Source organism: Magallana gigas, chromosome 1 (assembly GCF_963853765.1).
Source record: "Magallana gigas chromosome 1, xbMagGiga1.1, whole genome shotgun sequence".
Classification (NCBI taxonomy): domain Eukaryota; kingdom Metazoa; phylum Mollusca; class Bivalvia; order Ostreida; family Ostreidae; genus Magallana; species Magallana gigas.
In genome coordinates, this window is record NC_088853.1 from 19,830,434 (window position 1) to 19,902,522 (window position 72,089).

Here is a 72,089-nt window from a genome sequence, read left to right on the forward strand (position 1 = left end):
TTCCTTGCAGCACTGATTCAAGAGACATAGGCTGCCGCACTTTACAAGACTCACTTCCTGGAGATCAAACATGGAGAAGGATGAGTTCGTCGATTCAACGATGTTATTTTGCAAGTATACTATATCTTTGTATTGGGCCCGCGTATGTGCCGTCAATTCTAATAGAACATAAACCATAGTGATTATCATCGTTATGAACACAAATTTATCCACTTCCACTTCAGGAGAGTGTTTTCTAGGATATAATCAAACTTTTAACGAAGATCGGATTGTATGTAAGGTAAGCTTCTTTCGCTGTTTAACAAGCATCGGTCTCACGTGATTGTTGATTCATACGTAATCAATATCTCAATCATCACTTTGCTTAATTGTTTATTTGAGGACTCGTTTCCTTCTTCAAGTTCAACTAACAACATTCTAAGTTAATCCATATTTTTTCTCTCTGATTTTAGCAATATCAAATTATATATAACACATATGAAATAATATTGAACAGTAAGCACAGACAATGCATATTCAAAATAATTCTTTATACTTTATACAGAAATCAATCGTTGATATGAAATTATTAATAAACAAAGTAATGCTCATTTCACACGGGAAAGAGAAAATTTCAATTTATTTTTTTTAAGTTCAATATCTCGTTATTTATAATCAATAAAAAGACTGCGTATCAAACAATGTACCTTTTTCAAGCTGTCTCTTTTTGTAAACAAGATACAAAATACTAGTGGAGATTAAAAGGGTGTTTGGAATTAAAAGTTGGGAAACCTCCAATATTTCTCATTTCACTCATAATTAATTTTAAAATTTTAACTCCATCTCTATATTGAAATGTCTATACTGTGGTTTCATCAATATTCGTTGAATACCAATTTTCGTGGATTTCGTTATAAAGTTGACCCACGAAATTATGTGTTCATGGAAGTACGATTTCTATCGACATTTTTTATTGATAGGGTCATTGCCGGTCATTGGCCATGAATATACGTATCCTTAAAACTGTGATTTTCACTTTATCCACAAAAATTAATACCCTTGAATATTAATGAAACACAGTATTTTTTTTTTTTACATTACTTTAGAATTATTATTTTACGAATAAGATAATACGTGTTTTGGAATTATTGCTGAAATATGTTTGCTTAACAATAGGCAATTTTCAACTGCATACAACTGGAAAGGATTTGGAATTAACTGTTTACTTTTCAACTCGGCTTAATGAAGTAAGTTCACAGACAGAGCTAAAAAAAACTATATTCATTTTCTCATTGCAATATATTTAATTGGTGAGACACTATTTTATTCCATCTCCATTTATCTAGCATTGGGTATTTCTGGTTACTCTGGTCATTTTCTCATTGCAATATATTCAATTGGTGAGACACTATTTTATTCAATGTCCATTTATCTAGCATTGGGTATTTCTGGTTACTACCAGTATTAACTTTTGCCCTGTTTGATAAGAGAAGACTGAAATGTTAATGTACTTTCTTCTTCTGTTTTGTCATTTTTCATGTAAGCAAAGGCCGCTACTTGTGCATGTCATGTTTGCTTTGCTGATTATAGTCGTAAGTTGGCGTTTAGTAACATATATCACTAGTTATTCATTCAGAATACAAAATAGAGAAATAAAAAATAAAGTCTTTATCTATTCACGTTTTCTGCTTCATTAAGTTTTTTTTTTTTTTTTTTTTTTTTTTTTGTTTTTTTTTTTTGCAGAGGACTTCATTGTTTGACTTAAACAGTGAAGAAGAATACAAGTACACACAGCTTACAATTTAACATATTATCTTTTAAAGTATATGAAACATACAACCACTGTCAATCACGGGGATCGAACTAAGGTTGTAGCGGTGATAAACAAATGCATTTTGAAACATTTTACATCTATCTTCATGTACTTTGTTATTCTTTTAACGTAATATTCAAACGTATTAAAGAGAAATGACAAAGTGTAAGGGACGTTTTGAACGAAAAAAATAATTATGAAAGATTGTAAATGAAATGCCATTTAGTAGCTCCTTTCTTGAGGCTAAATAAGATATTTTGGTGAAATGTCTATTAATTAATCAAATTAATTGATAACCGATCATTGTCAGCGTTGAACGAGTATACAAAATAGTATACAAAATTCTGTATTAGCATAATTACCTATATAATTTCCTTTTTTTAATAATAATAAATTGTAATAGTTAACTCCATTATAACATTAAGGAATATGAATTAATATACATAAATTTCATCAATCACATTTCCCATATGAGAAGAAATTGGGGGAGGTAACTCACGTTAAAAACAAGAACAGTTTTCACCTGAGTCTTGTTTCACGGTACAGCGACGGCGTGGATAAGGTGAAAAGCTGTACTGCGAGGATGCGCGGTTTTACCTGAGTTACCTGTGCTAAACCGCTATCAATTTCAAAACACGAGGATTCGCCGTAAATACGCAAACTGCGTTGGCCGTAGTATAGATGTCAATATATATACTAGTTAGTGTCTTTACTCTGTAATTCACAGCCATAGTAAACGCGATAATCTATGTAACAATCACATATATCAGGTTAGCTTTTCGGTCCTGCATTTAAAACCCGGCTGGGCATTACCCACAATTCTATAAAACACGTGATAGTGTGTTACGTAGTATAATCGAGCCATTTTCTCAGGGCTGCGTTCAAGATCGTAGCAGCTAACCTAGCCGCTAGGTCGTAGATATCTAGGTCTATTGAACGGATTGCTAGGTTAGCCGCTAGGTCTCAGATTTGAAGTTGGGAATATTCAACTAAAGACTAATTATATCGACGTAATTTGTTAATTTCAAGCGGAAATATACATATAAAAAATTATTTTCACTTAAAGGAAGAATAAAATATCACTAAAGAAATAGATTTCATGTTTGTTACAAACAAGTAACTAAGGTGCAACTTGAATTCGATATTTAGCATAACATATTTAGGCTACGAATATCTACGTAGCGGCTAGGTTAGCCCTGGTGTGCGGTCGTGTTGCAAGAGGGGCGCACGATTTATCTACTAACATCTCTATGCATATATCTGCTTGACTTACTTCATAACACGGGCACGGAAAACAGACCGTGGTCAGTAATGTACAGAGCATTCGATATGTATTCTTGGTTATTTTTGCATATAAAGTAAAAGTTTGTCGTTTACATTTTTTTAAAATATAATTTGGCTAGCATTTAAACTTACCTGTGTTGTTTACTCAGGTGTGACAGTGGAGAGAAAGTTTAAATACCCCATTCTTATTTCTATCAATAACTCTAAACGCCTTTTGTATTTGTATTTTTCGTCTCCTTTTAAACGCATTATTCTACTGTGGTTATTTTTTTTTTACTGTCTTCTTTGGAAGACTGTATAAAGAGATAAAAATCATTTACAGTCTCCGGGTTGGGCACTTCCATTCATTTGTGATTGGTAAAAAATACATGATGTGAAAATTTACATTTATTTCATTGGTTGAAATACTGTTCGGATCAAGGGAGATAATTCTTTGATGATCTTTTTAATGTACGGCTAAACAAATGTCGTAGATTTCAAATCTTAAAAAGTGAGAAAACGAAAAAGCAATACAAAATTGCTATAAATGAAATTCAGCCTTTGGTTTTCAGGTCCAACTAGTTGAAAGTAACATTCTATAATATCTATTGAAATTATATGTTTTTCTTTTTGCATAGTTTATTCAAATATTTATACAAAATAAAAAACAATTAATGCGCTATGCCTAATATCGGTAAAGATATTTGCACCTTAGATAGATAAATGCAGTGGGACAACTTTGATTTTATAAAAATAATACGAGTCTACGACCATACCCAAATCTCTTTTTACCCTATAGTCAATCTCAACTTACAAGCTCGGGTACGCAGTTCTCAATTTTAGACACGAAGGCTTAAACGACTCATGATATAAAATGTTCCACTCGCCATGTTATGTAGAGGAAGGTGACATTTATATAAAAAGAATTAAACCGTCTTTGATAACTAAATACTGTTTAGGGTTTGTCCTAAAGACGGTAATTTAAAAAAAAAAAAACTAAACTTGTTGGTAAAATGAATTAAATGTGTTGGGCGGAGGTGAGTTCCCGGAAGTGGAAACCATATTGATTAAAACTTTGTTTACATGTTACAATGCATATGTATTTTAATCATTATAGACAGCTATAAGATACAGGGTGTTTCAATAAACATGTCCCAACTTTAGATGTCTATATCTTTGCACAAACATGAGATATTATCTTTACAATAACTGCATCTGAAAGCGTTTGTTCCGGGAAAATGTATTACAGTGTAAATACAACATACTATGATGTCATGATTAATTTTATATACTATAGTAATATAATAAGGTTGCCTATGGTTGTTGCCTACATGGATTTATATACTGTGCGAATAGATACAGTTGATGTATTAGTGTTGACTTTGTAGCGTTGTGACAGTGGTCGATGAGAATGATGTAGCACACGTTTGGATCCGATTAGATTGTTTCACTACCACACCACACCACAACCAGTTCTAGGACTACAGCCCCAGAAATAGTGATGAGGGTGGACTTGTGATTGTCTTTATTGAGCCATCAGCGCAGACGTCCGTATCTAGATGTCGATGGTTGAGATAAGAGGAACCCTATAGCAATAGGACTAGCGGACAAAAAGTGTTCTTGCGAACGTTTGGCAACTTAGATAATATAACCATTACAGTAAAATTGTGTTTGCAAACTAAACATTATTAGTAAGATCATTTAGCTGTCTATTATTTGTACTAGTAATTGTCAAGAAGGGAATTTAATTTTAGGGGTTAGATTTAAGCATTTAGCTTTTGAACGAGAGTGAGTGTGAGTGAGGGCGAAAGTGAGAGAGAATTTGTAAATACTTTCTATTGATTTATTTTCTTGTATATAAATTCATTAATTGAAACTGTCTTGAGTGTTATTTGGAGATCGCCTGGCTCAACCACGTTACAATATGTTTCATAAATGTGTAAACCATGGTTAAAACACTGAAATCAACCATTTGCATTTCATAGTTAAGATGATAAGAACACTTCTGTATCAGTCGGCATTGGATCTATTTTTAGAACAAGAAAATTCCAGTCAATTCATAGAACCCCCGTGTCCATGGAAGAACATTGAAGTTATATTTTCATCGAAAGAACAATAAAAGTCAAATCAATACAATCTGTGTTGTATATGACATACATTTCTTTACCAGATCCAACGTTTTTGTTTTAGCTCTATAAATATAAATTTAATTTAATCTTTTTAAAAGTAGGGTAGGTGTCTTAAGGTAAAAAATATGCGAAAATCTTTCAATAAAAATATAACGTCAATGCATTTTAAGAATAGGGTACCCTCTTTCGAAATAAAGTTACAAGTTAAATAAGGAAGTTTTGACCTTTCTCTCAACAAATAGTTATGGAGTAGACAATAATGACCTCCTTTCATATTTTCTAACAACTTAACTCTTTACTTTAGAGCTGAAGCTCCGGGTTCTACGTGATGAATAAAGGTATTGTTCTGTTATCGTATGCGTAATTTTCATTCAAGAAAATGTTGAATGTCATATTTATTTCTGACAGTTTTAATCAGTTTTTGGCAGTAACAAACCGTTGTAACCACGAATTTTGACCCGGGTTGAAAATTGACCCAGGTGTCATATTTCAACGTTGAATTTTGAGCCAAAAGGAGTTGAATGTAAACCCTGTTCCGTTGAAAATTGACCCGCATCGTGGACTTTTGATCATAAAACCGGTTCAAAATTCAACAGCAAATAAGCACAAATTAACGAAGTGATAATAGTTTTATAACTTGGATTTGTGTCACCCCAAATTTACAGTTGTATTCATATTTATTCTTGAGATTTACATGTTAAAGTTTACATTTTTTTATCGGTCGGAAGAAAAAATTAAATATTTGACATATTATTTTTCGAATTTACATATTAACCCTTCTAAATAATATATATCGGCTATTTTATTCATAGCGAAATGTTTGCGTATGAAACAGGTTTTTTAAAAAGAATGTTTTCTAGATAGGTGTACAAATATAACTAATATATAACAATTTCCAAAGAGATGCTTACATGAAAATTAAAATACAGTTTGCTAAAAACAATCAATAAGATTTGATCTTAGCATCATCATTAACCTAGAAAATAGTGATTTCAATTCTCAATAATGGCTAAAAATAGCAGACTATATTTTCCATTTGTTTTTTATCATGATGGGTATGTACTCTGGAGTTAAACTTAAAAGTCTTATTTTTGGTTTGATTTTTTTTACAATTTCAAAGATTTCTTTATGTTTAAGATTTTTTCCAATATAATGATATTGCAATGTTTCAACAAGAACGATTCCAATTCTTTAAAATAATGGCTAAAATAGCAGACTATAATTCCATTTATTTTTTATCATGATGGGTATGTACTCTTGAGTTAAACTTAAAAGTCTTATTTTTGGTTTGAAATATTTTTACAATTTCAAAGATTTCTTTATGTTTAAATTTTTTGGCCAATATAATGATAATTCAATATTTCAACAAGAACGTGCGTATCTAAATCATAAAAAAAAACTAAACCAAAACAAATATTGATTTGATATTGATTTCCTACTCATGTCTGGTATTGCAATAATAAATATACCATTATCCAGAAATTCCAACTAATTTGAATTTTAAAAGAGAGTACATCAATTTAACTATTTAATCGTTCATTTTGTTGATGAAATATCATATATGTACGTCTTATTTTAGTACTTTTTTCCAGAAGTGTTTGGAAGGTGGGTTAAATAACAATATATCGAAATTTAATCACAATACAACATTTGTTTTAACTTTTTTTAGTTTTATTACTGAATCGTATTGTTGAGGTTTCAAGAAAAAATGATTATCGTAAAAAGAAAAAAATAATTTTAAAAAGCTGAATGATTAAATGATATCACAGTAAACTTCGCTTCCGTCCATGTGTCTTTCCTATAAACCTATAGAAGGTTTAACATATATTTCCATTTTTTGGACATAAGTTATTTATGTTTTGAAATTTTATTTTTTCATTGTTTTTATTTATTTTTTTATTTATTTATTTTTTATTCATTTATTTTTTATATCTATTATTTTAGTATATTATCGCAAAAACTCTTAAGTGGGGTAAGTCTTGCGTGTAAGCCGTGCGGCATCATAAGATAAAGCATTTATCCAGTCTTCATTTACAACATAATTGATATTCATTTCTGAAAAATCAACGTGCCTTTTAAGTTAAAAACTACTACATTGGCTTACCGTGAACAATACATTTCGTAATTACTGATTGGTGTTTGATTATTAATACGACAAATGTCCAACCTAATACCAGTAAATCCGATATCTACAATATGACTCAACCCTTTGCATAATTTAATTTTGCATAGTCATTAAGTCTTTCTTTTTTCAACCATTATAATATGACGATACGCTAACAGTATTCTTTTCAAAGAAAAACTCAGTAAAAAGTAATCATTGCAAACATCTTTTTTTGATATTTTCCCCCTAAAATTCTAGTTTTTCAGGGTTTAGAATTTTTGAGTATGCAGATTCATTCCTGAAAAATGATGTAGTACCTTTATCTATCTCAAAAGTCGGTATTTTCAGTGTTCCATTTTGTTTTAGAATACAATTAATTATGATAATTCAAAACGCAATTAAATATTCATAATGATAATGATTAAAACTCGTCAATTTGTTTAGGCATTATTACTTCTGCAACATAGAATACAAGTTAGCAACTCAATGATTTACAGGATGACAATAACGTAATTTTCATTTTATAGTCTCTACTCATCTTTCATTACAAAAACTTGACAACAGAAGTTCATCAATTATAATTGCTTTCATCACTGAAGTGGCAAATTACACTTTTTTCCTAACATAAATTTCCTCAAAGAATATGAAGTAGAAGACAATGCAATGCATTACGAGTAGATGATGGGCCTTCCTTTTGATTTGACAGTAATTGTTAAAACTGAAAAAGAATGGGGATCAATTGTAATCATTTCATAACTATGCATATGCACGGCTGGTCCTTCAGAAATAATCTAACTGGCAAGTTGACAAAATGTTTTCGTTACGTTTACCCGCCAAAAATGAAAAACAACATATAATGACTTTTCATAAGACAATATGACTATTGCTCATTTATTATACCGTCAGGTAAAGGTCAGTCTTCTAAAATTTAGGTTTGTCGCTTTGCCTGAAAAGTAACGTTAACGACGTTTTCAAAGATTATGACTAGTTTGTATCAATAGATAGGACATGCAATTATTTTATCCGGATCACGGGGACAGCCTCTGTAGCCGCATTTTGTCCCCCATGGGACGCAGTGGATTAAGTCAGTTATTCAAGGGATGGATAGTGATGATGTCAGTTTTTTAAAATACGTATATTCATTAATGTGTATCATTTTCTTGGGTACTTGAAAACAAATAATCATTTTCTTTTTGCTTCACATAATATCTGACAGTAAAGACATCTAAGTGTGTCCAAGGTCACCTTTAAATAAAATTTTGTCCCACAAATAAATGGGGGCAATCAGTTTTATGTAAAACAAATTTGCAAGCTGAACTCGCCCCTGTTATTGAGAAGCGAAATGTTTTCTTTTTTGTGTTATTCACATGGTTTTAAAAACAGGATACTAAAGTCAGAAATGACTAATTGGACAAATCAACAAAAAATAATATTAATCTTCAGCTTTGTCGGTTAAAAAAGTATTAAAATATTAAAACTGAATCATTGAATTTTTAATCTCGGTTAGCTTTCTTTACAGCAGTAACAATGATTGATACACTATTTTATCAATTATCACTTCAATTTCAAAAAGAGTGACTCTGTTTATAGTGTTTTATTACATGCAAGTATTTGGAAATATACGGTAAATAAATCAAAATAATGCAACAAATACTTTTACATCTTTGCAATTAAAACCGTTACTAAATTATGTGCATTCATATCTGATACTTAAGAAACAAACAAATAATTTATCACATATATTTGCAATGATTTGCTAATAAAGTATACACTATTAAACTTAACAAGGTATTAAAAAAAACCAGAATCTCACACTTAATCCCATATAAAACTTTATTTTTTATATGTTTTGAAATCCTTTTTTTCTGATTTCTTTCCACTTAACATCACAAATTAGAACTTAATTTGATTTTCTTTTTATCCTTTTTTCCCTTAGATTCATTGTTTCGTTGATTCCAATGGGCATAAATTTGATGTCACAACAAAACAAAAACAACTAAAATTACCAGAAAGTTGTTTGAAGCTAAGAAAAAAAAAAGAAAAGAAAAAAAAAACATTATTTAACTCAGTACCAAAGGCAGTCAAAAAGAAATTATAGGAAACACACACCTTTTTTAAACGGCAACATTCCTTCATACGTCGGAAAAAACAGGAATATTTAAACTATTGCTTCGAAAGTCAAGAAAATGTACTCCAATACATCGTTGACTTGGTTTACTGTATAGTAATTCCTTACAGCACCTAGTCGACAGCCATAAGCTACCACACTCTACACTATTCACTGCCTGAAGGTCAAACATCGAGAGTGATGAGTTTGTAGACTCAAAGTCGTTACTTTGCAAATACATTAACTATAAAATTTGCTTGTTAAGATTTGTCCTGTAGGAAAGTGATTGACAGGATATATTAAAAAAAATTGAACTGGCATCAGAGATTGAACAATACCCACACAACCACGATTATAGTATACATTAACTGTCAAGCATCATTGAAATGCCGATTAAATTGCTATTCACCTTATATCTCCACAAAGTAAGAATGCAATAACACTGCGAAACAATCGCTTTTATTGATTAGTTTAGTAATTATACTTCTAGGTATCTATCCCTACATTTTCGTCTCTCTGCAGAACACTCATTTGACCCATGTATGATAGTTGTGCTGGATAGTGGGGAATTTTACCACAAATCTACTCTGTGTTGTATACAAAATGAAGATTAAAGGTTATTTTAAGGTATATCCTTACAAAAATCTTAGAGTGAAATACAGTTTTCGTGTCCGTTTAAAAGAAAATTATTTTTCATATCAGTGTAAAATCTCTGATTATTCAAACAGTGTGCAAAGCTTGAGACCACTGATCGTTACTAAATGATAGAATCTAAATAAATGGATATATTCACCTTCCGTAAAACCTCAAAATTATATGAACATATTGTAACATATCTAATAATCAATTTCTAATTATGGACTTTTATGGACGTCACTAAAAACAAAACATAGTGAAAGTTGATAACAAATTGAAATTGTAGCGTTTAATCATCAAACATCAGTAGATTGTATTTCATTTAATATCTAAAGAACTTGCTCTGTGACCTTCATATATCACCTCAATACATAAATTCTTTGAATTAATCATTACGGGCCGCCGGAAAACGGTCCTTTATTTGATATACATTTAAATATTGTATCTGCGTTTCTCCGGGATAGTTCTGTTTTAATAGAATTAATATTATGCTTCTTTTTATGAATAAAAATTAACTTGCATGTAGAAATATGTTTTATGCCTTTTATAAAATATCACATCATTTTTGTTTTAGTCGTAAATGAAAAATATGTCATACTTAGCAGACTGTCGTGCTTGGCGCGTTATTATCGAGACTATATTCTATTCAGAAAATTTCGGAGTTCTTCATTCTTTTCAAAACAATGCATCGGGATAGGTATGCGGGACATACTAAAGACTTGAAATACTAAAGACCTGAATGTCATTAAATTTTATGTAGATGATATATTTGAGTTTCTATGTGCCGTGTCAAATAAAATATATGTATTATTTATTATATCTCTATGCAAAATGTGGTATAAAGTATCATGAAATGACATACATATCAGTTATTTACGCAAAATATGACATAAATGAAATTTTGAATTGACTGGAAAATTTGAACTAATTCATTTTTATTTTATCATGGAGACCCTTGAAATCATATAAACTAATGCACTGAGTTTTAATTCAATACAATGCAACAACAACAATAAACCAAAATGGTTTGAAATGCATAATATCCAAGAGAAAAATGATGAGTTGAACTTTGTATTAAAGAAATGTACAAATCAATGCGTTCTCCATTACTTCATACTATGGCAATGATCATACAATTACCGTTAGAAATGCTGACAATAACAAACTCGATTCTTTATGATTGCTGAAAGTATATTAAGATTCACCATAAAAATTTGTACAACCAACTTTTATTTTCTTCTTTGTAGTGTGTTTTTATGTAAACGACCAATGATTCATACAACACTTATATTTTTTTATATTTTTTGCGGCCCATTTGACGCTTGCGTCAATATTATTTCTTGTTGAAAGATTTTTCACAAATCATAGAGTTTAAATAAGAACATGGTCGATCATTCCATACTCCATCTCTTAGCATATCGATGCAATCCCTATTAAGTGCTTGGTTTGGGTTACCAAGGCTTGGCTCGTGGTAATGCCAATTAGTAAAACTCATGAGTGTGTTTGAATGGTCCCATTTATACTGGCCTTCTGTATCTAGGTCATTTCCTCCCGTCCATGCCGTGCAATCAAAAAATGGGTCAGACCTACAGTTTGCTATTAAAAAGGAATGAATAAGAATCGTTTAAGTAATTAAGTTTTGATCTTAGTAACACTATTTACTTTTAAATTAGTGGCCCCAATTCGTTAGAAAAAGGAAAAAACAGCGGATTATACCTTTAATTCGTTTTATTTCAAGACTGTTAAATATTCCTAAATAAATCTTCTGCTACTCTTGTTTAGGATTTGAAAAGTGTTTACAATTTCATAGGTATTTTTCAAAATTGAATTATATTCCATATTTCAACAATGTGCTTTAATCCGTGACCGAAAACCAAATTTAAAAAAAAGAAATACTGAATTGCTTGTTAAGTGCAGTATTTTTTTAACATATAATTATACCATTATCCAGAAATGTTGTAGCCAGCCAACCAGATTCCTCTTTACTTTCAATTTCCACCAAGTATGAACACATTTTCTGGCATTCCAACTATAGTTGTTTTAAAAAAGAAAAAAGGACATCAAACTTATAATTCGATCGTGAGTTTAAGTGAAGCTTTAGGATATAAAGCGAATTGGTTTTATTTTTTGTATTTTGTTTATTTCTGACTTTTTTTGGGGTCGAGGGGGGGGGGCTACAGGCTAATATTACAATTACCCTGCGTTTAATTATTAAATCGTTTTATCGAGGATTCACGATCGAAAAATAGTGTTATTGTGAAAGAAAAAAAAATCAATATTGAAAGCGTAATATACACATGTACCTTTGCATTAGCCCACGTGGCCTTTGATGAGCTTTTCTTGTAGCAATGACCATTAAACTTTAACCAACCATTTTCACATCCTGGAAAAAGAAGGATTTTATATTTGCATATATTGAACACTAAATAGGTCATTCGCGTTTTGAAGTTTTCTTTCCTTTTTAATATCTATTTTTTGATTATATCATCATCATCATTATAATCATCTTATTATTATTATTATCAGTTGAAAATGATATTAAATGTTCCAGCAGCAATTTTTAAGTGGCTATATCAATATAAGATAAATGATGTAATAATGTAAAATTATGTTTTTTAAACTATGCTAATTCATTCGTTGTTTATAAACAGTCTAGCTGTGTTGACATTATGAATGTTGAACTGGCTTTTGCTTATACTTGTAAGTGTTTCTGTACCAATTACATATTTGAATTTGTTTACAATTAGTTATATGCAGGTCCTTCTTATAAACCCTTTTGTATTATCTCAAAAGAATGAACTGTTCAGGGGTTTTTTTTTAACCTGAGATATGCACCTAAAGATAATTGAGCAATCATTACCTAATGTTTAATTCATTTTCAAATAATTCCATCAATTCGGATCAGCGGCATGAACGCCCGTCAACATAATCGATATTCATTCTGAACAATTACGTGCATTTTAAACTTAAGAACTATAATGGTTCACTGTTAACGATACATTCGTAGTTAATGATGAATGTTTAATTATTTATATAAATAATCTCTCTTATCGTCGAATACAAACAAAGCTCTATATAAATTTGTATTACCGTAAATCCTGACTTGGTTGGTGTAAAAATTTCAATATGACACTTTGTAATTACACTAGATTAATACTTTCAAAATTATTAACATCACACAACCCTCTACATCCATTTTTTGTTTGTTGATTTAAAAAATTCTTTTTATAATAATTATATGAGATACTTTACCAATTTTTTTTTAGAAAAATACAGGAAATAAAAAAAAAATAACTAACTGCGACCAACTTTTCAATTAATTTTCCCCAAAATTATCAGTTTTAGCTATTTAATCAGAATTTCAGAAATTTGAGACATGATTTAGGTAACGATTATGCAAACTCATTCCTTAATTCATCGATCCTTATTGATAATTCGACACGTACCTAAATCTATAATGCTATATTAAAATAATAGACTCGAAAGTTTTGGCTTTGATAGAGAGAATCGGAAGAGTACTGTCTTGTTTAATATATTTTAAACACCAATGGTACTTGAAGATTACCAATTTGTTTTGTTTTGTGGTTTTTTTGTTGTTGTTGTTGTTTGTTTTTTTTGTTTTTTTTTTTGGGGGGGGGGGTCTAAATCAAGCTTCGCTAGTTAATAATCAACGAAAATTCCTTTTAAAAACTCCGAAATAATCTGAATATTTTGGATTTTACAATCTTGCGCATGTACATTTCATTTACCCTAAATCACGGGAGGCTCTTTAGTTTATGTTTACTCAATATCACATTTGCATGGATAAACTCAGAAACGATAATACAAATACGTGTAAATCTAATTGAAAATTTGTCATATATTCGAATTCTGTTCATCAAAGGAAATACGGGAGAGAACGTTAACTCGATGAGTTTGATATGAAAAATCCCGAGAGTTCCGAATGACAGCATGGTGTGTAAATTCGAAGCGAGTAAAAAACGTTGGTAAAAAAAAAATTCTCCATTAATATGAATTAAAGTTTTAAACGAAAGGTATTTACAGCCTCAAAATGGTTTGTTATGAATAATTCAACTGCTATTTTCAATGCAGCTTCATTATTTTACAAAAATCGTTTCGCTACATTACGGGTATATGACACCAGGGAGGCATTTCAACTGTTGTGAAGGCCTGTCCTGAGACACAGTTAGATTATTCTAACTAAGCAGGGTGTAGTGAAATTAATTGCATTATTGTAGGCTGAAAGCTTGGTTATGTAAATGTCAACAATACGGTGTGTCGGTGAATCTTTTGCGTAAATATCCGGTACCATATGCAATGTCAACCCGTGCACGCACGGGTCAAAGTGTAGTTTTATACATTTATAAAAAACCCGTTCAGCTATCTTCACAGCAGTCATTGCAAGAGTGATTGTACTATTGTTCTGTAATTAATAACTTCTATTTCAAAGAATTTTTTTTAATTTTCTTGTCTTATAGCGGGTATTTAATTAAAAGTATATAATCAGTAAGTAAAATCAATCCAACAATTATTTTAGAACATTTCGCATTAAAATCATTAATCAATTATGCATACATAGTTCTGATATTAAAAAAAAACAAATATTTATTATATCACAGAATTGCATTCAACCACAAAGAATGCAACATAAAACTTTATGAGATAAAATAAAATTCAGGTTCTTACACTTAATCTCATATAAAAATGAATTTGTTTTTCTATTTATCTTTGACGAAGAAACAAAGAAAGTTTCATTCAGCCACACACTAAAGGTAGTTTAAAAAAACAATAAAAAGACAATTGTACCTTTTTGATATGCCAACATTCCTTCAAACGATGAAAATGCCAAAGGAATAATTGCGCTAGTGCTCTGAAAGTCCGCAAAATGGACCCCAATACACCGTTGATTATGTCTACTGTATAGAAATTCCTTGCAGCACTGATTCAAGAGACATAGGCTGCCGCACTTTACAAGACTCACTTCCTGGAGATCAAACATGGAGAGGGATGAGTTCGTCGATTCAACGATGTTACTTTGCAAGTATACAATATCTTTGTATTGGGCTCGCGTATGGGCCGTCAATTCTAATAGAACATAAACCATAGTCATAATCATCGTTATGGTATCAGGTTTATCCACTTCAGAAGAGTCTTTTCTAGAATATAATCAAACTTTCAACGAAGATTGGATTGTATGTAAGCTTATCTCGCTGTTTAACAAGCATCGGTCTCACGTGATGGTTAATTAATGCCTAATCAATAACTTAATAATCACTTTGCTTAATTGTTAATTTGAGGACTCGTTTCCTTCTTCAAGTTCAACCAACAACATTCTAAATTAATCCATATTTCTTTTCTCTGATTTTAGCAATATCAAATTATATATAACACATTTGAAATAATATTGAACAGTAAGCACAGGCAATATATTCAAAATAACTCTTTATACTGATAGGGGCGGACAGAAATCAATCGTTGATATGAGATTATTAATAAACAAAGTAATGCTCATTTCACAAGAGAAAAAGAAATTTTAATATATTTTTTTTTTATTTTTAATATCTCGTTATTTATTACCGATAATAAAGACTGCGTATTAAACAATGCATCTTTTCAAGCATTCTCTCTTTGATGAAAGTTTGGTTGGATATTAAAGGTGTGGAAACCTCCAATCTTTTTTTTTTACCACTGTATGACTCTCACTCATTATTAGTTTTGAAATTCTAACACCATCTCAATAATTAGTGAAATTTTTTTATTCATCTTTTTTACATTATCTTAGAAATATATCATGATATAATATAAATATACATGTTTTTGAAGATTATTGCTGAAGAATGTTCTATCAACAATAGAAAAGTTTCAACTGTATACAACTAGAATGGATTTGCAATTAAAGCAATATGAGCTGTATTTTTTAGAATTTTATTTTGCTGCAAAAACCTGCTAGTATGATAAGTCTGGATATAACTTAAACTTTTATGAGAAATAAAGTTAGAAAAATCATTAATTTTTGTCAGAGGAAAGATTTCTCTTCTAAGGAACATATAGCAAATCAATTTTTGTACAGGACGACAATAATTTAATTTTGCTTCTTAACGGCCTTTTTCTCAAAAATTTGGCGAATCGAAATTTATAAACCATGATATTTTTTGTCATTTTTGTAGAAAATAACATATTCATAAAAAAAAATTCATCATGAAAATTGCAGCTCATATTGCTTTAACTGTTGACTTTTCTACACGGCATAATAACGGAATTTCACAGACTGAGCTAACAAACTTTGTTTCCTCATTGCATTAAAAACAACTGTTGAGATAATGATTTATTCATTTTCCATTTATCGAGCATTGAAAGTAATCTGATTACTGTTATTTTTACCCTGTTTGGTACGTGTAAGAGTAGACTGAAGTGTTTTTGTACAGTAAAACTCGATTATTGCGAATTTGGTTTAAGGCACTGGTGAATTTACTTCGTTATATCCGTAACTCCTTATATCCATATCACGAATTCGTAAAGTATTTATAGCGAATTCGTAGTAAATAACTGTTGCTACCTCAATACCAGAAGTCTAACCGGGATACTAATTACAAAAGCCACAGAAAATATTTAACGTGTCCGTATAAAAAACTGAAAAATAAAATATAAATTACTAAAATTGATTTTATTTCTGCGGTAAAATATCTTTGATCGGTTGAAGAATTACATTATTTTATAACTGTATGTTAATAATACAAATTAATACGATGATAATCATAGTAATGCATAATTCATTTCTTAGAGAAAAAAAAAACATTTTTCAGTTGTTGTTTATTTTTGGTTTTTTAATGAGTTCATGTTCACTTATTTTTGAAAATCGTTTTTCGCTGATATTCTGTTGCGGTTCCGGTCCGCAACGAATGTTATCGACCGCCGAGGCTATGTCACGTAATGTTAATGGTTTTTCCTCCGGTTCCGAACCATTTTTTAAATGGAACTAAATTCATATCCCATTAAATGTCTGTATACAGGAAAGTTCAGATGCAGAAATGACGCATCCTAAAACGGCAGACTGAGTTTCTCAAACAAAGGTATTGTCAGACACGGACATGTTATTGTACACAGGTATTGTCAGACACGGACATGTTATTGTACTCAGGTATTGTCAGACACGGACATGTTATTGTACACAGGTATTGTCAGACACTGACATGTTATTGTACTCAGGTATTGTCAGACACGGACATGTTATTGTACTCAGGTATTGTCAGACACGGACATGTTATTGTACTCAGGTATTGTCAGACACGGACATGTTATTGTACTCAGGTATTGTCAGACACGGACATGTTATTGTACACTAGTATTGTCAGACACTGACATGTTCTTGAACACAGGTATTGTCAGACACGGACATGTTATTGTACACAGGTATTGTCAGACACGGACATGTTATTGTACACAGGTATTGTTAGACACTGACATGTTATTTTACACAGGTATTGTCAGACACTGACATGTTATTGTACACAGGCATTGTCAGACACGGACATGTTATTGTACACAGGTATTGTCAGACAGGGACATGTTATTGTACACAGGTACTGTCAGACACGGACATGTTATTGTACTCAGGTATTGTCAGACACGGACATGTTATTGTACACAGGCATTGTCAGACACTGACATGTTATTGTACACAGGTATTGTCAGACACGGACATGTTATTGTACTCAGGTATTGTCAGACACGGACATGTTATTGTACACAGGTATTGTCAGACACGGACAAGTTATTGTACACAGGTATTGTCAGACACGGACATGTTATTGTACTCAGGCATTGTCAGACACGGACATGTTATTGTACACAGGCATTGTCAGACACGGACAAGTTATTGTACACAGGCATTGTCAGACACGGACAAGTTATTGTACACAGGTATTGTCAGACACGGACATGTTATTGTACACAGGTATTGTCAGACACGGACATGTTATTGTACACAGGTATTGTCAGACACGGACATGTTATTGTACACAGGTATTGTCAGACACGGACATGTTATTGTACACAGGCATTGTCAGACACGGACATGTTGTTGTACACAGGTATTGTCAGACACGGACATGTTATTGTACACAGGTATTGTCAGACACGGACATGTTATTGTACACAGGTATTGTCAGACACGGACATGTTATTGTACACAGGTATTGTCAGACACGGACATGTTATTGTACACAGGTATTGTCAGACACGGACATGTTATTGTACACAGGTATTGTCAGACACTGACATGTTATTGTACACAGGTATTGTCAGACACGGACATGTTATTGTACACAGGAATTGTCAGACACGGACATGTTATTGTACACAGGTATTGTCAGACACGGACATGTTATTGTACACTGGTATTGTCAGACACGGACATGTTATGGTACACAGGAATTGTCAGACACGGACATGTTATTGTACACAGGTATTGTCAGACACGGACAAGTTATTGTACACAGGTATTGTCAGACACGGACAAGTTATTGTACACAGGTATTGTCAGACACGGACATGTTATTGTACACAGGTATTGTCAGACACGGACATGTTATTGTACACAGGCATTGTCAGACACGGACATGTTATTGTACACAGGTATTGTCAGACACGGACATGTTATTGTACACAGGTATTGTCAGACACGGACATGTTATTGTACACAGGCATTGTCAGACACGGACATGTTATTGTACACAGGTATTGTCAGACACGGACATGTTATTGTACACAGGTATTGTCAAACACGGACATGTTATTGTACACAGGTATTGTCAGACCCGGACATGTTATTGTACACAGGTATTGTCAGACACAGACATGTTATTGTACACAGGTATTGTCAGACACGGACATGTTATTGTACACAGGTATTGTCAGACACGGACATTATATTGTACACAGGTATTGTCAAACACGGACATGTTATTGTACACAGGTATTGTCAGACACGGACATGTTATTGTACACAGGTATTGTCAGACACGGACATGTTATTGTACACAGGTATTGTCAGACACGGACATGTTATTGTACACAGGTATTGTCAGACACGGACATGTTATTGTACACAGGTATTGTCAGACACGGACATGTTATTGTACACAGGTATTGTCAGATAGGGACATGTTATTGTACACTGGTATTGTCAGACACGGACATGTTATTGTACACAGGAATTGTCAGACACGGAAAAGTTATTGTACACAGGTACGAAGCTCCCATAATCAGGCCTTGGTATAAATCTGTAAAGAAAATAATCAATTATTATGCCCCCTGTGCGTTTGTCTCTATGTATTCAACACTCATCTATTTTTGCATATCAACATGGGGTAACGTAGTGAAATCATACCATGCCTACATAAATACAAAAAGAATAGTATGACATAACATGCTTTTAAGGGAATACGTATCTAAATAGGTAACTCCATTTAATGTCGCTTCATTCATTCCTCTTTTTCGTAATAAAATTATATAAGGAATAAGGAATCATTCTTTGGGTATTATGAGGTGATCACTTTCGTCGGGGCGTGATCAAATCCAATAAAGCCCGATTAAATATTTAAATATAAATAAACACACCCCGCTGGCGCCTGAATTATACATCATTTGAAGTTATGAGTTTTATAGTACAAAATCGATACGTAGTGTTATCACAGGCAAAGACACTGGAAAATGTCAATATAAGGTATTAATACAGATGTGCGGTATAAAAAAAATTGCGAATATCTATGATATGCATTCTAACTTTAAAAATATGGAAAACAGTATGGAATTGAATGCCATAATTTACAGGTTAAATGTACTCATGTTTCAGACTAAACACCGTCAACCAAGCGTGTTTAAATGGTTTATTACAAACAAATCCACATATACAAAGGGTGGAAATCTAAAGTTAAAGAAGAACAAACAATGGGGTTATAAAATACACAATAACATATTAATATATGCACACAATGTTTAAAAAAATGCATAATTCAAAACATGTTAATCTTGCACATAATCTTGCACATATATTATGCACAATTTAAGGATGATGATATGTTTTTCCATCTTTAACGTTTGAAAAGATTAGTGAAAATATTTTTTGAAATAAATATACAAATATTGATAAATAAGCATTATTCAGAGAAATTGGTCTTGCTTCATATATTTTACAGGCAACGTTTTAATACTTACTTGTGACGCACCGCGTGTATTTCCCCAGTTATTTCATACATAACAGGTTTTTCCAAACAATAACGCGACAACGCGTTGTAATGCGCATTCAAATCTAATAGAAAGTCATTCATGGTTATTCCTTTTTTTCAGAATTTTTCCCCCATTTTCTGGTGAAACTGGTATATATACTTAATATTTCATGGTAATGTAATGCATCATTCTCCAAAATTCAGCTCCACCGCACTGCCATTGAATTCTAGTCCCATGAGTATTTATGTTACGCAAACGAGTATGTTTTTGTCTTTTATATATATATATATATATATATATATATATATATATATATATATATATATATATATATATATATATATATATATATTGTATGTTTTGTAATTTTTTCGTCTGTTTGTGGGGTTTTTTGTTTCTGGTTTTTTTTTTGTTTCTCTGTTTGTCTAGCTTGAAATAAAAAAAAAATTATAAACACTTACCTATCAACAAATCATTGGATTCTAATACACTCAATTCAGTTTTAATCAACCCGTTAGCATTTTTAAAATGTTTTTACACGATTAAAATTTGTCCATAAACTTAAAATGAAAAAACGATTCCTCTTCATTTTTGTCTTGCTTGCAATTTATGTGTTCACATTTGCTTAAATTGATATATGTATAATAATATACATTTGTTTCGATTTTTTTTTTCAAAACTCAATGTTGAATTAAATTATGTGTGAAAATAAATATGTTACTTTTTTGACAGAAGTATCCAATCCAGCCAGGACGGCAGCCATAATCACATGAACCACTGACATCGTTACAACCATCACATGTGTAACTGTTGATACATGTCTCAGAACAGTCTTCTCCAAAATATCCAACGGGGCAAACTGACATGGATAGAATATGTAAAATAATAAGTATTAATCACTACATACTGAATCATTACGTATAGAATGTTTATATATATATATATATATATATATATATATATATATATATATATATATATATAAAGCACAGAGAAATTCACCTTTTTGGAGCTCCACCTCCGCCCCGGCCGGGGCTTGAACTCACGACCTCTGGAACCCATTCTCCTAGCAGTGAGCGGCCACCGCGCTAACCACTTGGCCATCTAGGAAAGACTAAAATCTTGCTTTCGATGAGGAAGGGAAACTAGCACGCTGGTCGCTCACTACACGGTCGTTTGAGATACAGGACGAAAGCAGTTAAACGACAATTTGAGAGGATCGGGACAATACACATTGCATAGATATATACATATAATAAGCACAAACATTGCAATAACTCTCAAATTGACATATACCTGCCCATAGTGAATAATAAAGATATACATAAAGCACAGAGAAATTCTGCCTAGATGGCCCAGTGGTTAGCGCGGTGGCCGCTCACTGCTAGGAGAATGGGTTCCAGAGGTCGTGAGTTCAAGCCCCGGCCGGGGCGGAGGTGGAGCTCCAAAAAGGTGAATTTCTCTGTGCTTTATATATAGATATATATATATATATATATATATATATATATATATATATATATATATATATATATATATATATATATCTATCCTCACGAGTTTTACACAAATCCCCTTGATAATCAGCACCACACCCAGTCGAACAAGTTCCATTGATATTGGAACACTGGTTGATGTCACGACAGTGTCCACAGGTTTCGTTGCATTCAGAACCATACCACCTTCTGTCACAAGCTTCGAATGAAATTGTAATTCTTATTATTAATAAGTCAATGTGTCAAGAAAATTTATTCATTTTAATTGTTTTGAAATCATTCATGTATAATTAGATTTAGATAGTAAATATATATTCATTTCAACAGCAACTTGATCTGAGAAACTTGATATCAATAAGACATACGCAGATTACCAGATCTATAAAGAAGGAAAGTGGCCCGTCTCCTAGGATCAAGCTGGGTACATACATGTTATGATAAATTCATTACGAATTATCCATATTTATTGGGAAAAGCAATAAATTAATGCTTATCTAGCTACAACAGTAACCTATTATAAAAAAAAATCTTCTCAAACCAAATTTTAAAAAATACAAACTTTTTTTTTCATTGGTTTAATAAGACAGCAGTAATAAACACCTAGAAAATCTCATAGTGTTGATCTTGAGAATCAGATTACTCTGTAACATTATCAGTATTGTATTAAAGTTTTGATTGCAATACACATTTTTGGTTAATTGAAATGTATATCATAAAACCTAACACTTACATGTTTTACACAAATCCCCTTGATATCCAGCATCACATCCAGTCAAACATGTCCCTATAATAGAACACCGATTTACGTCACGACAGTGTCCACAGGTTCTATTGCAGTCGTAACCATACGAACCTTTGTCACAAACTAAAAGTTTAAAATCATTTTAATTATATGTACAAATAAGTGTATTTATAAATTAAGTTGCAAATGTAGAAGTTTGTCCATATTACATATGTGACTAACTAAATTTTATGATCTTGACTGCAGTCTCCAAAAACGATATTTCTTTTTTTTTCTCAGCCTCTTTATTTAAATTGATGTGAGATTGAACGAAGGTAAGCAGATTATTGTCCATTGTATTTTTTTTTTACAATATTCATGAAATAAATTAAATTAAAATGCGGATCCAACTTTGCAGAATAAATTTGAGATGCATCAGGACATTGTAGTTATAATTTTGTTCTTGACTTTGGATACGACATCCGAACGACCACACTGTTATACATATAATGCACTCTAAGTATCCGGCTTTCTGTTCATCGGAAATATATATCCGAATTTCATTTTAATGTTGTAACGATTTGACGTCGACAAAGACGTGACGTAAAAACCCTGAATTGAACAATGTGGAATAATTGCTGTATATAGAGGAGGGGGGATGAAGCTGATAATGGTTCATTATGTGAAGTTCAGACTGCTTTTAACACAACAGTTACATTGCATATTTTAATCTAATTTAATATAGCATTAAATCATGATTTTTTTAAAGTATAGTCTCATAACTGCAGCGGTGTGTGCATACATATTGAGTAACGCGCGTTATAATAAAACGTCATAATAACCCTCGTCATTTTAACCTTTGGGTACCCTGTGTGTATTACAGTAGTATAACTGCCGTAGCTTTCAACACACTTAACATGCAAAAATTATGTGGAATGTAAATATATGTATTTATTACTTACTCAGTAATGATTACATGTACAAGGTTTTTACATATACAATAAAGCTTACTTTATAATAACCGCCCACTCTCAAGGGCTGATACAAATTCTGCAAGGCAGAAGGGCAGGTACGTATCGGTATTGCACCGTTTTCGAAACTCCCTTGATTTTTTCCACTTCAGAATTTAGTAGAAATTTACGTCTATGATCCATACGTCACAAAACAATGTCTAACCTAATTCACGCGTAATTATATTTTTATGGAATTTAGGGCAAGAATATGCAATAAATATGTCTATACTTAGTATGAAATAATAAAATAACACAATAAAATTATATTTGATATCCAGAGTGTACTATTGGGTTACCAGATATGGATCATGCAGTTAATTTGATTGTCATATTGGTAAAGAAACATATTTTTCAAAAGTCGAGAAAAGACAAAATGCTATGTTAACCAACGCCAATGTTCTACTTTCAAACCTGATGTAATATAGAAATTGAACTGTTTCTTACTGAAGACTTTAAAAAATGATGGTCATTATAAAGTCGTAGGGTTTTTTAAATAAATATTAAATAATTATTCCTGGATAAATGTACCGTATACTGGGTGTATCTATATAGGTAGGTGTATATTAATACATGATACCGATCTCATGTGTGTGAGAGTCTGTAAAAAAAAAGTGGTGTTTTGTCTGTAAAAAAGGTGAAAAATGAAATAAATAAATAAGAAAAGAAGTGAATAGGTGTCGATTTGACAGCAGCAAACCGGGTTTCTTTTATATGAACTGTATCCATAATCCATGTCAAGCCTGAATTGATCAACAGTACGTACTGTTTTCAGTGAAATGGAGTACCCTACATGCAACATTTTGCCAGAAAATGACTAGGTTCGAAAGCTGGTATTTTTTTCATGAATTATCAAAAATAAAAATCCTAGCAATATGCTATGATATCTGTACAATTCAAAAGAACAACTTCCTATCTTGAAAACTGTAGGAGGATGTAGGAGGAGTTGTCCGTACAATGAGGGTACTCTTTTGGCAGCCGCCGACCTGCCCGCCATTTATTTGTTGAAAGAACGCGTGTTTACGTCACTTAATTGTGTTTATTTATCCACACACTTACCAGTTCTACACAAGTTTCCTTTAAAACCAGCATCACACCCAGTTAAGCAAGTCACATTGTTGATGGAGCACTGGTTTGCGTCACGGCAGTGTCCACATGTTTCTTTGCAGCCAGCACCATACGTTCCTCCTGCACAATCTATCGATACAAACCAATTTTTATGAAAAGTAATCAAAAATGACATATTGTTTTTTACTTTATTGTAATCTGATCAAGGCTTTAAAAAACACAAAAATATATATAACACTTTGTTGTATCTGCATGTTCATTAGTATTTAACTATCTATACGGCAACTGAGAATTATTTTTCCATCGAGCCACATATCTGCAAATATACCCATTTCACACCGGTGGCCTTTGAATCCAGGTTTACAGCCCTGACAGGTGCCCGTCTCTATGTGACAGTACTGACAGTTGATGTCTGGACAGGGAACGGAACAATTGGACCCAAAATATCCGGTAGCAGGGCATCCTTCAATTTATACAATGGTAATATGATCATATGTAAAATGACATTTTTTACTTCAAAGTAATTATTCGTGAGTTACATAATGGTAATTAAATAATGCATATTATAATGCATATACATCATTACCTTACTATTTATTTTGATATTGTTCATTTCAATCTCTTATGTAGCATTGTGAGGGGACACCATTGACAAAAATAAAGCAATCATTATTGTTTAATGTGGAATTAAATTGTTTAAATCAATACATGTAGTTATTTTTGTGTGGGGAAAAACACTTTAAATATATCAAACACACAATGTATAGGTATCATACTAAAGTCAGTCAGCTTTAAAGATAATGGCAGAATCACCGTTACTATCTTTTTATTTACATATTTAATTAAAGAATAAAGTGCACTCACCATACACCTCAACTTCACAGAGGTCATTGGACACATCATCAGAGTACTCGTCAGGGTAGGTAACTCCTGGTAGTCTCTCGTTGTAGTAAATGACGTACTGTCCATGTACAGGACAGGTGGTGGTGAAGACAGCAGGTATGGTGGCCCGTGTAAATTTGTTGTCCTTGAAACATAGTGTTCCCTGTAGTCTGTCTGTTGTATTGGAAACGTACACCGAGAATCCAAGAAAGTACAGTGTGAGCTCATCAGAAGGACCTGCAAGAACAATTTAACACAATTATTTTAGATGGAAGGGCATATGTAGCTAAATAGAAAAATAACGATGAATGATTGTGACATGGTCTATACACAAATATAGTTGACACACAATATATGCACAAATGAACCGGGCATGTAGATATAATTCATGTCGATTTGATAGCAGTGATGTCCTTTTAAAGTATATAACGATGTTTTACAACAGAGTATACACGTTTTATGCAGTTAGTTATATTGTTTAAAAGGACCATAACTCTGTCAAAAATGGCTCGCTCGTACCCAATATCAAACTTGACCTAGATATTATCATGATAAACCTGTATACCAAAGTACTATATGATATGGGCCTAAAATGGCCCCCTAAAATGAACATCATCATTTTCTGTAATTCTTTGATTTTTTAGTTCAGATTTATATGTGATGTGTTTAAATAATATTCATTTTGATTCAAGTGCCCACAATATAGAAATATGACATCGTTAAGACAACCTTTTCCCGCCATTTTTGCATTTTTAGCATAAAACAGCTTGTTTTCAAGCAGTTTTTCTTTCAGGAAACATAGAGCGCATGTTTGAACAAACAAAATATTTTAATCAGAGATGTATCTACCCAAGACTAATAAGTGACAATAAAAACTATCTTGTTCAAGCATGCGCTCTATGTTTCCCATTCAAGAAAAGATTGACTGATTTTGATTGAATTCTAAAAATAGCGTCACTTCTGACGTCATATACTGCCAGTGAGTGCAAATAAATCAAATAAATATATGAAAAATATATTCTATATCAACTCTTCTAAAAAATAAGTTAACTTTTTATTGTACCCGAAACACTTAAATAATGGCGAATTATGGGGGCCAAATTTAACTTATATCATATATAGTTCTTTCATTTCAATATGTTCATCCTCTGCGAAGAAAATGAGCGCGATTGTTTATGGGCCGACAGACAGACAGACCGACAGACAGCAGCTAAGCAATATGCCCTCCCTTCTTCGAAGGAGGGCATTAAATAAACAATATTACAAAATTCCTGTTTAAAATGTTGCTATTAAACGGTATTTTCATAATTATTTAACAATTTGACTTATACATTAATAAAATGCGTCCTTTTACTAAGTCAAAGAAGAGTAAACAGGTGGATATTTTTTTTATTGTGGCAGTTATTTTTAAATCTTGTCCGTAAGTTGATAGGAGACACACCTTTGTCATAGATATCTGAGAAAATAACTTGAATTTCGTTGTGCACCTAAACAAAAGTTATGCTCGCAGATATAATTTAGAGAATTATCTGAACGAATATAAGATTTATATTTCTCTGATAATTTTGTTATTCGTCCCACCAGTGGTTGGGGGGGGATCCTCATGTCAGGCTTAAACTTACGTCGTTATCAAATAAAGCCATTTCGGAATTAAAGTGAACATTTATATAAACATCACACTATTTTGAATTTTAAAAAAATGTTCTTACCCGGGAGATGCCATTATAGCGCTGCCTTTTCGTTGTTTATCATACTGATGAATACATTAACACTGACAAACATGTAATATTGTTTTGGATTCTGATGATATACGGGACAAGCCCCCTAAACTGTCTCATTATAAATAATAACAACAACGGAATATGTACGTTTGACAGAACCTTATCAATAACGAGAATTAGTAAATGTGACTATACCCCATTGGTGATGGTCCGTCCTGAAGTAGATGGTGATGTGATGGATGCTGTGGATGTTGGACAGGTTCACCCACCAGATAGCGGTTTGTCTATCATTTGATACAGAACATTGACCTCCATCCATACTCAGGTCTGATTTACGTCCGTCTACAGCGTTTGTGGCGTTATATGTGTCGTCACCTGGACTGTATGGGTACTGTTGGTATGCTGGTTTGTTGAGTGCAACATTAACTGTGAAGATAAACACACATGTTTTAACAACATTACTATCGTGATTGATGTCAACTCGTGGTTCTAAATGTTTATAATACATGTATGCATGTATTGAACATTCAAATGCAGTTGTTAAAACGATTCAAAAGTATCAATTTAATCTAGCAAAACATATAAATATATATAAAATTCAAATGTAGTTCAAAAATAGAATTAATAACATAATATGAGAAGTTGATGCAGCATAAGGTTAGAGACTGGAAAAAAGCATACCCCCCCCCCCATAATGTGGTATGGCCCTTTGTTATTTTATCAATATTTTTTGGGAAATTCAATAAAATGCCCTTATTTTGTACAATTTATTCTTTTAAATTACCAATTAATGGTTTGCTTCATTCCTTGTAAAGTAACCCAAAGCAACCTATTTGGAAAATATCATGAGTTATAGAAATGTACATAAAGTGGACTCACCGTACGCCTGGGATACTGTCAGCAGACAGATCACAGCGAGGACATCATGGGGATACACAGAGTGTCCGGACAGGGACATCATGCTGTTGTCAATCTGGTCAAATTATATAACTCTATGAGTACAGATTTTGTTGCCTAACAGAAATAACAAAGCAAAAATAAAGTTTGCATTCGTCTTAGAAGACAGATGTAGACAGGCTGTTTAAATATATATTTATTTGCTTAGAAATTTAAGTAAGGGAGGGGTTCACTGTGCGTGTCGTAGTGAAGGCGCAGACTCAATAATCACATGACGAGGAAGTAAAACAAGAAGTATTAAGAGCTTAGTACGATGTTCAATGACTAGCTGTCAATCATTATTACAACAATTAGACCTTTATGTTTTTTTTCATCATTTGAAAATGTTAAAGCAATATAGTTTAATATAATAATATGATATAATAAATGCATGTAAATGTATAAAAGGTTGTTGATGTAGTCGAGTTACTGCACACGTACGTTACTTGGTTTGTGTCTGAATTAGTAATATCATAATGTTCACCTTACTTATCTGTTTAATGGCAAAATAAACGATACCTAGAGTATGTTGAGTAATATACTGTGAAATCATTTAATTTCATGGGGACCAATTTTCGTGGATTGTTGGTTTTTTGCTTATACGTGGTGTGTAATTTCGTTAATGCGTCAATTTTCAGTTTCAGTAACTCTTTCTACTGTTTCTAAATTTGTTTTCGTTGAGGATGCAAATTCGTGGGGGGGGGGGCTGCCCACAAATACCATGGCAAAATTCAACTGTATTGAAATTGATTCATGACTGAGTAATTCAAGATAATAACTTGCATTGAGGGAGGGTAATTCTCGGAAAAACAAACTGTTCTTAAAACTCCTCACGAGTTTGCATTGCGTAAGCGTAAATAGGTAACTTGGTCAAATAAAAACGAGCTGACCAATCATACAGTTTGTACACCAGCGGCATGTATTGTTTAAGCATGATATAATGTGTTGATCTTTTGCTCGCATTTTAGTGCATTGTTAAAACTGTAACACAGTAAGTATACATGTGTAATATCGTCTCAATGTGTTTTCTTTACCTAACAAAAAAAAGTAAAAAGTTTTTTTGCCTTTTAGCACTGCGCTTCCTTGAGTAAAAAAAACAAAACTCAAAACGATTACTATAAATTAATGATAAAAATATCATCAAAAACATTTATTCAGCACGCGGGTGCGATAAGGAACAATGTACTAAATTCATGATAAACTCGACAAGATTTGTATATCATTATTTTTTTAAGGGGGAACAGGGTTTTGCAGTGTGAAATTATTTGTCTATTTTTTTTTCTCTTTTTTTTTTTTTTTTTTTTTTTTTTGCTTTTTTAAAAACTTTTACTTCATGACTACTTTCTTACCTTGCAAGGGAGATATTCTGATAGTTATTTTTCCCATAGTCTGGCATCATGATTTTTTTTATAATTATTTAAATTTTCTGCAATGATTATTTTATTAGATGGAATTTGTTTAAAAATTTTGGGAACGAAAACAAATTTCAAAATTGTTTACAACATTGGCTTTGTTACATAGAAACGTCATGATTTATTCAATAAATTGCTGGAATCAGCCCTTCAAATTTTGCGTAATTTTTTCATTCTAAAATGAACAAAATGTGATGGCACATAAAAACTTGTCAATGATTTTTTTTAATTTCATATATCAACCTTAGCGTGACATTTACGATGAAGTGATGAAATTTAATATGGTTCTATTATATAGTAATAAGAGAGCATTAGGGGTGTTAGGTGAAGGGGAAGAACAGATGTCACTATGTTGATATAAGTCCCCTTTTCCCCCTCTCTCTCCCTCTCTCTCTCCCTCTCTCTCTCTCTCTCTGTCTCTCTCTGTCTCCGTCTCTCTCTCTCTCTCTCTCTCTCTCTTTCTCTCTCTGTGTGTGTAACGTCACAGTAAAGAGTGTTCATTAACATGCAACACTAACACTAATCAAATTGTTATACATGGTCGCTTAGTTAAAGGTGGGGTACAGATGCCACTGTGTTAATTATATCTGTCTGTCTGTCTGTCTGTCTGTCTCTCTCTCTCTCTCTCTCTATTTTTCTCTCGCTGTGTAATGCCACATTAAAAAAAATTGTTAACCTACAGGCATCAAATGTAAACTCTTATCATGTTAGTGTACACTAGACTTTGACCCGTGCATGCACGGGTTGACATTCATGGTATATGATATCGGACATCTACGAAATACATGATACATCGACACACCGTATTGCTGCCATTTACATAATAAAGCTTTAAGCCTATAATAATGCTATTAATTTCACTAAATTCAAATGCCTCCCATATACCTGTGATGTACATGTAGCAACTGAAAATTGCTGAATCGCTCCGAAACGATTTTGGAGAAAATAATGAAGCTGCATTGAAAATATAACAGTCAAACTATTCATAATAAACCATATTGAGGCTGTAAATACCTTTCATTTAAAAATTTAATTCATATTATTGAAGAATGCAACACACTCTCCAGCAACGTTTTTCACTCGCTTCGAGTTGACATTCGGAACTATCGGGATTTTTCATGTTAAATGCACAGAGTTAGAGTTATCTCCCGTATTTCCTTTGCTGAAAAGAATATATATATATGACAAAAGTTCAATAAAAATTTACAGGTATTTGTAATATAGTTTATGAGTTTATCCATGCAAATGTGCAATTGTGGAAACAAAAACTAAAGAACCTCCTGTGATTGTATGCGCAAGATTGTAAAATCCGAAAAATCCATATGATTTCCGGATTTTTTAAAAGAATGTTCGTTGATTATTAAATAGCGAAGCTTGATTAAGAAAAAATGAAAACAAATTGGTAATCTTCAAGTGCCAATAATGTGTTAAAAAATGACAGTACTCTTCCGATTTCTCGCTTTTAAAGCTTAAAGATTCGAGTCTATTATATTAATATAGTAGTATAGATGGACATTTTGTTCAAGAAGAGATATACAGATGTCTCTGTGTTGATATAAGACTCATTTCGTCTGCTCTAAGAGTATTGTTTGTAACTATCTCAGATGATTTTTTTTTGATCCGCTGAATATTTAAAATTCAGTAAACATTGCGTTGTGTTTAAATTATTCAAAACTTTTAAAATAATGTGTTTTGATATTGATTTGCATCTTGTTTATGTTTCATATACTTCAAAAACACGTAATACATCATTATAAGATTGCTGATTATTAAGAAAAGTTCAAAACCATTTAAAAAATGTTGTCTGGCGGCAGTGAACTTAGTAATAGTGGTTTATCAGAAAGTGCGAAATTGTGAGAGCCGGCATTATATTAAAACTATGATGCCGTTAACTTGTGTCTTGCTTACTCTGGTTGTATTAATGCCAAGTCTGTTGACGGGATATAAGTACAGGAATTTCTCAATTAGTTGATGTTAGTTGATTAGTTGATGATCGTACGAATGTTGTTTTTTTCTCTTCATCTGAAAACAAGTGTTTCATGGTTTACTCTCGAGATTTTATTAAAAAATAAAATGTTTTCTAAAGGCATTTCATCTTTAAGTTGCTCAATAAATCCATTAAATATTACCAAACAAAAATACTACTTAAACGGATTTAAATAAATGTTTTACTAAAAGGATCTTGGCAAATAATTGAGACTGTGTTTATATAATGATTAAAAGAGGAGAATGCGCACTGTTGATGGTAATTTATGGTGAAATGATGTAACTTTTAATTTGTGTTATGATAGTGAATAACAATGTTTTGATGCATTTTTTTTCTTAATGACAATATCCGTAGAACAGTTATATGCTAATAATTTGATAGACGTTAAATTAAAATATATATTTATAAACAGCCCTGTCACAGATTGTTATTTGGTATATTGTTTTCTAGTTATGTCAAAAATTTATACAGTTATTTCCCATAACAAAAGCAGACTCATTTTTTTTATTGATAATAAAACTCTATCGATTCCTACTTCCCTTAGTAATTTATAAACATACATGTATAAAGAGTGGTTTCAAGTGCAAAATTATTGAACTTAAAAGGAAAGCATAACATAAAGAACATGTTATAACATGTTTATCTACATCGACCGGACGGAAACAACTGCAGGAGAAGAAAATCCCGCTAAAACTGAATCAAGCATAAGTAAAATAGATGTGTATTGTCATCATAGTTCTTTCTTAAAAAGAAAACCTCTTTGTTAATCGTTTTCTCCCAACGTTTTACTTCAAAATACTTTCTACTGTTGATGCTTTTCATATTTCCGTAGTACACAATTTTTGATTGATAATAATAAACAATCAAAGTACTGAAGAACTGACGTGAGTTGATTTTGTCGATGTTTATTTATCTTAAAATCAATGATATGATTTTTTTTTGCATGACATGTACATGTAGATTCTAATTTGAATTACGCACATTTTTATAATATGAATTTTTGGACTTTTCGAAAAGAATGTCGAGAAACCCCCATATGAATCATGTTAAATAATATTTAAAGATAAAATTAATTCAATCAAACTGTGTATCAGTAATAGAAATATTTCTCGAAAATTGTATGGATCAAAGCAATATTGAACTCTAGTCTCGTTCAACCAAACGCTCGGCTGACACCGGAAATCTCCGAAAAGGATTTACGGAGAGAGCCGAGCGTCGAGTTGAACGAGACTATATTGAACTGTGGCGTAGGAATACATACGACTACAAAAAATATTTAAATTGTTCGTACCATTTAAAATCTGACCATTTTCAAGGTATTTATAAATAAGTCGCCTTGAAAAACAATGCTTTAGCAAAAATTACATCGAATTTATCAATTATTTTCAAGGACTAAGTCTTGTCAGCAGCAATGATTTGTGCTGAGGTCCAAACACTGTTTCACTTTCGGTTTGTCTGAGTAACTGCATAGGAGAGTTGATTAAAATCAACTCCAAAAAATGCAAAGGGATATTTCAAATAAGCGCCCGAAAAAGGAATACTTGACAAATAGTTGGGACGGTGTTTTAAGGAGGAACGGGTTTGCAGTGTCAAATTATTTGTCAATTTATTTATATATATATATCCAAATCACAAAAGTATTTTTTCAGTGTCCGGTAAAAATATAATAAAAGAAAAAAGCAACACTAACTGCAAAACATAAGCGCTTTCATTGTTAAAAATCTTCAGACATTTTACAGTCGATAAAATTAACGACTGTAAAACGTCTGAAGATTTTTAACAATAAAAGCACTTATGTTTTGCAGTTAGTGGTTTTTTTTTCCTTATATATATATATATATATATATATATATATATATATATATATATATATATATATATATATATATATATATATATATATATATATATATATATTATTACTTATTAGGTTAATTACTGACTCACTACGGAAAAATATTGGGTTGATCAATCTCATAGATGGCGAGGCGAAGTGAGTGAATAACTAACCTAATAAGTGTTTTGTTTTCCCGAAGACTATCAAGCGACATATTTATTCACAAATAGCGATGATCTAAGCAAAGCCATGTACAAGATCCCTAACATTTCCAATTTAACTAATTTAAACTCTTCAAAATTTTCAATCTCACCTTTCAAATACTCTTTAAAAATCTTTGCTTCACCCATGTTTACTTACAATGTTTTGTTGCTATTCAATTTTAAATGTTTTCTCCCTTTCCTCTGCAGAGATTTGAGCAAATTTCGACGCTGCCATTTTGTTCTGCTCCAGACAAAACAATGTGACGTCATTATTCTAAGGGAAACTACTCTAATTTTAAAGAATTTCAAAGGGCAACTACTCCAAATATTTTAAGAACTTACGGCATGCGGTTTATGTATTAAATACTATGACATGTCGAAATGAGTAAGCGAAGCGTCGGCCAATGACGGCCATATTGCCTAATATTATTTCTCACCGAACAGATATTGAGATATATGAGGCAATCACGTGCTATGTTTAAACCAATGAAAGTGTGACATTTCAGTCCACGGAAAACAAATATATATATATATATATATATATATATATATATATATATATATATATATATATATATATATATATATATATATATATATATATATATATATATATATATTTTTTTTTTTTTTTTTTTTTTTTAACTGGGGTTGAGGGCAACATTGATTATATTAGCCCCCGAGGGACGAAATATTGTCCGACGCGAAGCGGAGGGCAATATATTCGTCCCAAGGGGGCTAATATAATCAATGTTGTCCGAAAACGCAGTCAACATTTATTTTGTTATATGAAGAAACAAACCAAAAATCAAGAAAGGATTTGAAAACAGATCGCTGTAATTTTCTCGGCTTAACATAGTATTCAGTTTTGCGCAAAGATCATTTCCAAAATATCGTCGGCATCAGAAGGTCACTGGTGACATTCCACCGTCCGTAGGAACTAAGCTAAAGATGTTTTACCTGATTTCACTTCACAATAATTCGCAAATCCATATACTCGTTTTGATAGCAAACAGTCGCATTGCGCGTTCGTGGTTTACTTGCCTTGACTGATTGCTTATTATGACGTCACCTTGTTTTGGAGTCGCGAAGAGTTATTTACGTCATCGTTAACCAATCAACAAATCAGAGTATAAGATAAATGATGTAATAATGTAAAATTATGCTTTTTAAACTATGCTAATTCATTCGTTGTTTATAAACAGTCTAGCTGTGTTGACATTATGAATGTTGAACTGGCTTTTGCTTATAATTGTAATTGTTTCTGTACCAATTACATATTTGAATTTGTTTACAATTAGTTATATGCAGGTCCATCTTATAAACCCTTTTGTACTATCTCAAAAGAATGAACTGTTGAGGGGGGGGGGGGGGGTTAACCTGAGATATGCACCTAAAGATAATTGAGCAATCATTACCTAATGTTTGATTCATTTTCAAAAAAGTCCATCAATTCGGATCAGCGATATGAACGCAAGTCAACATTATCGATATTCATTCTGAACAATTACGTGCATTTTAAACTTAAGAACTATAATGGTTCACTGTTAACGATACATTCGTAGTTAATGATGAATGTTTAATTATTTATATTAATAATCTCTCTTTATCGTCGAATACAAACAAAGCTCTATAGAAATTTGTATTACCGTAAATTTTGACTTGGTTGGTGTAAAAATTACAATATGACACTTTGTAATTACACTAGATTAATACTTTCAATTATTGCCATCACACAACCCCCTACATTCATTTTTTGTTTGTTGATTAAAAAAATTCTTTTTATAATTATTATATGAGATACTTTAACAATATTCTCTTTAGAAAAATACAGGAAATAAAGAAAATTAAATAACTGCGACCAACTTTTCAATTAATTTCCCCCAAAATTATCAGTTTTAGCTATTTAATAAGAATTTCAGAAATTTGAGACATGATTTAGGTAACGATTATGCAAACTCATTCCTTAATTGATCGATCCTTATTGATAATTCGACAGGTACCTAAATCTATAATGCTATATTAAAAAAATTAACTCGAAATTTTTGGCTTTGATAGAGAGAAATCGGAAGAGTACTGTCTTTTGTTAAATATATTTTAAACATCAATGGTACTTGAAGATTACCAATTTGTTTTGTTTTGTGTGGTTTTTGTTTTTTTTGTTTTTTTGTTGTTTTTTTCTTTGTTTTTTTTTCTCAATCAAGCTTCGCTAATTAATAATCAACGAAAATTCCTTTTAAAAACTCCGATATAATCTGAATTTTTTGGATTTTACAATCTTGCGCATGTGCATTACATTCACCCTAAATCACGGGTGTTTATATTTGTGTTTCCACAATATCACATTTGCATGGATAAACTCAGAAACGATAATACAAATACATGTAAATTTGATTGAAAATTTGTCATATATTCTGTTTATCAAAGGAAATACGAGAGATAACGCTAACTCGGTGTGTTTAATATGAAAAATCCCGAGAGTTCCAAATGGCAGCATGGTGTGTAAATTCGAAGCGAGTAAAAAACGTTGGTGAAAAAGTGTTTAACTCTTCATTAATATAAATTAAATTTTAAATGAAAGGTAATTACAGCCTCAAAATGGTTTGTTAAGAATAATTTAAATGCTATTTTCAATGCGGCTTCATTAATGTTTCTCCAAAATCGTTTCGGAGCGATTCAGCAATTTTCGCTTCATTACGGGTATATGAGACCAGGGAGGCATTTTAACTGTTGTGAAGGCCTGTCCTGAGACACAGTTAAATTCTTCTAACTAAGCAGAGTGTAGTGAAACTAATTGCATTATTGTAGGCTGAAAGCTTGGTTACGTAAATGTCAACAATACGGTGTGTCGATGTATCTTTTTCGTAAATATCCGGTATCATATGCAATGTCAACCCGTGCACGCCGGGTCAAGGTGTAGTATTTATACATTAAAAAAAACCCATTCAGCTATCTTCACAGCACTCAACAATGATTGTACTATTCTTCTGTCATTTACAACTTCTATTTCAAAGAATTTTTTTTATATTCTTGTCTTATAGCGGATATTTAATTAAAAGTATATAATCAGTAAGTCAAATTAATACAACAATTAGTTTTAATTAGAACCTTTGGCATTAAAATCGTTAATCAATTATGCATACATATTTCTGATATAAAAAAACAAATATTTATTATATCACAGAATTGCATTCAACCACAAAGAATGCAACATAAAATTTTATGAGGTATATAAAATATAATTTAGGTTCTTACACTCAATCTCATATTAAAATGATTTTTTTTTTCTATTTACCATTAACGAAGAAACAAAGAAAGTTCCGTTCAGCCACACACTTAAGGTAGTTTTAAAAAACAATAAAAAGATACTTGACCTTTTTGATATGCCAACATTCCTTCAAACGATGAAAATACCAAAGCAATAATTGCGCTAGTGCTCTGAAAGTCCGCAAAATGGACCCCAATACACCGTTGATTATGTCTACTGTATAGAAATTTCTTACAGCACTGATTCAAGAGACATAGGCTGCCGCACTTTACAAGACTCACTTCCAGGAGATCAAACATGGAGAGGGACGAGTTCGTCGATTCAACGATGTCATTTTGCAAGTATACTATATCTTTGTATTGGGCCCGCGTATGGGCCGTCAATTCTAATAGAACATAAACCATAGTGATTATCATCGTCATGAACACAAATTTATCCACTTCAGGAGAGTGTTTTCTATGATATAATCAAACTTTCAACGAAGATCGGATTGTATGTAAGGTAAGCTTATCTCGCTGTTTAACAATCATCGGTCTCACGTGATTGTTGATTCAGCCGTAATCAATAACTCAATCATCACTTTGCTTAATTGTTTATTGGAGGACTCATTTCCTTCTTCAAGTTCAACTAACAACATTCTAAGTTAATCCATATTTCTTTTCTCTGATTTTAGCAATGTCAAATTATATATAACACATATGAAATAATATTGAACAGACAATGCATATTCAAAATAATTCTTTATACTTTATACAGAAATCAATCGTTGATATGAAATTATCAAGTAACAAACAAAGTAATGCTCATTTCACACGGGAAAGAGAAAATTTCAACTTATTTTTTTTAATTTCAATATCTCGTTATTTATTATCAATAAAAAAGACTGCGTATCAAACAATGTACCTTTTTCAAGCTGTCTCTTTTTGTATACAAGATACAATACACTAGTGGAGATTAAAAGGGTGTTTGGAATTAAAAGTTGGGAAACCTCCAATATTTCTCATTTCATTCATAATTAATTTTAAAATTTTAACTCCATCTCTATATTGAAATGTCTATACTGTGGTTTTATCAATATTCGTTGAAACCAATTTTCGTGGATTTCGTTATTAAGTTGACCCACGAAATTAAGTGTTCATTGAAGTGCGATTTCTATCAACATTTTGTATTGATAGGGTCATTGCCGGTCAATGGCCATGAATATACGTATCCTTAAAACTGTGATTTTCACTTTATCCACAAAAATTAATACCCTTGAATATTAATGAAACCACAGTATTATTTTTTTACATTACTTTAGAATAATTATTTAACGAATAAGATAATTCGTGTTTTGGAATTATTGCTGAAATATGTTTCCTTAACAATAGGCAATTTTCAACTGCATACAACTGGAAAGGATTTGGAATTAACTGTTTACTTTTCAACTCGGCTTAATGAAGTATGTTCACAGACAGAGCTAAAAAAAAAATATATTCATTTTCTCATTGCAATATATTCAATTGGTGAGACACTATTTTATTCCATCTCCATTTATCTAGCATTGGGTATTTCTGGTTACTCTGGTCATTTTCTCATTGCAATATATTCAATTGGTGAGACACTATTTTATTCAATGTCCATTTATCTAGCATTGGGTATTTCTGGTAACTACCAGTATTAACTTCTGCCCTGTTTGATAAGACTAGACTGAAATGTTAATGTACTTTCTTCCTCTGTTTTGTCATTTTTCATGTAAGCAAAGGCCGATACTTGTGCATACCATGTTTGCTTTGCTGTTTGTAGTGGCAAGTTGGCGTTTAGTAACATATATCACTGGTTATTCATTCAGAATACAAAATAGAGAAATGAAAATAAAGTCTTTATCTATTCACGTTTTCTGCTTCATTAAGTTTGTTTTTTTTGTTTTGTTTTTTTGCAGCGGACTTCATTTATTGACTTAAACAGTGAAGAAGAATACAAGTACACACAGCTTACAATTTAACATATTATCTCTTAAAGTATATGAAACATACAACCACTGTCGATCACGGGGATCGAACTCAGGTTGTAGCGGTGATAAACGAATGCATTTTGAAACATTTTACATCTATCTTCATGTACTTTGTTATTCTTTAAACGAATTCTTCAAACGTATTAAAGAGAAATGACAAAGTGTAAGATACGCTTTGAACGTAAAACATAATTATGAAAGATTGTAAATAAAATGCCATTTACATGTAGTATCTCCTTTCTTGAGGCTAAATAAGATATTTTGATGAAATGTCTATTAATTAATCAAATAAATTGATAACCGATAATTGTCAGCGTTGAACGAGTATACAAAAAAGTATACAAAATTCTGTATTAGCATAGTTACACGTTCCGTTTTTTAATAATAATAAGTTGTAACAATTAACTCCATTATAAATTATTATGCCTTCTGTCAGTTTGTCACTATATATTCAATACTCATCTATTTTCGCATACTATCAAAGGATTTATATAGCGTAAGCATACTATGCCGAAATAGAGCACGGCGAATATTTTCCACGAAAATCTTTCAAGCGCCGACAGCGGGATTCGAACTCACGACGCTAAAATCATTGATTCTAGCATGAAGCCCAACGCGTTACCGCTACGCTAAATTAGCCGTTATTATGAATACCGGTATTTAGGTATATAAAAAACTACATATATACGACTGACATCAAGCAATTAAAATTATTCATTTTTCCAAAAAAAACTTCATTATTGACGGTAATTTTAAGTTAAAGTTTCCTATAAACTTTTGAACAAATTGATTGAACATTTTTCAAAGAAATTCTACATGAGAATCACAAAAACGCTTTTTTAAATGACGCTTGATAAAGAATGTTCAAGAAAAAAAATTCACTGAGATTTCGTCTGCTAAACATTTCGAGTTTTCTCGGTAAGGCAAAACGTCTCTCTATTTCTTAAAAAGAACATAAACCTTTGTTGACTTTTTATTGTACAACAACTTGTTGATTAAATAAACAATCAAATCAATTGATTACCGTACACATATATAATTTGAAAACAACAACAAACGCTTGCTTTTCCGGTGATTATTTTAAGGGACTTGTCAACACTCGAACGTCAGAGCTACTTATAGCAAAGCACGTCAGTATATTTAACAGTCGGCATAATAATAACAATAGTGTTGTGTTGTGCATGTACTATGCCTAAATAGTAGTCAGGGTTTGATACATAGTGCACTCGCCTCCGGCTCGTGCACCATGTATCAAACCCTGACTACTATTTAGGCATAGTACATGCACAACACAACACTATTACATAAATAAAGGAATATGAATTAATATACATAATTTTCCTCAATCACATTTCCCATATGAGAAGAAATTGGGGGAGGTAACTCACGTTAAAAACAAGAACAGCTTTCACCTTAGTCTTGTTTACCGCGACGGTGTGGATAAGGTGAGAAGCTGTACTGCGAGGATGCGCGGTTTTACCTGAGTTACCTGTGCTAAACCGCTATCAATTTCAAAACACGAGGACTCGCCGTAGATACGCAAACCGCGTTAGCCGTATTGTAGATGTAAATATAAACTAGTTAGTGTCTTTAGACTGTAATTCACATCTGTAAGCCATAGTAAACGCGATAATCTATGTAACAATCACATATATCAGGTTAGCTTTTCGGTCCTGTATTTAAAACCCGGCTGGGCATTACCCACAATTCTATAAAACACGTGATAGTGTGTGACGTAGTATAATCGAGCCATTTTCTCAGGTGTGCGGTTGTGTTGCAAGAAGGGCGCACGATTTATCTACTAGCATCTCCATGCATATATCTGCTTGACTTACTTCATAACACGGGCACGGAAAACAGACCATGGTAAGTAATGTACAGAGCATTCGATATGTATTCTTGTTTTTTTGCATATAAAGTAAAAGTTTGTCGTTTACATTATTTCTAAATAAAGCTTGGCTAGCATTCAAAAAACTTACCTGTGTTGTTCACTCAGGTGTGACAGTGGAGAGAAAGTTTAAATACCCCATTCTTATTTCTATCGATAATTTTAAACGCCTTTTGTATTTGTATTTTTCGTTTCCTTTTAAACGTATTCTATTGTGGTTATATTTTTTACCGTCTTCTTTGGAAGACGGTATAAAGAGTTGAAATAATTTACAGTCTCCGGGTTGTGCACTTCCTTTCTTTTGTGATTGGTAGAAAATACATGATGTGAAAATTTACATTTATTTCATTGGTTGAAATACTGTTCGGCGCAAGGGAGATAATTTTTTGATGATCTTTTTTAATGTACGGCTAAACAAATTTCATAGATTTCATATCTTAAAAAGTGAGAAAACGAAAAAGCAATACAAAATTGCTATTAATGAAATTCAGCCTTTGGTTTTCAGGTCCAACTAGTTGAAAGTAACATTCTATAATATCTATTGAAATTATCTGTTTTTCTTTTAGCATTGTTTATTCAAATATTTATACAAAATAAAAAAAAATTGATGATGCGGTATGCCTAATATCGGTAAAGATATTTGCACCTTAGATAGATAAATGCAGTGGGATAAATTTGATTTTATAAAAATAATACGAGTCTACGACTAGACCCAAGTCTCTTTTACCCTATATTTGATCTCAACTTACAAGCTCGGGTACGCAGTTCTCAATTTTAGACACGAAGGCTTAAACGAGTCATGACATAAAATGTTCCACTCGACATGCTATGTAGAGGAAGGTGACATCTATTTAAAAAGAATTAAACTGTCTTTGATAACTAATTACTGTTTAGGGTTTGTTCTAAAGACGGTAAGCTTTTTTAAAAAGCTAAACTTGTTGGTAAAATGAATTAAATGTGTTGGGCGGAACTGAGTTCCCGGAAGTGGAAGCCATATTCGTTTAAACTTTGTTTACATGTTACCATGCATATGTATTTTAATCATTATAGACAGCTATAAGATATTATATACTATAGTAATGTAATGATTTTGCCTATAGTTGTTGCCTACATGGATATATATACTGTGCGTATAGATACAGTTGATTTATTAATGTTGACTTTGTAGCGTTGTGACAGTGGTCGATGAGAATGATGTAGCACACGTTTGGATCCTATAAGATTGTTTCACTACCACACCTCACCACAACCAGTTCTAGGACTACAGCCCCAGAAATAGTGATGAGGGTGGACTTGTGATTGTCTTTATTGAGCCATCAGCGCAGACGTCCGTATCTAGATGTCGATGGTTGAAATAAGTGGAACCCTATAGCGATAGGACTAGTGGACAAAAAGTGTTCTTGTGAACATTTGGCAACTTAGATAATATAACCATTACAGTATAATTGTGTTTGCAAACTAAACATTATTAGTAAGTTCATTTAGCTGTCTATTATTTGTAGTAGTAATTGTCAAGAAGGGAATTTAATTTTGGGGGTTAGTTTTAAGCATTAAGCTTTTGAACGAGAGTGAGTGTGAGTGAGGGCGAAAGTGAGAGAGAATATGATTGATTTCTATTGATTTATTTTCTTGTAAATAAATTCATTAATTGAAACTGTCTTGAGTGTTATTTGGAGATCGCCTGGCTCAACCACGTTACAATATGTTTCATAACTGTGTAAACCATGGTTAAAACACTGAAATCAAAGCATTTCATAGTTAAGACGATAAGAACAGTTCTGTATCAGTTGGCAAGGGACCTATTTTTAGAACAAGAAAATTCCAGTCAATGCATAGAACCCCAGTGTCCATGGAAGAACATTGACGTTATATTTTCATCGAAAGAACAATAAAAGTCAAATCAATACAATCTGTGTTGTATGTGACAGACATTTCTTTACATGATCCAACGTTTTTCTTTTAGTTCTATGAATATAAATTTAATTTAATCTTTTTAAAAGTAGGGTAGGTGTCCAAAAATATAAGTGTCTTAAGTTTACAATATGCGAAAATTTTTCAATAAAAATATAACGTCAATGCATTTTAAGAAGAGGGTACCTTCTTTAGAGATAAAGTTGACCTCCTTTCATATTTTCTAACAATTTAACTCTTTAATTTAGAGCTGAAGCCTCGGGCTCTAAGTGATGAATAAAGGAATTGTTCTGTTATCATATGCGTAATTTCCGTTCAAGAAAATGTTGAATGTCATATTTATTTCTGACAGTTTTAATCAGTTTTTGGCAGTGACCCGGGTTGACAATTGACCCAGGTGTCATATTTCAACGTTGAATATTGAGCCAAAAGGAGTTGAATGTAATGAAAATTGACCCGCATCGTGGACTTTTGATAATAAAACCGGTTCAAAATTCAACAGAAATAAGCACAAATTAACGAATTGATAATAGTTTTATAACTTGGATTTGTGTCACCCCAAATTTACAGTTTTATTCATATTTATTCTCGAGATTTACATGTTAAAGTTTACATCTTTTAACGGTCGGAAGAAAAAATGAAACATTTGACAGATTATTTCTCGAATTTACATATTAACCTTTCTAAATAATATATATCGGCTATTTTATTCATAGCGAAATGTTTGCGTATGAAACAGTTTAAAAAAGAATATTTTCTGGATAGGTGTACAAATATAACTAATATATAAAAATTTCCAAAGAGATACTTCACATGAAAATTGGAAAATTGGAAACAATTGGGCTTGTAGTTTTTAAGAAAAATTTAAAAATGTAAAGTTGTTAACGCACGATGGACGACGAACGACGACGGACAAAAACTAAAGATTGGCTCGTGATAATGCCAATTAGTAAAACTCAGCAGTGAGTTCGAATGATCCTATCTAAACTCGCCTTCAATATCGGCGTCATTTCCGCCCGTCCATGCCGTGTAATCAAGACTTACAGTTTGCTAAAAACAATCAATAAGATTTGATCTTAGCATCATCATTAACATAGAAAACAGTGATTCCAATTCTTTAAAATAATGGCTAAAAATAGCAGACTATATTTTCCATTTGTTTTTTATCATGATGGGTATGTATTCTTGAGTTAAACTTAAAAGTCTTATTAGGGCTTTTCGACTTTCGGTCGAAAAGACCTATTGTTATTCTTCTGTTTCTTATTAGGGCTTTTCGACTTTCGGTCGAAAAGACCTATTGTTATTCTGATGTTTTATTATTATTATTCTATATTCTCGACAGAATTTCCGTTAGCGATTTTTTGAAAACGGAAAGGAATATTTAAATAATAATTCAACAGTCTTATTGCAATTGTTGATGACACGCGTATGTAAGGTTTTAGACTTCCGGTTCCGACACTTCCGGTTTTGACAAGGAAAATACTAAGAATTCATTGAAACGTAATATCTTAAGTTAGAGCATTCAAATTTAAGAATTAGATGCATCTTGTCCAGTTGTACAAAATCGTAAGCGTAGTTATTCCTCTATCTCTTACCATTTTTGAGATATTAAAGCTCGAACTTGAGAAAAGGGGGGTGAAAAAGAAAAAAAAATTAAAAAACCATAGAAATTTTATAAGACGCCTAAACATTGTTTAGATAGAACTATTTAACATATATTCCAAGTTTGAATACAAAATATTGAGTACTTCCGGTTTTATGAGCCTATGAAAAAATGTCTATGGGAGTTTCAATGTTAAACTAAAATCACGCGTGATTCGTTTTCTCAAAAAGTTTGGAAGTAAAAATTACAATATTTATTTTGTGTAATGACGCTACCAATGCGCAGACCGGAAAAGTTTTTGGGTAGAGAATTCGAAAAAATAAGGGATCTGCAGGGGCCAACGTGCAAAACAGCCTTTTAGCTGTAACTTTTTTACCTTTCATCCGATTGTTAAAATCTTTTCAGTTTATTGTTTAAAATAAATAGTTCTATCTTAAAATTATGGTCCGAGGGGCCACTTTTTGCCTCCTTATAGGGGTTTGGAGGGCCCAAAGATCATCACTTGTTAAAATTTCAAAATGTTTTAGTAAGAGTTATCTCGCTTTGATGTAAGATTGTAGAGCATAAGTACTATAGGCATACCAAGTTTTGTGTCCCAGGAATGAATACTTTCTTCAATATGATTTTAACAATCGTTCGTTTTCTCAAAAAGTTGACAAGTTAACATTACAATATTTCAGATGTATAATAATACGCACAATGCGCAGACCTAAAAAGTTTTTGAGTAGACAATTCGAGGAAATTAGGGATCTGCAGGGGTCAATGTACAAAACAGCCCTTTAGCTGTAACTTTTTTAATTCTCTTTTGATTTTAAAAATCTTTTCATTTTATTGTTTAAAATAAAGAGTCCAATCTTAAAATTATGGTCCGAGGGGCCACTTTTTGACTCCTTATCGGGGTTTGGAAGGCCCAAAGATCATCACATTTTTAAATTTCAAAATGTTTTGTAGCAAGAGTTATCTCACTTTGCTGTAAGAATGAAGAGCACAAATATTATAGGCATACTAAGTGTTCTGTCCGAAGAATGAATACTTACTTCAATATGATTTATTGAAAATATTCCTCTGGAAATTAGAAGTGTAGCTACCTGTAAAGTTCTGGGGTTATCTTTCTTTTCACATTGCACTAATCATAAGTTCCTATCTAAGCAACTGGGGATACCAAAGCGTTTAGAACACTTAGAAATAAATCAGAGAATAATTTCTTTTTGAACATTTAATTAAAAAGGGATAATGGGGCTGTCGAAAAGCCCTTACTTTTTGTTGAAGACAAAAAAAAGTTCTAGTTATTATTCTTATGCTCGACAGAATTTCCGTCAGCGATATTTTGAAAACGGGAAAGAATTTTGAAACAATTATACAATAGTCTTAAAGCATCTATGAGTGACACGCGTATGTAAGGTTTTGGACTTCTGGTTCCGGCACTTCCGGTTTTGACAAGGAAAGTACTAAAAATTCATTGATGCACAATATCTTTATTATATTTATAGTTAGAGCATTCAAGTTTAAGAATTAGATGTATCTTGTCATGATGTACAAAATCATAACCGTAGCCATTTCTCTATCTCTTACCGTTTTTGAGATATTAGGGCTCAAACTTGAGATAATGGGGGATGAAACAGAATTTTTTTTGAAAAAACCTTAGAAATTTTATAAGATGCCGAGACATTGTTTAAATAGAAGTATTCAAGATATATACCAAGTTTGAATAAAATATATTCAGTACTTCCGGTTTTATGAGCCTTTGAAAAATTGTCTATGGGAGTTTCAATGTTAAACTAAAATCACGCGTCGTTCGTTTTCTCAAAAAGTTTACAAGTTAACATTACAATATTTCAGATTTATATCGATACGCACAATGCGCAGACCGGAAAAGTTTTTGGGTACACAATTCAAAAAAATTAGGGATCTGCAAGGGCCAACGTACAAAACAGCCCTTTAGCTGTAATTTTTTTATTTCTCTTTTGATTTTAAAAATCTTTTCAGTTTATTGTTCAGAATAAAAAGTACAATCTTAAAATTATGGTCCGAGGGGCCACTTTTTGACTCCTTATAGGGGTTTGGAAGGCCCAAAGATCATTACTTGTTTAGATTTCAAAGTTTTTTTTAAGGAGAGTTATCTCGCTTTGCTGTAAGAATGTAGAGCATAAATACTATAGGCATACTAAGTTTTGTGTCCGATGAATGAATACTTACTTCAGTATGATTTTTTTGAAAATATTCCTTTGGAAATGAGAAGTGTAGCTACCTGTAAAGTTCTGGAGTTATCTTTCTTCTCACATTTTACTACTCGTAAGTACCTATCTAAGCAACTGGGGATACCAAGGCGTTTAGAACACTTGGAAATAAAGTAGAGAATAATTCTTTTTTTAACATTTAATTAAAAAGGGATAATGGGGCTGTCGAAAAGCCCTTACTTTTTGTTGAAGACAAAAAAAGTTCTAGTTTTTGGTTTGAAATTTTTTTTACAATTTCAAAGATTTCTTTATGTTTAAGATTTTTTCCAATATAATGATAATTCTATCTTTCAACAAGAACGTGCGTATCTAAATCTTGAAAAAACAGTAAACCAAAACAAATATTGATTTCCTACTTATGTCTGCTATTGCAATAATAAATATACCATTATCCAGAAATGGTGTAGCCAGCTAATCAGATTCCTCCTTACTTTCAATTTCCATCAAGTATGAACACATTTTCTGGCATTCCAACTAATTTGAATTTTAAAAGGGAGTACATCAACTTAACTATATAATCGTTCATTTTGTTGATGAAATACCATATATGTACGTCTTATTTTAGTACCTTTTTCCAGAAGTGTTTGGAAGGTGGGTTAAATTACAATATATCGAAATTTAATCACAATACAACATTTGTTTTAGCTTTTTTTAGTTTTATTACTGAATCTTATTGTAAAAAATGATTATCGTAGAAAGAAAAAAAATTATTATTTTAAAAAGCTGAATGATTAAATGATATCAAAGTAAACTTCGCTTGCGCCCATGTGCCTTTCCTATAGCAACGACCATTAAACTTTATCCAATTTTATTCACATCCTATAAACAGAAGGTTTAACATATTGTTCCATTTTTTGGACATTAAATAAGTTATTTATGTTTTGAAATTTTATTTTTTCATTGTTTTTATTTATTTTTTATTTATTTGTTTGTTTATTTTTTATATCTTTTATTTTATTATATTATTGCCAAAACTCTTTTTATATTATCGCAAAAACTCTTAAGTGGGGTAAGTCTTGCGTGTTAGCCGTGCGGCATCAAAAGATAAAGCATTTATTCAGTCTTCATTTACAACATAATTGATATTCATTTCTGAAAAATCAACGTGCCTATTAAGTTAAGAACTACATTGGCTTACCGTGAACAATACATGTCGTAATTATTGATTGATGTTTGATTATTAATATGACAAATGTCCAACCTAATACTAGTAAATCCGATATCTACAATATGATTCAACCCTTTGCATAATTTAATTTTACATAGTCATTAAGTGTTTCTTTTTTCAACCATTATAAAATGACGATACGCTAACAGTATTCTTTTCAAAGAAAAACTCGGTAAAAAATAATCATTGCGAACATCTTTTTTTTTATATTTTCCCCCTAAAATTCTAGTTTTTCAGGGTTTAGAATTTTTGAGTATGCAGATTCATTCCTGAAAAATGATGTAGTACCTTTATCTATCTCAAAAATCGGTATTTTCAGTGTTCCATTTTGTTTTAGAAAACAATTAATTATGATAATTCAAAACGCAATTAAATATTCATAATGATAATGATTAAAACTCGTCAATTTTTTTAGGCATTATTACTTCTGCAACATAGAATACAAGTTAGCAACTCAATGTTTTACAGGATGACAATAACGTAATTTTCATTTTATAGTCTCTACACATCTTTCATTACAAAAACTTGACAACAGAAGTTCATCAATTATAATTGCTTTCATCACTGAAGTGGCAAATTACACTTTTTTCCTAAAATAAAATTCCTCAAAGAATATGAAGTAGACGACAATGCAATGCATTACGAGTAGATGATGGACCTTCCTTTTGATTTGACAGTAATGTTAAAACTGAAAAAGAATGGGGATCAATTGTAATCATTTCAGAACTATGCATATGCACGGCTGGTCCTTCAAAAATAATCTATCTGGCAAGTTGACAAAATGTTATCGTTACGTTTAACCCCTCAAAAATGAAAAACAACATATAATGTCTTTTCATATGACAATATGACTATTGCTCATTTATTATACCGTCATTTATTAGAAACCTAAATGCAACAACAACAAAAACCAAAATGGTTTAAAATACATAATCTCCAAGAGAAAAATGATGAGTTGAACTTTGTATTAGAGTAATGTACAAATCAATGCGTTCTCCATTACTTCATACCATGACAATGATCATACAATTACCGTTAGAAATGCTTATAGAAACAAACTCGATTCTTTATGATAATAGTAAAATCTTAAACTTCAAAATGAGTTGCTGAGAGTATATTAAAAATTACCATAAAAATTAGTACAACCAACTTTTATTTTCCTCTTTGTAGTGTGTTTTTATGTAAACGACCAATGATTCATACTGTAACAACAATTTTTTTTTTTTATATATTTTTTGCGGCCCATTTGACGCTTGCGTCAATATTATTTCTTGTTGAAAGATTTTTCGCAAATCACAGAGTTTAAATAAGAACATGGTCGATCATTCCATACTCCATCTCTCAGCATATCGATGCAATCCTTATTAAGTGCTTGGTTTGGGTTACCAAGGCTTGGCTCGTGGTAATGCCAATTAGTAAAACTCATGAGTGTGTTTGAATGGTCCCATTTATACTGGCCTTCAGTATCTAGGTCATTTCCTCCTGTCCATGCCGTGCAATCAAAAAATGGGTCAGACTTACAGTTTGCTATAAAAACAGGAATGAATAAGAATCGTTTAGGTAATTGAATTTTGATCTTAGTATCACTATTTACTTTTAAATCAGTGACTCCAATTCGTTAGAAAGAGGCAAAAACAGCGGTATATACCTTTAATTTGTTTTATTTCATGACTGGTAAATATTCCTAAATAAAACTTCTCTCCCTCTTCTTTAGGATTTGAAAAGTGTTTACAATTTCAAAGGTATTTTTCAAAATTGAATTATATTCCATATTTCAACAATGTGTTTTAATCCGTGACCGAAAACCAAATTTAAAAAAGAAAAAGAAATACTGAATTGCTTCTTAAGTTCAGTATTTCTTTAACATATAAATATATACCATTATCCAGAAATGTTGTAGCCAGCCAATCAGATTCCTCTTTACTTTCAATTTCCACCAAGTATGAACACATTTTCTGGCATTCCAACTATTGTTGTTTTAAAAAAGAAAAAAAGGACATCAAACTTATTATTCGATCGTGAGTTGAAGTGAAGCTTCAGGATATAAAGCGAATTGGTTTTATTTTTTGTATTTTGTTTATTTCTGACCTTGGGGGGGGAGGGCTACAGGGTAACATTACAATTACCCCGCGTTTAATTATTATCGAGGATTCGCGATCGAAAAGTAGTATTATCGTGAAACGAAAAAAATCAATACTGAAAGCGTAATATACACATGTACCTTTGCATTAGCCCACGTGGCCTTTGATGAGCTTTTCTTGTAGCAATGACCATTAAACTTTAACCAACCATTTTCACATCCTGGAAATAGAAGGATTTTATATTTGCATATATTGAACACTAAATAGGTCATTCGTGTTTTGAAGTTTTCTTTCCTTTTAAATATTTTATTATATCATCGTCATCATAATTATTATCTTATTATTATCATTATCAGTTGAAAATGATATTAAATTTTTAAGTGGCTATATCATTAAGATAAATAATGTAATAATGTAAAATTATGCTTTTTAAACTATGCTAATTCATTCGTTGTTTATAAACAGTCTAGCTGTGTTGACATTATGAATGTTGAACTGGCTTTTGCTTATACTTGTAATTGTTTCTGTACCAATTAGATATTTGAATTTGTTTACAATTAGTTATATGCAGGTCCTTCTTATAAACCCTTTTGTACTATCTCAAAAGAATGAACTGTTCAAGGGGGGGGGGGGGGGGTTGTACCTGAGATTTGCACTTAGAGATATTTGAGCAATCATTACCTAATGTTTATTTCATTTTCAAATGATTCCATCAATTCGGATCAGCGGTATGAACGCCCGTCAACATAATCGATGTTCATTCTGAATATGACACTTTGTTAATACACTAGATTAATACTTTCAATACTTTCAATTATTGCCATCACACAACCCTCTACATCCATCTTTTGTTTGTTGATTTAAAAAAATCTTTTTATAATTATTATATGAGATACTTTAACAATATTCTCTTTAGAAAAATACAGGAAATAAAGGAAAAAAAATAACTGCGACCAACTTTTCAATTAATTTCCCCCAAAATTATCAGTTTTAGCTATTTAATCAGAATTTCAGAAATTTGATATATAATTTAATATATTTTAAACATCAATGGTACTTGAAGATTACCAATTCAATTTGTTTTGTTTTGTGTTTTGTGGGGTTTTTTTTTTTTTCTCAATCAAGCTTCGCTAATTAATAATCAACGAAAATTCCTTTTAAAAACTCCGAAATAATCTGATTTTTTTGGATTTTACAATCTTGCGCATGTACATTTCATTTACCCTAAATCACGGGAGGCTCTTTAGTTTATGTTTCCACAATATCACGTTTGCATGGATAAACTCAGAAACGATAATACAAATACGTGTAAATCTAATTGAAAATGTGTCATATATTCTGTTCATCAAAGGAAATACGGGAGAGAACTCTAACTCGATGAGTTTGATATGAAAAATCCCGAGAGTTCCGAAAGGCAGCATGGTGTGTAAATTCGAAGCAAGTAAAAAACGTTGGTAAAAAAAAGTTAATTCTTCATTAATATGAATTAAAGTTTTAAATGTAAGGTATTTACAGCCTCAAAATGGTTTGTTATGAATAATTTAACTGCTATTTTCAATGCAGCTTCATTATTTTTTCAAATATCGTTTCGGAGCGATTCCGTAATTTTCGCTACATTACGGGTATATGAGACCAGGGAGGCATTTTAACTGTTGTGAAGGCTTGCCCTGAAACACAGTTAGATTATTCTAACTAAGCAGAGTGCAGTGAAATTAATTGCATTATTGTAGGCTGAAAGCTTGGTTATGTAAATGTCAACAAAACGGTGTGTCGATGTATCTTTTTCGTAAATATCCGATATCATATGCAATGTCAACCCGTGCACGCACGGGTCAAAGTGTAGTATTTATACATTTAAAAAAAACCCGTTCAGCTATCTTCACAGCACTCAACAATGATTGTACTATTGTTCTGTCATTTACAACTTCTATTTCAAAGATTTTTTTTTTAATTTTCTTGTCTTATAGCGGGTATTTAATTAAAAGTATATAATCAGTAAGTCAAATCAATGCAACAATTAGTTTAGAACATTTGGCATTATAATCGTCAATCAATTATGCATACATATTTCTGATATTTAAAAAAAAAAATATTTATTATATCACAGAATTGCATTCAACCACAAAAAATGCAACATAAAACTTTTTGAGGTATATAAAAAAAACATTCAGGTTCTTACACTTAATCTCATATAAAAATGAATTTGTTTTTCTATTTACCTTTGACGAAGAAACAAAAAAAGTTCCATTAAGCTACACACTAAAGGTAGTTTAAAAAAAACAATAAAAAGACACTTGTACCTTTTTGATATGCCAGCATTCCTTCAAACGATAAAAATGCCAAAGAAATAATTGCGCTAGTGCTCTGAAAGTCCGCAAAATGGACCCCAATACACCGTTGATTATGTCTACTGTATAGAAATTCCTTGCAGCACTGATTCAAGAGACATAGGCTGCCGCACTTTACAAGACTCACTTCCTGGAGATCAAACATGGAGAGGGATGAGTTCGTCGATTCAACGATGTTATTTTGCAAGTATACTATATCTTTGTATTGGGCCCGCGTATGGACCGTCAATTCTAATAGAACATAAACCATTATGATAGTGATAATCATCGTTATGAACACAAATTTATCCACTTCAGGAGAGTGTTTAATTTCTATGATATAATCAAACTTCCAACGAAGATCGGATTGTATGTAAGGTAAGCTTATCTCGCTGTATAACAAGCATCGGTCTCACGTGATTGTTGATTCATACGTAATCAATAACTCAATCATCACTTTGCTTAATTGTTTATTTGAGGACGCCTTTCCTTCTTCAAGTTCAACAAACAACATTCTAAATTAATCCATATTTCTTTTCTCTGATTTTAGCAATATCAAATTATATATAACACATATGAAATAATATTGAACAGTAAGCACAGGCAATATATTCAAAGTAACTCTTTATACTGAAAGGAACGGACAGAAATCAATCGTTGATATGAGATTATTAATAAACAGAGCAATGCTCATTTCACAGGCGAAAGAGAAAATTTCATTATATATTTTTTTTTCAATTTCAATATATCGCTTTTTATTATCAATAGCAAAGACTGCGTATTAAACAATTTGAACGTACTTTTTTCAAGCATTCTCTTTTTGATGAAATTTTGATTGGATATTAAAGGTGTGGAAACCTCCAATCTTTTGTTTAGCACTGTATGACTCTCACTCATTATTAGTTTTGAATATTTAACACCATCTCAATAATTAGTGAAATTTTTCTTTCATCTTTTTTTTAACATTATCTTAGAAATATATCATGATATAATGTTTTTGAATATTATTGCTGAAGAATGTTCGATTAACAATAGAAAAGTTTCAACTGAATACAACCAGAATGGATTTGCAATGTTATATATTTACATTTTCCAGTGCCTTTGCCTGTGCTAACACTACGTATAGATTTTGTACTATATAACTCATAAAGGCAAATTGAGGCGCCAGCGGGGTTTGATTTTTTATATTTGATATATAATCGTACGATGTTTTAAAATTATATAGATATAAGGAATCATTCTTTGAATATCATGAGGTAATAATTTCGGTCGGGGCGTGATCAAATCTGGGCTTTATTGGATTTGATTACGCCCCGACCAAAATTATCACCTCATAATACTCTAAGAATGATTCCTTATTCCTTAATTATCTGTTGAATTTCAACTCGGCATAATTACTGATTTTCACAGACTGAGCTCACAAACTTTATTTTCTCATTGCATTATAGACAACTGTTGAGATAATGATTTATTCATGTTCCATTTACCGAGCGTTGAAAGTAATCTGATTACTATTATGTTTTACCCTGTTTAATACGTGTAAGAGTAGATTGAAGTGTTTATGTACATTAAAACTCGATTATTACGAAACGTTATTTAAGAGAACTTTTTCGTTATATCCGTAACTTGTTATATTCATATTTCGAACTCGTTAAATATTTATAGCGAATACGTAGTTAACAACTGTTGCTACCTCAATACCGGAAGTCTAACCGGGATACTAATTACAAATGCCACAAGAAATACTAATCGTTTCCGTATAATAAACTAAAAAAATAAAATAAAAAAGAAGTCACTAAAATTGATTTTATTTCTGCGGTAAAATATCTTTGAAGTGCATAAGGAATACATTATTTTATTACTGTTTGTAAAAAATACAAATTCATACGATGATAATCATGGTAATGCATAATTCACTTCTTAGAAAAAAAACAGTTTTCAATTGTTATTTGTTTTTGTTCATGTGCAATTTCACTCATTTCGAAAAATCGTATTTCGCTGATATTCTGTCGCGTTTCCAGTCCGCGACGAATGATATCGAGGCTACGTCACGTAATGTTGGGGGTTTTTCCTCAGGTTCCGAATCTGAGATAGACTAGATGTGATATTTATTTTTCTGTAGAAGCTCAGTCACAATGTCATCGTCTGTCATTTCTTCCGTCACAATGAGGTCAGTGTCAGCTGTCACGAAGTCGGTGAAAGTTATTCCTGCGGGCGTCTTTTGGCGAGTTCTGCCAGCGGAATGTCGTCGTCAGATTCGTTAGCTGAAGATGCGGATAAAGGTACAAGGCTTGACAGCGGCATGTCATTTTCCGCGTTGAAGCCATATCACCGGGATTTAAAGACAACGAGAAACCGGGATTACTTAAACACGTCAATACACGGCAATACAAACACGTCCACTAAACATATAACGGAGCTTGCTCCTTTTATTATCTCCGACTACCGCCATATTAGTTGTCGACTTCTATTGTTCTGCTCATCGCTTCAAACCACCTATATAAGGCAGAGGGCACAAATGCCTCACCCCATTCAGGTATTTTATACACCCAAACACGTTACCTTGGACGAAAAGACCTGTAGAAACGCGTTTTGAACAAAAATAATATGACAACCACTGTACTGGCATGGAATATCAAATGTGGGACGAAACAAGACATACTGAAATCCAGGCACAGATACTTCAAAAATGTCTCGATAATTGTAGACCGTTTTCTTGTGTATGTAATAACATCGTAGTTGCGCAAAACACACACTGTGGCAGATCGAGCAATGTCAATGGTCGCATGGATTTTACACACGGAGCGTTTTTGTAGGAAGATTAGTACGAACGTTTTACAACATTTTATGTACTTGTAAGAGTGTTACACACGATTTATAAAAATCGTAAGATAAATCGCTGGTGTTTATGCGTCTGTTTTGCGACCGTGAGACTGTTGCTCAACGTGTCTCATGTAATCTTGCAACGTTTCACTATCATTGCACGAATTATCAGCCTCAATATGCCATGCTTTGCTACTAGTATATATATACCCTGTTTCATATATTCTCTGTTTAAGAATAAAATTTACAATATACATTTATTGCATGATGGTGAGGGAAATACATGTATGAAGATTTATTTCCTCAAGAAAAATCATATTTCCCGAGGGCTTCGCCCGAAAAAAAATTGTTTTTTCTAGGGAATAAATCTTCATATTTCCTGAACATTATTTCAATAAACTTTTTATTATACCAAGCAACATATGATTACACAAAATACGTTGATTTCTAATAATGTTTGACTTTTCAACAGTCGCAACTTTAACGTCGTGATTGTTTGATTTTCCATGTAACTGTCTCACTTTTCCTTCATAAATCATAGATAGTTAAGTTGGTTCTGAGATATAAAGAGAATCATAATGATTAAATATTTTTAATTGAATCATATTTGTCTACATCGTATGCTCATATCGGCTTTTTCATTCCTATGACATCGCCCTGTCACGTGACTTTCTAGACCAATCAAATATAATAGAATAATCATATTGAGGTATAGGGCCTAATAAAAATGCTGCTGCAAATCTGTATTTTTCTCACTTTCAACTATGTCTACTGAACATGGGCGGTGTATATACCCCCTCTGACTCGCACGATCATTCGTACCGTGGAACGCATAATCGCACGTCCAATCACATTGGCGCACGTTCAATCGTCCGATCACCTAGTCTCTCGCGCGTTCCTATATTATTGTCTTTCAATGTACAACAGTCGCATTCAGACGCAAGATGTATCGCAAGATTCAATGCGTTTACATCACACAACGCTCGCTTAGATCGTGCGAAATTCGTACGAGTACTTTTTCCATATGCGATAATTTCGGCAACAATTAACGATTCATATCTAATTTTTTCGGTCGCACGAATATTCGGTCGCCTCTGCTCGTGCGCCAATTGTGAAAGGGGCTTAAGCTTTAAAGTTGGAGTCTTCAAGTTTGGTAGTGAAATCTTTTGTAGAGGAATTGGCCAGGCATATTTTGGGCATATTTTTCGTTGAACCACTTATAAAGTGCACTGTCCACACTCTCGTGTTTTCCAGACCGATGCCGTTTCATGATTCTTAATTATTTCGGCATTGTTCTTCAAAATCGTACTCAGCGTTCATGGCAATATTTCGAATTTTGCTGCGAGTTCCTTCTTAAGAATTTTGTATTCTTCTACGCAAATTATAATTTCAAATTTTGTCCCCAATGATATTGCTTCATGTTTCCGCGACGGCTAGACCACTGAACACAAAAAAACTGGCGTAGGGGAAAACTAACCATGAATAATTATCATTTAAATGTATGTGAATAAAACTCAATTAGAGGAACAAATTGAACTTCTGTAAACTAAACTGATTTTCATAGGCAACATAAACAATAAGACATGTAAAATTAACTAAGGTATCCTTTTCTAGCACGAAGAATGCGCTAACAGAACGTTAAATCAAAAAAAGTTTACGGGCAATTTTTATTATTTTAATCAAACAGAAAAAATTCGCTGTAAACATTGTCAAATTCGTATTTTACGCCTGTCGGACATACATTCAGCTCGCCATATCCGTAAATTCGGTATATCATAATTCGTTTTATCCGTAATGTTTATAAAAGATTTATCAACAACTTTGCCGCAGACACAAAAATACTTCAGTATATCAGTGATATATCCATGTTCGTTATAAACGAGTTTTACTATATTTTTTTTTCTTCAGTTTTATCAATTTTCACGTAAATAAAGGCCGCTTCCAGTGTTCGTCATGTTTGCTTTAAGAACTTTTTAATATTTGAAAACTAGCTACAATTATCACTGGTGTATTTATCCAAAATGCAATACAGATGAATACATCTGATTTACAAAAAGATCTTTCCTTTGATCATAGTTTGGTTCTAAGTTAAATAAATTAACCTTTTTGCATGTATGAATATCAGCGATTTCAGTACCACACTTGTCTAGGTGGATTTGAAGTTCTATCTAGTAAGGTACAATAATGACTACTCAACGTATGATTTAAAGCATAAAATATCAATTTTTTTATTTTGTAACACTGACACTATCTCATCCCATTTCAATACTCTGTATATTAAAATCCTTTTAATAATTGTTATCGTAAATGCGTATTCAACGCATCATAAATCAATAATTGCTAAAGTTGAAAACACGGAAATAATTTAAGTGAATTGGGTATGATCTACATTTTGTAAAGAAAAATGCGTTGCCCAGCAGAGTTTAAATAAAAAATTAATTTATGAGAGAGTAGCGGCGTCTTTCAAAGGCAGCAAACCAGGTTTCTTGTCCTCTTTTGGAATCCACAATGGAATATCTGCTGTGTATAAAATAATACCAATAGTTTTTAGAGGAAATAATAGAAGTGTAATATATGTTTTTACTATACAAAACTAAAAATAGTTAAATGAGAATTGATAAGTCTTTTTTGTCTATTCGCTTTTTTCTGCTAGATTTAGGTTTTTGCACCTGATTTTCAATAAGATAATTCCTTTGAACATTATTTAGTTCTTGGTTGAATGAATCAACCTTCTCGTGCGTATAAAGAACAGTGATACCACATTCGTCCGGGTTTGAAGTTCTATATAGGTAGCTAAACACAGTTTCGTATAAAATCCAGGGGGTTTTTCTCTGGGGAAAAGCATGATGGGTAGGGATTTTCCTGCTATTTTTATGCGGTATACATGAAAATCAAATTTTTAAACTCTCAGTTGCATAATATAGTGAATTATCTTTCGAATACATGAAAAAAGTATGTAGAAATTTTTTAAAAATTAATTCTGTGAGACTCTAAAATAAAGGGCGGTAACTCCAAAAACATCCGGATTTTACACATGCAGAATTTCATGAATTTTTTAGCGGGTGACATAGATCTTTAAAAAGCTGGCGAATGTACCCAGAAAATACTATGAAATGATGACTAAGGACTTGTTCTTGAAAATGTACAGAAATAAAAATGGCTGATTTGGTTGCATTCTGCTTTTAGGGGGAGCCTAAAATACATGGGTGTACTGCATTTAGAGGCACCCTTTTGTCTATTTTCCGCATGTTTTGAGTGCCAAATCAATTCTAGCATTAAGTTACATGTGCATTATTTTTAAATATTTATAAAATTCACGACTTTATCTTTCTATTGATATATAGATATATATGTAACATGTTTTAACAATTTATTTTTATGGGGGTCAGTTTTGCTTGCCCCTCATCTGAAAACGTCCTTATAACGTTACATATAAAACTGTGATTTGCACCCATAGTAAAGGACAATGATGGCGTACTAAACGTATGTTGTAATGCATAACGGATAAAAAAAAATGTTGTTACACTGAGTGAAATACCTTATCTAGCCTATTTGAACACTGTGTATTCAGAACATCTTTTAATAATTGCCTCATTGCTTCGTAAATTAGTGCAAATGAGTGTTCAATGCATCAAATATTTATAATTGTTGCCAAAACGGAAAATATTTAAGAGAAACGTGCATTATACATGTATACATATTGCCAAAAAGTGCGATGCCAAACAAAGTTTAAACAACTCTAAGTCTATGAGATAATCATGTATAGTAACAGTATTTGTCAAAGGCAGCAGACCGGATTTCATGGGCTTTACTCTTTCGAAATCTACCAAGTAGAAATACAACGGAACTTCTGCTGTATAATAATCGATACTAATAACTTCCTAAGAAAATTACAGAGATATAACATATGTATTCAACTTTTAAAAACGGCAGACCACACTCTCCTCAAGTATGCTGGTCCATACTACAAACCCTTCTCTCTTTTTGGTCAATTATATAGATTGATGTTAACGTCTTCTTTTTATGTTCTATAGTTGAGAGAGAGAGAGAGAGAGAGAGAGAGAGAGAGAGAGAGAGAGAGAGAGAGAGAGAGAGAGAGAGAGAGAGAGAGAGAGAGAGTTGGTTGAGTGAGAGTTATTAGGTAAGCCAAAAAAAAAACATTGTATTTATGAATCAATTTTTATATGTATTTTCAAACCCATTTACAAAAAAAACAAAATTGATAACAAAAAGAATCTTGTCATATTTAGTAACAATACGGAATAATCATGCAAGTATATAGAGTAATCTAAAACAAAGCAGGTATATAGTGTAAAACTCGAGTAGACCTGGTAATTTTATATACATCTTTTACGTAATCTTATTCAATTATTAATATATCCTCCATTTCTTTCTGCAGATTGTTTCATGGGCATCATAAGTCTTGAACTTGCTGACATTCACTATTTTGGGGATGCATCACTCTGTGGCCAATGACTGCATTCATTTGCTAATATGATACAAGATCAAATACTCCAATTAAAATTTAATTTCAAAGATCGGATCAAATACAAAATTCACACTCCTGAATTTGACATTTTGTCGTCTAAAAAGACAGATATATCTTGAAAATGTATGTATACAAAAGAAGTCGACATAATAACATTTATATAAGGTTCATAAATCGGACATCAATTAGGATAATCTGATAATTAGAATTTCACTGGTAGCAGACAATCAGTCTAATCAAATTGTCTTTCTATGTGTGCAATGCTGATAAGATAAGTAGTTGACATGAAAGTATGTACAGATAACATAAGGGGTTGATTTGATATCATCAAGCTGGGAAAAATCCCATGTCTTTTATAATTTCAACATTATTTTATTATTTCAATACTCTGGCCAAAGTTTCTGCGTCCACCACTTTTGCTTGATATTTTGATAATGATAAATATTAATGAGAAAATTAAACAATTGTTTGACATTCTATGTTAAATCATGGAAAAAGTAATTCTGATACCTATATTTAATTTGACATTATTTTAAATGGGAGGTCAATAGCTTGTTTAAGGCCGTTTTTGTAGAGATTGTAGATATTCTAGATATATTTCATTAAGAAAAATTGATAAAACATCGAAACGTGTTCCTATTCCTTAACTTTTCAATGAAAATGACAGTTTAAAGAATAATTCTTTCATTGTGTTTGCCAAAATTTTTTAGTCCCGGTACACCCTATCAAACTAAGCTATTGTTATGAAATATCATCTATACAACTATTCAAATAATAGACTGGAATTTTTGGCCTTTAATACCGAGAAATCGGAAGAGTACTGTCACATATTATATATTTTAAACAGTATTGGCTTTTGAAGAATACCAATTTGTTTTGATTTTTCTCAGTTAAGCTTTGCTAATTAATAATCAACGAAAATTCCTTTTAAAAATCCGGAAATCATGGATTTTTCAAATTTTAATCACGGAAGGCTCTTTAGTTTTTGTTTCCACAATATCACAATTGCATGGATAAACACAGAAACGATATAACAAATACGTGTAAATTTTCATTGAAAATTTGTCACATATATATTCTGAAAGGAAATATGGGAGATAACTCTAACTCAGTGCATTTAATATGAAAAATACTGATAGTTCCAAATGTCAGCTCGAAGCGAGTGAAAAACCTTGCTGGAGAAATGTTGAATTCTTCATTAATGTGAATTTTTTTTTAGATGAAAGGTATTTACACCCTCAAATGGTTTATTATGAATAATTTTACTGTTATTTTCAATGCAGCTTCATTAAGTTTCTAAAAAATCGTTTCGGAGCGATTCTGCAATTTTTTGCTACATTACGGGTAATGTGGGAGGCATTTTAACTGTGGTATAGGCCTGTCCCGAGACACAGATTATTTTAACTGAGGAGGAAGCTTTATTATAGAAATGACAACAATACGGCGTGTCGATGTATCTATTTCGTAAATGTCCGGTATCAAATACGATGTCAACCCGTGCACGCACGGGTCAAAATCTAGTTGAAATAATTTATATCTTAAATTTTATAAACCTGAAGGCACCTTTCATTCACTAGATCTTGACTTTAATAATATCTTACGGCTTGAATAATGATTTCTAAATATTCATGTTGACCTCAAAGCCTACATACACTACTGATACTTTTCAATTAATCTTATAGATTATCAAACATAATTTAAGATTTTGTAAATATTTGAATTTCATATACGACAGCCAACTGTCAGGTACCATCTGCTGACTGCTACTGCCAACAGCCAAATATCTTGTATCGGGAGGAATGCTGTACTTTTGATTATTAAAGCATAGTAAAAAGGTTTTTCATAACATCATAATTTGATAATCTTTGCATGCATGCGAGATACTGTAACATTCACAATATAACGAGAGATGTTTATTTATTTCACAACTTACCGAACAGGTTTGTAAATAGTTCTCCTAAAAACATATACTGGTACAAAAACTAAATGATGAATGAAAAAGATACCTCACGTTATATGTTTAAGTAAGCAAAGTATTTTTTAAAAAAGTACTATAGGGCGAGGTATGTGAACGTGTTACATGTAGTGTGTAATCAAACAGGTGGGAATACTTTATGTATAAATTTGCAATACATGTCTTATCATGCAATTGTTGTCTTGAAATCAGTGGTAGTAAATAATAATGAAATCAAATCATTATGAACATTTATATTTCTCTGGGTTTTTTTTTAATTATCACAACATTAAATGACAAATGAATTTAGATATATAACACTATAAAAACATAATGACGGTCCGATGCCAATAAAAAGACATGTTGATAATCATTGTTGTTAGTCATTCATTATTAGTAACGTACAGTCAAGGGACCTAATTATTCGCCACCTTAGCGCAAATTATCGCATGGTCCGTTCAGCAGGGCTGCGCGCTATAAATAGGCACAATATATTCCTTTTCTAATTTTAACTTGGTGATGTTATACTTAAACTGATGACGTGTACACGCGATTTTTGTCTTCTTGTTGACGGTAAATTTATTCGAAAACAACATGGGCCGAAAGGGAAAAGGGGAATTATGTACGAACGTCAGAAATATGATTGTAAAAGCTTGTAGAGAAAACAGAAAAACATTAGAGTTGAAAAGAACATTAGGAATTTCTAGATCTACAATACGTAGTATTGTGAAAAAAATGAAGAAAAAAAGTGTAGAAAATCAACAAGGAAAGGGAAGAAAGACAGTGTACACAGACAGAGATAAAAACAAACTTACGGATAACTTACAAAGATATAACTGGTATTGTTAATGAAGGCAACTGTCATAAATTTTGTACCAGAACCACAAAAAGGAAAATTCAAAAGCTTGGAAACAAACGGAGGATTTCCAAGAAAAGAGTCGCGATTCGCGAGGTCAACAGAAAGGTTCGGTGTAATTTGTGTAAGTAGAGGAGAAACTGGACTGTTGATCATGACTGGAGTAAATTGGTGTTCAATGATGAAAGCCAAATAGTAATTGGAAAGAAATTAGAAAGTTCATATGTGGAGAAAAGACGGCGAAAAATACAATGCGCAACTTGTGTGTCCGCCATTGCAAAGACATCTAAGTATCATGATCTGGGATGTGTATCTTTAAAGGGAATAGGGACTTAAACTAATGTAGAAAGTAACAAAAATGGTAGAAACATATTGAAATATTAGACAATAACTTTGGCCCGATTTAGCCAGACATTTCCCTGATAATCAATATGTATTTATGGACGACAATGTTCCAGTACAAAGAGCCAATTTAGTAAAAGAATACATTGCCAATAACAATATAGTTACAACATCATGGTCTGCCCAGTCTCCTGACCTAAATATCATCGAGAACATTTGGTTGAAAATAAAAAGAACACTGGAAACCCGTGCCGAATACAATAACAGAAAACGGCAACTCATGGTTGAAATTCTGACTGCCTGGGAAAATATACCTACCGCTAACTAGTATATTGAGGACCTTTATGGTTGAAGTTTTAAAGACAATTTAACAAAGTATTGAGGTAAGATTGGCATTTGATAAATTTTCATTACATTCCAAATATCAAGGTGCGCATATTCGAAGTCCGGCTGCAATTTTGAAGTGGCGAATAAATATGTCCATTGACTGTACATGCTCGTGCCAATCAGCTTTAACATTCGAAACCTATATATATGATTATGTTTTTTTATACAATACAATCTTTACAAATATTTTGTTTTCTTCAATAACTATCAAAGGATCATTGAAACTATGCAGACAATCTTTTAATTAAAATGAAATGCAATAGAATAAATTATACAAGAATCTTTTTTCTTACAAACCTTCTTTAATGAGAAGGCTGGATGGTCAGCATCAATTAACTTTAAGATCTTACCATTTGTTTAGCTATCAATTATTAAATTAAGAAAAAGTTAAATATTTTAATCATATTTTCAATCTGGTTATTTTCCTACATTTTAATATGCAGCTCTTCATATAAAGGAGATTAATAAAGTCTACAAATGAACATCGAGCCCTCTTAATTACAGTCATGGAAATGGCTGCGCAACATTATTTTCTCTCATGAATTATTGATTGTTTTCCACTTTGTCCGCATTTTTATACGTAGTATGGGTGGTGTTAAAATAAAAATGATACTAATGGTAATCCGGGAGACATTCTTTTTTAACTGGAAAGTAAAATATTAATGCACATGTATTAATATAACAAAGTTACTTTTTTAAGCAAATCAATGAAAATAACACAATATAAGAAATTCAGTGATGCATAACAAACAAAAGTTTACTAAAACATTAAAAATATACAGTAAAAAATTATTTGCATCTATAAATGATAAGATATATACAGTATTTCAAAGTTGTAAAGAACTATAAATGATATGAGTAAAATTTGGCCCCCATAAATCCTCTTTTTAGAAAGTTTCAGGAACATTAATTTTTGTGTTAATTTTTAGAAGAGTTTATATCAGATGTATTTTTACCTTTCTGTTTAATTTTTTTGCTTTCATTGTCAGAAAATGACACTGTTTTTATAATTAAATCAAAATCATTCATAATTGGTCATTCTTCTTCTCGTTCTATTAATGGGGAGTATGGCATTTATTTCTACAAAATTCAAATATATCTAAAATAAAAAGTAAATATCAAACCAATTGCAAACACAGTATGTTGTTACTTTATGGGGCCTTGCCATTTGATGAAGCCAATACTGTTTATCACAATCAGTTATAAAAAAAAAAAACACTTGCTGTCGTGCAAAATGCAATACCGACAAAACTATTACTTTACAACTCCTAATTAATTTACAATGCATATTTAGAATGCATAAATAAAAAGAAAGAAGTATATAGCATTTGTTCAAAGTATACTTAATATTTATACCGAGCACAGCGAGAGGCGGGCAAAGCCCGCCTCGCAAAGCGAGGATTAAATGTTATACGTATATATAAGAAAATCGGTGAAAAATGAAAGTTGAATCAGGGATACTAAGGCCAAAAAAAATTTCTTCCAGCCTTGGGCGCCGCCATATTGGCAGCAATTTTGTTTTTAAAAAGTTAGTTCGATCATTGATTGATTGGTACTTATTGATGTTTATTGTCCCTAAATTCGATTAAATAAGCTCCAGTGTTTCAAAAGAAGGTAATTTGAATTAAAAGAAATTAAAAGGGAAACCAGATAAGTTTCAATAGTGCTTCAATCAAGAAACACGACTTGTTCTAAGTATGTCTGATCAAATTATCAGATGGAAAATAAAAACATTAACGTCAATAAACTGATCTTTTAGATTCTGAATAAAGTATTTAATATTATTTCCTTGGCATTCATATGAATTAAATTGATGAACAATGAAAGAAGAAATTAAAAAAAATCGGAATCACCTAACTCTCTATTTCCGAAGACAAAACTTGAACGTTTTACGTCTAAAATATGACGTCATAATGTAGACTGAGCACGCGACATTTAGTTTAACTTTGACGAATGATTTGAGTAGGCAACCATGCTGGCGGATCCTACTTTGTGAGTTTTAAAAAGTTTTATTACACAAAAATCAAAATCTACTGTGTTAAATCTGCGCTCGGTCCAACGGTCACACCGTTTACATATTAGGTTTACAATATTAAGAAGACTGCAGCATCGGGCATATAACTACTTGACTTACGTTATACATGTACGTCTTATCTAACCTTTTTAAAGATCTACATGAATATTGCATATACACATTCTAGCAAAACCCTAAATTGTTGGAAAACCCATTACTGTCTTTGTCGTGGTTTATAAAGGGGAGAAGCGTACATGTATGCTAACTTCTTAACTAATTTGTGCAACGAATCAGCAAATAGGCTCCTAATGAAGTTGGATTTCCAGATTAAGGTCAGCCGCGACTTATCTTTCATTACATTCTATTTTCCCAAATGTCTGCAAGGAAGATTTCCACTACATAATTCCATAATTACATTACAAATTACAAGTTATATGATAATTTTCTATCTCAATATATAGTTTCAATTGAAAATATATACTATCACTTTATTCTGTATCTCTGTTTTTGGGTAGCCATTTTGGGTCACCTCTATTCTAGAAATTATGCATCATATATTGATTCTACTCATAAGTTCAAATTTTATAATGCCAATTGAATTATCTTAGATGAAACAGTAAAGTAAAAATTATAAATTTACCGAGTTTAGTATGGGACAATTTTTTGTGGCGGAAGGTTTTTAAGAAGAAAATGAACATTTTTCATAACTCAGTTGTTTTAGAGTACCGTCACTTTAGCTTCCTTATTTTCAGTGCAAACAAAATTTCCAGATATTTTGTTCATAAGGACATCTTTATTTTGTTATGGAAAACACAGTTTATCGATTGTTCAATATTTCTATCAACACATACTGGCAAATTTAGCTTATACATCGTATTTCATAAAAGTCAAGGTAAAATGATTCCCAATTTTTGCCTAAAATCAGCTTATTTCATGCCACATATCAAAATTTACATGATAGACCCATACTTTTGGGGGTTATTTCTGAAATTTTAAGATTTTTTCTGACAATTTATTATAATTTGAGAAAAAGTTTGAGACTTTTAAATAATTTCATTACATGTTGAATTGGTAATTTATAAAAATAGCGTTTCATCAGTGCTATAAGGTCAAAATATCAATAGGGTGAAGAAATTGTAACATTTTTCTTTATGATAATTTTAATTTTAATAGTTTCAAATAGTATAAATTTATATTTGGTTCATTCCGGTAATAAAATATAGAGTGTAAAGCGATTTATTTGCAATCTGCGCTTTCAGTGCAGAAAGGTCATATTAAATACACCCTAGCGCCAAATGAAGCATATAGACGCCAAAATTTGGTTTTGAATTTTAGTTAAGCTATGTGTGTAGATTTAAAAAAAAAACTTTAGAAAAACATTTTTAGACTTTTGATTGCAGGATCCAACGTCCTTAAAGTGTTGTTTTGTTTGGTGTCCTCCGAGAATTCTTGAAAGTAGACACAAATTTTGGGTATAGAAATTTACTTTAGTTCAACGGTCATTTTTCTAAAAGAAAAAAAAAGAAGAAAATTAATAAGTCCAATTGCAATGGTCTCGAATTGTTAAACTCTATAATATACCGTATTGATAGATGTCACTTCTCCAATTCACCTTTCAATCATCTCTTCAATCAGTGTTTTCATAGCTGTTAGTAGTTCTTTGTTGGTCAATGAAAGTAAAACAAAGAGCACATATATAACATGTATGAATTGTTATCATAAGTCACTTTAAATTATATTGTACATGTCGAATAAAAATAAACATATTTTCTTTTCTATTTATAAAATATTCCATACCTGGTAATGTGATTTTTCTTTCCCTTGGAAGATAACAGGACCAACACCAATAGGTACCAGTGGTTTTTCTAAACATTTGAATACAAAATATTTTTTTTATAATATCCTATTGGTTCTTTACATTGTGATTTTTTTATATGAGTTATATCATTTTATATCAAAAGGGAACAAAATTATTCTAAACGTCAATTTGTCACTGAATTTAAAAAAAAAAATTTCATAACACAGCACTGATATCGTATGATATAAAAGTTCATAAAGCGATGCAACTGTTTTTACAATACAATTTTAAATGCAACTGAAGTCACGTGATTTTGATTAATAATCCCCCAATATGGATGTCATCAATAAATTTTAAAATTGGAAGAACATAACTTTCTAGCATTTAAATGATAATAAAATTCTACATAATATCTAGAAAATTTAAAAAAAAAAATGTTTCCGCTTAGTATATAGCCTGGGTAAAGATTTTGCTTCATGTTTTATCAATCTATCTTTAAGATTTCTTCAAAGCAGCAACACTTCTTAATAAAGTAAACATTTTCTGAACATCTATTTAAAAAACGTAATCTTATGCCCTTGTCACATACAATGAAATGGAAAAGGACATGTTTGAAGAATATTCTCCGTTTATTTATGAAGTGATTTTTCCAGTCAAAAGCGTACATTGTCCCATCTTATATTATATCGAATATCATACATAGAAATTAATTTAATTCCTGAAATACTAGCGAATAAAAAATTCGAGGATAGATTGAATTTAAAAAAAACATATTGCCGTAATTTTCCCAACTCAGATAAAATTCACGAATTCAATTTTGCGCAAAAACTATTTATATACAGGGTTAAACTAAGAATAAACAATATTTTCAGAAGTTTTGGTGACTTCATGTTTTCTGAAATGTCATAGTTAACATTTCCTACTTTTTAGTCGGAGCTACTAAATATAAACCTTTCTAATGCTGTGTGAATGCAACTAATTTAAATTTGATAATTTCTATTGTTTTGCCTCGGACTAGAATGTCGCGACGTCATTGGATGAAACGCGTCACGTGGATGCCTTACAAATTTCTTTAAAAGGCAAGCGTCAAAATTTATAGCGCAACATGGCGGACGTAACGTTATTTGAACTGATTTTCTACACAAACGTTTGTTTACATATCAAACTTTAGGTCCTCGACAAAACAAAACACTTATTAGGTTTGTTACTGACTGTTTAAAGAAATTTGTGGGGTCGGTAAAGTCCATTGAAGGCTCGGCTCCGCCTCGCCTTCTATGGACTTTACCGACCCCACAAATTTCTTTAAACAGTCAGTAACAAACCTAATAAGTAATAATATGCTACTTACCCAATTCCATTACTCCTTGTAACATTATTGGATATTCTGAACATATCATCTTACAATAATTAATATAAGTCATCACTGATTGTGGTGATTTAACACATAACATATTCTTTAACCGTGTTAACGCACGGCTTTTAATTTGTTCTGTCCAGCCCATATCAGATGTCGTGCTTTGTATGCGTTTTTCCTGGCTTATAAGTTTTATTGTTGGCAATTTCTCAATGACATATTCCATGATGGTTGACACCCTGAGCGTTGCCTTGCAGTGATGTTTCAAAAAATCCCTCTTATTCATTTTGAAATGATGTGTTTTCTTTGCGGATAAAAGAAACTTTATTGGAACAATTGATGAGTGTTCGTATACATGTTCATATTTTTGTATACTGGCTATACATCTTTTCATTTTAATTTTCTGTTTCAAACATCTGATTTTAGAAGGAAAATTTTGCAGCAAGCTGTAAATGCAGCACGTAAGATTATTGGATAGAGTTAGCAGCTCTGATTTTATGTTTGTTACACTTTCAGATACGATTTTAAAATCTAGATCGATTTCAAACCAGAGATACCTACAAAATATTTCCTCTTCTTCAATCCTTTGAATCATTGCCTTTTTTTGACGCCGCTTTGTTTCATACGCGGTTCCAACATCAGTTTTTTTGTGTGTTCTATGTTCAGTGCAATCAGAACAGATTGGAATGTCACAAAATTCACAAAAACTATCATAAACACTGTCTGGATGTCTCAAACATAGCTCCTGATTTTTTAAACATTTGGATTTTTCTCTGTATTTCATGATATTGTGGATTTCACCTATCGCTGCCATTCTGAACACATGCATTTCTCTGCATTGTAAACAGAGATCACGAGAACACGGTACACAAAAATATTCCAAGCTATCTGAACACTCAGAGCACTGGCGTATTCTATATTTCATGTTTGAGGTATCCATTATGTCTTAGGTCTAGCTAACGAAAAAATAACCTGTTTAAAGATTAGTAATAGTTACGTATATGTATAATAAATAATAAATAAATAAATAATCAACAACTTTTTAAAAGATGCAAACGTCCAGATGGTCACCCTGTTATAAACCACCCGTTTACCTGGATACATATTCTTAAACCTTTCATTATGTAACTCATCAGATCCACGCTTGTAATGTGAAATATATTTTGGTAAGCGTATTCAATTTGACTAATACACATGCAATAAACCTTAATTAATGTTATAATTTGTATTTCTAACAAATGTCATTACCGACAGCACATAAACGTTAACACATGTTTTGAATAGATTTATTATTTGTAGAATAAGTGACTATGATGGCGAAAAGCATTGTCGCAATTTTTGCCGATTAAATTGAACTGTTGTCATTGCACTGAACTATACATAGGAAATAAGAATTGGTCAATGATCTGCATCAGTGACCTAATAGAGGTCAACAAGGGACGAACATATAAAGTGCTGTTATGCTGCCGAAGTAGAATTACCTTGACTTAGTAATATAGGACACCCGTATCAGTGTCAGCGCATACAATTTGGAATGCTTGTCAATTTAACCTTATAAAGGGTGTTAAGAAAGTTCGTTCTGTTTGTAAATTGACAAAAATAAATTGATAAAAGCAATTTTTCTGTTTCAAATTCACACTGGTTATACTAGAGGATTTTCTCTCAACATATCGGCAGTTATCTTCCTCTATGTGCACTCTCTGGTGGTGTCATAGAAGGATGTAAACAGTTATGTCTATTACGTCATCAAACAAAATGTCGAGTTCGGTGGAAAAGCAGACGTCTTGCACAAGTGCCGATACTGTCAACGAACGAGCCGAAGCTTTGGCTTTATTAGATGCAGGATTGGGTGTGACGGATGTGGCTAAACAACTGTGTAAAAGTGAGCGATGGATAACAAAGTGGAGACGCAGGCGAGAGCAAAATAAACAGCTCACCGACCAACCAAGATCAGGCCGACCGTCGAAAATAGTAGGCGTATAAAAAGGAAAGTCGATAACATAAAATACAAAAGAGGAAAATCAACATCAAAAAATGCAACAAGGAACTCAAGAACTTGGGCTTTAATGTGATTCATGAGTCTGTTTTTAATTATTTACGGAAAGTAAAAAAATGGAAGGCATTTAAGCGATCAAGAAATCAGCTACTGACGAAAACACAACGACAAAAAAGATTGAAATTTGCTCGTGATCACAAGCACTTGACAGCTGAAGACTGGGAGAACAACATCGTCAGTGACGAATCTACAAAATATCTGTTTCATGTTCCATCCGACAAGACGATGTTGTGTGGAGGTCCCAGTCGGATGAGGTACCCAACGTCAGCTGTGTCAAGTCAAGCGCCAAAATCATGATCTGGGGTGCAATGGGAATTAACGGTTTGTCAAAGCTACACATTGTTCCATCCGGCAAAACTATATATGCAAAATGTTATGTGGATAAAATTCTTCAAAAAGAACTTAAACCTGCACTGAATCGACCAAAAAAAACACTGGCAGGATTGATGAACAAAAGTTGGTTCAATATCCAGGACACGCTACGCTGGTTCAAGATGGTGCGACACCTCACACTGCCCTAGTAACACAGAATTGGTGTAAAGATAATTTACCAAACTTTATTTCGAAAAAAGAATGGCCGGGTGATTCCCCAGATCTAAACTGCATAGAAAATCTCTGGAATATTCTAGACAGTGAGGCCTACAAGGATCCGCGCCCGACATTCATGGACCAATTACGCCGCCGTCTTCAACGAGCATGGAGGGAGATACCCCAGAAACATTTGATTTCTTTAATTCATCCAATGCCAAATAGAATAAAAAATGTACTGAAAAACAAAGGTGGTCTATCTGGTTATTAAAAACCAAAATACTTACACACGAGTTGTTTTTTTTAATAAATGTAGGCTAAAGTAAATCACGGAACGAACTTTCTTAACACTCTTTACGACACCCAATTGTATATCTTTTTATCAGAAGAAAAAGTACGGAGGACGAAGGTGTAATGGCCGGTGCCATTTTAAGTGGATATTGATTTCCAAGATAAGATGATATCTGTATAAAAATTTAAGACAATACTTAAATTATGGAAATGTTCTTTCTTAAATTAAATAATAGTTTATAGCTATGCATGTGGATTGAACATTAAATCGATAATCATTGTCTACACTCCAATAATATTATCTCTTTAACCCCAAGGACTTTTCACAATTCAAATCAAGTAATTAATCTAGTAATGCATGTAATAAAAAAGTGCGTCTTTGGGGTTTAAATATGTCATTAAGGTTTTGTTTAGGGAAACAACTTTTTACAATTAAAATAATTGTTATCACGGGCAAAATATTTTGCTTATTTAAAACATCGGTTCACAAAAAATGTTCTGGTGCACGTTACATGAACACCATAATGTTTAAAATTTGATCACTAGTTCACTAATTCTAATGTAGTTAACATTTATAACAATTAACTATACGTACTATTTAAAGGCCGTATGAAGTTAACATTTTGCAAATTCAATTGTCGAACCAATGACTAATACTGACCTTAATGGTAATCCTTTCAAATAAGTTTGTAGGTTACTGTTTTTAATGCATGTAAAATGACTACGAATATATATGTTAATCAATCTATTACAAAAGATGCACGGTGGGTGAATCATTTGACAGGGGTTGCTTACCTCTTCATGACATACGACCTTATCTCTAATAAGTTCAAAGCTTTGCTGTTGCTCTGCGTTCCATGTCATATAATTATTGAGCTTGGTTGTTGTTTTCACTGTGACAAAAACAAGAGAAAAGAATCTCACTTAAAAGATCAAAATGAAGTTAAATTTTGATAGTTATTAATAAGTGTAAATGACTGACATTAAAATTAGGACCGATATTTCATTGAGCCATGTTGCCATGTTTTTAAATACTGTGATATGTAATTCAAATATGAATAAGTATAAAAATTGCATATATATACACAGTATATTAAATTGTTTTACGATATATTTTATACACGCATTAATATTCTGTTTTATCAACAAGTGTTTTAAGGTATATGTAAACATACATTTATATGGCCTGG

General features: G+C 31.8%; 1 protein-coding gene, 1 long non-coding RNA gene and 1 other non-coding gene across 3 annotated transcripts; all 3 read right to left on the reverse strand.

The window, feature by feature from the left end:
- Positions 1-10,991: 10,991 nt before the first annotated feature.
- On the reverse strand, positions 10,992-15,081 carry LOC117687600 (uncharacterized). The gene is made up of 4 exons (XR_004600443.2): positions 14,838-15,081; positions 12,335-12,414; positions 11,973-12,060; positions 10,992-11,627 (listed from the first exon to the last, which is right to left on the reverse strand). It is a non-coding gene; the product is annotated as an uncharacterized lncRNA (long non-coding RNA).
- A 5,624-nt stretch (positions 15,082-20,705) lies between these two features.
- LOC105327134 (multiple epidermal growth factor-like domains protein 10) lies at positions 20,706-28,216 on the reverse strand. Its single transcript, XM_066077710.1, has 8 exons — positions 28,036-28,216; positions 27,352-27,582; positions 25,418-25,672; positions 24,882-25,016; positions 24,545-24,682; positions 22,485-22,619; positions 21,816-21,953; positions 20,706-21,117 (listed from the first exon to the last, which is right to left on the reverse strand). The coding sequence occupies exons 1-8, from the start codon at positions 28,115-28,117 to the stop codon at positions 20,939-20,941; spliced, it is 1,293 nt and encodes a 430-aa protein (XP_065933782.1). The 5' UTR covers positions 28,118-28,216; the 3' UTR covers positions 20,706-20,938.
- A 20,137-nt stretch (positions 28,217-48,353) lies between these two features.
- On the reverse strand, positions 48,354-52,329 carry LOC105346620 (uncharacterized). The gene is made up of 4 exons (XR_010711485.1): positions 51,981-52,329; positions 49,821-49,900; positions 49,479-49,566; positions 48,354-49,126 (listed from the first exon to the last, which is right to left on the reverse strand). It is a non-coding gene; the product is annotated as an uncharacterized protein (transcript).
- Between the last annotated feature and the right edge of the window lie 19,760 nt (positions 52,330-72,089).

Bases quoted from the DNA above. Each gene is read 5' to 3' on its own strand.
- LOC105327134 (XM_066077710.1), bottom strand. From the start codon at position 28,117: ATGATGTCCCTGTCCGGACACTCTGTGTATCCCCATGATGTCCTCGCT. The intron at 24,683-24,881 runs GTATATTTGCAG...TTGTATCGATAG, and splicing joins AGGCCACCGGTGTGAAATGG to ATTGTGCAGGAGGAACGTAT. The intron at 21,954-22,484 runs GTAAGTGTTAGG...TTTCATTCGAAG, and splicing joins AGGGGATTTGTGTAAAACAT to CTTGTGACAGAAGGTGGTAT.